The sequence below is a fragment of the Spea bombifrons genome, chromosome 6 (genome assembly GCF_027358695.1).
Source record: "Spea bombifrons isolate aSpeBom1 chromosome 6, aSpeBom1.2.pri, whole genome shotgun sequence".
Taxonomy (NCBI): Eukaryota; Metazoa; Chordata; class Amphibia; order Anura; family Pelobatidae; genus Spea; species Spea bombifrons.
The window spans coordinates 7,616,771-7,688,859 of NC_071092.1; the positions used below are offsets into that span (position 1 = coordinate 7,616,771).

At 41.5% G+C, this 72,089-nt stretch overlaps 3 protein-coding genes across 4 annotated transcripts in view; 1 reads left to right on the forward strand and 2 right to left on the reverse strand.

The window, feature by feature from the left end:
* CHST13 (carbohydrate sulfotransferase 13) overlaps positions 1-12,820 on the forward strand; it is a 13,249-nt gene extending 429 nt beyond the window's left edge. Inside the window, exons 2-3 of the mRNA XM_053469454.1 lie at positions 10,726-10,805; positions 11,732-12,820. Coding sequence (XP_053325429.1) covers positions 10,726-10,805; positions 11,732-12,577 — 926 coding nt within the window. The 3' untranslated portion in view covers positions 12,578-12,820. The remainder of the gene's footprint in view (positions 1-10,725; positions 10,806-11,731) is intronic.
* A 2,505-nt stretch (positions 12,821-15,325) lies between these two features.
* SLC41A3 (solute carrier family 41 member 3) lies at positions 15,326-28,097 on the reverse strand. Of its 2 annotated transcripts, XM_053469452.1 has the most exons (11): positions 27,952-28,097; positions 25,876-26,201; positions 20,072-20,179; positions 19,685-19,756; positions 19,342-19,486; positions 18,635-18,781; positions 18,069-18,213; positions 17,816-17,895; positions 17,020-17,154; positions 15,971-16,119; positions 15,326-15,602 (listed from the first exon to the last, which is right to left on the reverse strand). In XM_053469452.1, exons 2-11 carry the CDS (start codon positions 26,167-26,169, stop codon positions 15,417-15,419), a joined length of 1,461 nt encoding a protein of 486 aa, XP_053325427.1. In that variant the 5' UTR covers positions 26,170-26,201; positions 27,952-28,097; the 3' UTR covers positions 15,326-15,416. The 2 variants fall into 2 exon arrangements, with proteins under 2 accessions (XP_053325427.1, XP_053325428.1); XM_053469453.1 differs by lacking the exons at positions 25,876-26,201; positions 27,952-28,097 and adding an exon at positions 22,140-22,784.
* Positions 28,098-30,149: 2,052 nt separating this feature from the next.
* On the reverse strand, positions 30,150-44,133 carry ALDH1L1 (aldehyde dehydrogenase 1 family member L1). The gene is made up of 23 exons (XM_053469450.1): positions 43,953-44,133; positions 42,630-42,776; positions 42,054-42,288; positions 41,744-41,909; positions 41,089-41,190; positions 40,710-40,799; positions 40,225-40,362; positions 39,875-40,000; positions 39,489-39,580; positions 38,393-38,540; positions 37,821-37,940; positions 36,971-37,098; positions 36,210-36,360; positions 35,431-35,501; positions 35,064-35,169; positions 34,480-34,567; positions 34,035-34,128; positions 33,685-33,784; positions 33,437-33,535; positions 32,827-32,992; positions 32,091-32,196; positions 31,597-31,796; positions 30,150-30,866 (listed from the first exon to the last, which is right to left on the reverse strand). The coding sequence occupies exons 2-23, from the start codon at positions 42,754-42,756 to the stop codon at positions 30,811-30,813; spliced, it is 2,709 nt and encodes a 902-aa protein (XP_053325425.1). The 5' UTR covers positions 42,757-42,776; positions 43,953-44,133; the 3' UTR covers positions 30,150-30,810.
* Positions 44,134-72,089: the final 27,956 nt, after the last annotated feature.

A 72,089-nucleotide genomic window follows, 5' to 3' on the forward strand; every position in this document is an offset into this window, starting at 1 on the left:
GTTGCAGAAGTGGCTATGTAAGGGTTAATGATCCTGCTCTATTTAAAGTCTGTATATTTAATATCCATGTTAAGCATCTGAGGTCTAGGTGTATTTTTTACACCCCCCCCCCATATATATTATATATGGATGTGACATTGCTTATGATACTATGCAGATTGCAAGCTCATGGGGGTCAGCCTATTCTGTGCATCACTTTAACCCCTTCTATGAAGCTCCTGACCACTGATTTCCCCAGTACTGGTAATTTAAACACTTCGGCAGTGAATGGGTTAGTGATTGATGCCTTATTAAGGGATATTACAGCCCCTTTTTTGTTTCAAAAGGGTTAATGGGAGTGGAGTAAGTGCCACAGCCTCTTTTTTTATGAGAATTGCCCCCATATGATGGATCCTGCGGGGCTGGCCCTTTAAATCTCTCCCCTACAGGCACAGTATGGCCCTTTTTTTTGTTCTTTTTTTTTGGGTTGGGGGTTGGGTGGAGAATCGGGTCTCACTCAATTGGAATGTATGAAATATTCTGTTTATTTGCATTACCCCCCCTCCTATAGTCCCCAGCTCCCTGCGATGTACTGTATGGCGGCCACACCATCCCAATGAATGGGAATCCTTTTGTCTGTCAAATATCGCAAAATGTTACAGATTTCCCCTTAAAAATAATTGCAGCTAACCCATGATTGGTTTGGCGGAGCTGTCAGTACGTGGTAAATAAGGTCTGATGGTTACGAAAACTTTATAGGAGTGAAATAAGAATTCTGTATAGTCCAGACAGGGTTCTAACTGTTCAGTTGGGGGATACTAGAATTAACTATTTCTGCATCAGTGATTTGCAAAGATGGGCTGTAGCTATAATAGTCATTTAAAAGGTTAATCTGAGTGACCCCCCCTGCGGTTCCATAGTTACCACCGTATTGAATGAATGTTCTGTTTAAAAGGCTGGCAGTTCCAGAGTTATCTCGCTCTTGTGTTGGCAATGTATAGGTTAACCTTCTAGCATAGCCCCTCCCAGGGACTTTGTCAATGTGGCAGTACATATAGAACACCGCCATCCCCTACACAGTGTATAGCATGCTGCATTCCTAACCACCAGTATGGGTGTCACTTCCCACTGCAGACTACCTCCTCATACCTCTTCCGAGACCTCTGGAGGAGTGGAGAACAAAAAAAACTAACCCACAAAGCTGACATCATTCCTTCTGGCGCACTGATTACTAATCCGTGGCTACGTATTCTATAGGATTGTGGATTTTCACCACGAAATCTCCTTTTCCCCGCAATAACATTTCAAACGTGCTTCAGCACTGCTGGTTGTCGGATATTTGGGTTTATTCCCACGTACGGCCGCAAAGTTGAACCCCTGCTTAAAAGAAGGCGCTAATATTGGGGATCACTGCCAAGTTATAACTTAGACTCGGATAATATCTGACGACCGATACGAGAGCAAAGACTCCAAAATATACCGTAATAACATGTTGGCTGCTCCCGCTATTAATAATAGACCCAATATATATGAAGAAGTCCTAGGAGAACCAAGAGATGTTACCAATAAAGCATTAGCGAAAAAAAACTATTAAATCAATATCTATGCACTAAATTAAAGGTGCTGTTCCACCTACAATGCTCACTATGCTCACTATGCTCACTTTTGACCGCGTACATACATAAAAGACCAAATCCGTGAACTTCTGCGTAGATTCATGCTTATTTTTCATTAACCTTCTATACAGGAATTCAATTCCATCAAAGGTCCATCAGCTGGGCTGATCCTGGTTCTGGTTGAACTAGATGTTGAGATCTAACTACTAGTTTCCAGCGGAATGTCTTATAACCCAACTGAAGTCAAATGCTTCTGCTTAGTGAGTCCACCAACTCTTTATAATAAGACAGACTTGGGTAACTAGGTGAGTGAGGCAGTACATCTTGGCATTGTCTTCAAATGGAAGAACTTGTTAACGTTTAACGGCAAAACGCCCACTTTAAGCCTTTTGGGCTATTATTACAGGCGTAATTTCTTGTATATAAAATATCTCCTTATTTGAAGTATAATGGGTTTTACTTGAGGGTGCCGAGCAAACCGATGAGTAGGAAGAATTTAAAGTAAAATACACCGTTGAATATAATTGGTTGATCCCAATGTTGTGCCCTACCTAGAGGCAATTTTACTGACATTTAGACTAAAAAAAGCCCTTTGGTTGTAAGTAGATACCCTGTATTGTTGCAAATGTCAAGTAATCTAAAAGGCAGAATCGAATGACAGTGTTTCTAGAACTACAACTGAAAAGACATACAAAGTGAGCCTTCTTCATACTGTCACTCAGGGTTGCTCGGTACCCTCAAGCTAAAAATGTTATACCCCAAATGTTGAATACAAAGGGATTTTTTCATATGTAAGAATGTTCCACAGGATTTATTATCTAGTCAGGTATGGCCGACTTCTAGCTTTGTCAGCGGACCCCTTATTTTTAGAAAATGTCCTATTTTTTATTTTTTTTTTGCTATGATGTCACTGGTAAATTGTTACTCAATTGTTACTCTGCCAGAATCCTTGAAAATGTTTAGCTCTCTAGGGATCCTGCCACCTAAAGGATCCATTATATTTTAAGGGGTTAATTTCCTGCCTTCATTTCTAAGAGTGATCTATGGGCTATAGCTATAAATTGCCAGGATTCAGGAGGATTTTGTTAAAAATAATAATAAATAAATAAATAAAAGATTGAAATGGATGGATTGGATCTCAGTCTTTGTATTGAGGGGGGAAAAAGGATGAACCGAGGCAAGTCGAAAGCCGTTTCCTGCCAAACTCTTTCATTAGTTGAAGGTCTATAAATTCTAGGAATGCTGCTGTTTCTCCTTTTAAGATTGAAGCCCGAAGGGCAAACACAGATTCACACACACACACACGCTCGCACACACACACATGCTCTCTCTCTCTCTCGCACACACATGCTCACACACAGACACTCACACACATGCTCTCTCTCGCACACACATGCTCACACACACAGACACACACGCTCGCACACACACTCGCTCGCACACACACGCTCACACACATGCTCTCTCTCTCACACACACATGCTCTCTCTCTCACACACACTCGCTCGCACACACACACTCGCACGCACACACACACACTCGCTCGCACACACACACACTCACACACATGCTCTCTCTCACACACACATGCGCTCTCTCTCACACACACATGCGCTCTCTCTCTCACACACATGCTCACACACATGCTCTCTCTCACACACACACACATGCTCTCTCTCTCACACACACACACACTCACACACGCTCTCTCTCACACACACATGCTCTCTCTCTCACACACACACACACTCACACACGCTCTCTCTCACACACACATGCTCTCTCTCTCACACACACACACACATGCTCTCTCTCTCTCTCACACACACACACACATGCTCTGTCTCTCTCACACACACACATGCTCTCTCTCACACACGCACGCGTGATCATGCAGAGAGAAACTTAAATTGAGGAGAATATGTTGTCAGTTGGACAGGGGAAGAAATGATTAAATGGCAAGGCATTGCACAATACTCGTGTAAAGAGTTCTAAAAATAATCTGCTCCTTTGAACACATGTGAAAGTATGATTATCTTGCTATTACCCTTTATTATTCCTGGAAATTATGTGAATGGGCTAAAAGAAAACCCTTTAAAATGTTAACACTTTAATAACGATTACTCAACATTTACCCACAACATGCCGTCACAGCCCTTCAAGCCCCTGAGTCAGGCACTGCGCATGCAGAGCAGACAGTAGGCCTACCAAACATGACGTCTGCTGGGACAGCTACCAGGGAGGACAAAAGTCTATGCCCAAAAACCCTGGGGGTTTAACACCGGGTCTCAGGGTTTTTGCCCCAATATCGGGGGTGAAGGGGCAGATTGGTACTAGTATTTTATGGTTGTTATCCCTGCTTGAATGCAGGTGACTCAATTAAGTGTAACGTGAACGTATTCACAAGGACTGGTAATAAAGCCCTTTGGGTAACACATTTGGTGAGTCGCTACATAAAATCTTCATGATGGGCTATTATAAGGTTTATTTATATATTTTTTAAAGGCTCGTGATCGGCTTATTAATTAAGTTCCCAGGTAGGCGTAAGTCTATCAGGACTGTTGGCAGGTATGTTTTCACAGCCGCCAAGCCGTGTATGTTTGAGTGCACTCTGTATTTAAAGCACCACTTCAGAGTAACTCAAGCACCATCGCTTCGGTGTAATACACAAAGTACTCGTAATGGAGTTTTATTTGCTAAACAGTGAGTTGTGGATACGTTTCTAGAAAAGGAAACGTTTGGGCCGAGTTGGCCCTTTTTGCGTGAGGAAGCTTCCGGATCTTGGAACGTCTCGGCCACTTGACTTTCTTTGTAGTAAATCCGCCACTTTACCACCATCCACCCTATTACCCCGTCCTGAAAGCCCTGTGGCTTGGGCTAAACTCCCTGCAAGTTCCAAAAATGTGTATATTATAATGTATAGCTACATTTTATACATTTTACATCTTCTACAAACCTGGGGACGTTGTTCTAAATTGTGATAAAAGATAAAGTTCTTCTGCGGAACTCTTTATCTCTGTAAAGCTGTTGCTGCAAAAATTACACCATTTTCTGTGTGCTAATTCCGCTTGTTTTGTTCGATATTTATAGTTGATAGAGCTGGCACGAGGCCTCCGGTGAATTATTGCACGTTGGTAGGAAGGATGTGGTGTTTCAATTACCAAACTATAAGCAACGTCGCTTTAAAGAAAAAAATGTATTGTCGTTAATAAAAAAAAAAAAAAAAAGACAATACAGATAAAAAATGATGGGGTTTCCGTTTTACGGTAAATAAACACTCCAGGTTATACCTGCTTTATCGTAGATGTTGGCAGAGCTTTAATGATGCCCCCATCTGGCACCAGGGATAGGCAAAGCGTTCGTACTTGGCGGGGAGAATATTCTAGAATATAAAACCAAGTAGAATGTGTGAGGAAAACAGCTGTGACAATGCTCACCTCTCAGGGCTTAAGAGATGACGTTCGGCCTTTCTAGTGAAAGCAGATGTAGGATTTCCAGCTGAACGCAGCCGCGATTAATGCTTTCGTTGGGTTATTTGTTCCAAGCACGGAATGTTTTAGGAGCGCATTGCCTTATTTCACCCTAAAACACAGAAACCTAAAATATATTATTATTATTAACCGGATCTGTTGCCTCGAGCCAAAACAGTATATCACATTATTACAGTATCTAACACTTAAAATCCTTCCGTTTGACCAGGTGGAAGTGACCGGATTCATTACCGTACCTTCCAAGTGTCCCCATATTCGAGGGAAAGTCCCACTTTGAGACCCAAACCTCCCTCTTACCTAGGAGATCTAGAGATGCGTATATTTATTTATTGGTTAAATAAAATAAAGCTACAGGATACACCCAATAAATATTTCTAATATGTGTGAATCAGAGATTTCAGTGATTGCGATTGTTTCGTGCAGGCTTCGCGTTTCTTTGTATACAGCGGTACAGAGGGTGTCGGGTTTATGGCCCACGAGCACCGCTCCTGATATTGGAGAATGGCATCAAAGCTGGGCAAAGTAACCCGAGACGTTGGTTCAAAGGCTTCTCATTGAAACTAGAGTCGCTCGGATAACTTATCCTCTCTGGTCAGGACCGTAGTTGCCACTCTCTTTCTGGGCAAGTTTCTAATAAGCTTTTCCATTTCGATATCATAAACCCCAAGCTTTATAATAAATATTTCTCGGGAGCCCCCCATTTCCACGCAGTATCTTTAATGGTGTCATTTCACCTACTCCATTCACCATACAAGCATTTCCCACAAAAAAATGACAGTAAACTTTGCCTCTTTTGTATATTTTGATGGGAACACTTAATTGTCATGTGATACAGAAGCAAGCGCTGATAGGTTGTTGCCATAGAAACTCACAATGCTTCTTAAGACCTGTTTTCATGCTACACCTTTTAGAGTTTTATTTGGAGAATTCAATGAAGGTTTTGTCGAAGTGAATTGATGCTCAGTATATATAATTTCACCCTTTAGGAGTTGATATGTGGATCATGGCACCAGCCGAGGCGTTCCCCCCTTGGGAAAGCCACATCCAGAAGCCTCGGAACAGTTTACAATAAATATAAGAAGTGTGTGGAAGGACAAATATCTATCCAGGCCATGGAAATATAGAAGGGAACTGTTGGCCAGCGCCTGGAATAGTAATGTAGCCGTCATATGACGGGTCTGAGCCGTGAATGAAGGTCTGTCCTGGGGATCTAAATCCGGATATCGGGATAACTTGGGATCATGAATAAATGATCTCTGACTCCGGCTGGTAATTTTCCACCATCCTGCATCAAGGGATAGTGACTGCGGTGCCTGTTATATTTCCCTAAGGGGATAATAACTCGGAATATCGTATAAGCTCGCTCCTGGATCGGCGTACAATAACATTCAGTTTATCCCTCGCACGCTTTTTGGGGGGTTCCGTGTGGATTAAAATGATTTAATAGCCAGGTCGGCCGACTGTCACACCAGCTCTTGGGGCACAAGGATTTATGGGAAATGGTCAGAAAGAAAATGTAAAAATCTACAAAAAAAATAAAATTATATATATTTTGTAAATGTAGGGAATTTACCAGCGTAATAGCGGACTGCCTTCATGTGTTATTTTTTTTATGCTTGAAAATTACACGGTGTTCTCTTTAATTTTCCATCACCCTTTTTTACGTTTATTTATATCAATGCCGCAGTGTGGAAGATTTTTATAAATACATTTTTTTGTTGTTGTCTGTGTCCCCCCCTCACCCCATGTTCTCATTTTTCAGCATGGGAGAAACACCCACCTACCGGATTAAAAAAAAAAAACTCCATAAATGGCGTATTAAGAACTCCTTCGTTATGATTTATTTTCCATCGCTTGCTTTCGGACCTGAACTAAAGGAACATTTATATACATTTTTTTTTTAATAAAAAAACGTATTTAAATCACAAGTAAGAACTTGTCAGCCACTGCGTTAAGCAACCTCAGTTCGGTATAAAATGTCTTTTAGTTTCCACCGCAAACGTTGGTCAATGTATCCTTGTTCTGCTATTTCACCCCCTTATCACACGTAGATATATTGCAAAATAGCCCGTTTATGCGTATGTATAGAATATAGAATTATATAGAATGTATCAAAACAGTGTTGACGTTGGTAGGAAAATGAGCCAAAAAATCGGATCAGCCAAGGTCACCGTGGAGAGTAGACCCAAGAGGCTTTTTAGTAGAATACTTGATATATTGAGATATTAAGTCTCTAAATCCACGTATTTTTTTTGGACACGCATAATTAATTTCTTCACCCTTGGGCACCAAGGATCTTCCACTGGTCGTAGAGAATCGTTCGCTGTTTCTAAATGCTGGCTGGTTGAGCTTCATTTCCATTCCTTACTGGGATACTTTGTACCCAAACTGGTCATGCAAGAGATAGACCGTTATGTTGATGGATTATTTCTGTAGGCCGGAACGTGTTCCGCGTCTACCGGTACGCAGTGAGTGGACCCGCTGGAAGGCGTCTCGTGTTGCACTGGTTTTAGAATGTTCTGTTACTCTGTAATCTGTGCTTCTGGACTCTGGACGCGCTTCGTCGGGAATAATGAACTCCAGATGCACAGCTGGCATCTGGGTGCTGTCGCTCTCCAATTATGGGACCGACTCTGAGCCAACAATGTGTCTTGGGTCACGTTTAACCGATTGAACCATTTCCACAGATGTGGGGAGAGCAGCCTTGAAATGTTTTAAGTTACCAGTAAAGCGTAGATCTGCTGGCGGGACCAGATGATTGCTCCTTGAGCTAACAGAAGAAGGGAATGCTTCTGTTGGTAAATGGAACGTCTGGAGCTGCAGACCTAGACATCCTGCTCGTCAGCATGAGCCCCTAGGCTGCAACGGTCTTTGAACTTTTCATTCTACAGACAGGAGCATTGGTTTCCCTGAAGGGCAATATATTCCCCTCGTGTCCTCTCTGCATTGACTTGCCCATATGTGGACCTGTTGGACCTACCAAATGCTTTCAAAACTGCACTTAAGTTTGACTCTGCCCACCTCATGTACTGATATCTGCTAACGTTATAATCTCATAGCTGCCCATAGTCCTGAATTTCTAGAGACTATTATCCTTATTGTTTTATGTAGCACCATCATACTCCGTAGCGCTGTACAATTGGTAGACATCACAAAGTAGTATATCACATAACAATTTGACTTAACATAACAGATGAGGAGGGCCCTGCTCAAAGAGCTTACAATCTAGAGACTCTCTTTTCTCTTTTTGTGACCCATCCACTTGTTGATGTCACTCAAACGTATTGTATACGTAAATGATTTGAGTGCAGAGACATTCTAATAGGTTCTCTTTCCCCGTTCCACATTTGTTTGGTTTCCTGGGGAATCAGAAGCATATGTGACTCTGGATTCCTTTCTGGCTGGCTGGATATTGCTTTCCCTTGTTCCTTGTCAGACTACAGTTTGAAAGATCACACACAATAAGGACACAGACGTCAGCGTGACACTGGGAAACGCGGCGCGTGCCAAGGCTCCAGACAAAACAAAGAAATATTTTCAATAAGGAAATTGGAGTTTTAGAGTCTTAGGGGTTTACTCGCTAAAGTATGCGTTTGTAAGAGCTGCAGTTTCATCTCCCTGACATCCAGTGTTGTTTTTCCTAGGGCAGTCCCACCAGCCATCCCCCTACGTCACTGTTCTTACTGCTGAGCGTTGGAATATGACATCATATCCTGGCCTCACCACGGACCCCCATAGTGTTACTGGGCCAAACGGGGAGGTCAGTGATGCCTCTTTAATCGGCCCATTGGACAGTGAGGCCACATGGAGTCTGATAGCCCAAGAGGATGACTGGCTCCCTGTTACACAACAGAGGGGCTGCCAGAATATGCCACTGCCGTCATCGTTTAGCATTATGAAGGGCCAACCCAGGAAAACTTCTCCTGCAGATGGGGCTGAGCATATAATGCCCGGTTCAATCTGATTTAACTGTGAATTACCCCTAGCTGACCAAGTTCTTCTCACAGCTGAAGCTCATTGGCATTGGCCCTTCATGTTGCATAGTGATTACCCAGGTGGCCCTGGCCCTTTAAGTTGGCGCTACATTTTTCTGCTCACACTGGAGTGGCAGATCGGGTGAGTATGTAGTCATGTCGGCCAGCAGCTCACTAGGCCTGATGTGCTAGATGGCCAGTGGAATGATGGGCCCGCTGAACTAACTCTTCAGCCCTTAAGACAAATGTTTTCTTGTTAAATGCCTGGTGGGCTCCATTTTCACGTGCTCCAAAACATTGTAATCATTTCTTGAAAACAATGGTAGTAGCAGCTGCCAATCGCATTTACGGTATCTGATCACAGATCTTTTGCTAGTAAACACGTGATTGGCTGCTGCTACTTCTAGTGATTTTAGTGGAACCTCAACGGCTACTGACTTTAGAGTTCTACTGGGCATGTGCAGGAAGTGTGGTTCTCGCGTACACTTCCTGTTTTCTGTAGAGGCAGCAGGGGGAGGAGTTAGATGGTAGACTTTTTAATATTGCATCTCCAATAACTAAAGAACGCCTTCACCGATTTACATGCAGTAAAATGCATTGGAATCCATACAAATTACACTCTAACCCTCTTACTTTTGCTATTCTTTTTAAAATCATCTTTCAAACGCATTACTTTTTTCTCTTGTGAGATGTTCAAAGGAAAATGTTGAATTGGTTACTCAATTGCCATTTATTGTTTTCGACATCTAGCATCACAGTCGAGATTTCTCTTGATGGAGCTTTTGAAATGTAAGAAAAGCTCCACGGCTGATTATTGCCAAAAATGCATTTGGCTAAGTACATTTTACAGTTGTGTTTTATAAATAAATGGTATTCATACTAGGTTGTAAAGTGATTTGTAAGAGGGCTTGAGGGTTTTCCTACTGCTTACAATTACAACTTGGTTACTATTTCTCCTGCCACTTGAAGCTCTCCTTGTATAAAAGACAATTCACTCAATCACATTTCTTTTTCCTTTTTTTTTTAGAAACCTCTTCTTTGCTTCCTTTATGTAGTTGTAATTGTTCAAAATGAAGTTTTATTATCTCTTAACATTCTCTATTTTGCGTATGATGGTGCATGAACGCGGTTCTGCGGGTCGATAGGTTTCTGAGAGCCCGATTCTGTGGACCTCAGGCCACAAAGTATGCGCTTCCATAGAGTAATAGTGCTGAGGAGGTGTTTAAAGGGACGCTACTTGTCCATTGAATTGTAATTAAGTGTGTGTAGTGTGTGTGTGTGTGTTTTATGTATGTCTTTGTCTATATAGATATGTATTGGCTGGTAATACACAGTTGTATCGGGTAGGACTAACATTGGTGGTGTTTAGTCATCCGTGTCACCCTTAATAATAATAATTTAAATATAAATAAATAATAATAAATATATATATATATATATATATATATATATATATATATGGATCACTGCATCTTGGTATGGCGCACCAGGCCCTTTTTTAAATATGCAAGCATCTCAACCTGTTTTTAGAAGGCATAACCCCTGTATCACGGAATTAACTTCAATGTTGTTTTAGGTGATTTCTGTTGCTTTGTTTTGTTTGTTTTTTTTTCGCTGTTACGTTCACCCATGTTTAAGGAAACTTTTTCACTTCTCCTTTTGCAGCTGAGAATGAGTTCTTGGCTGGCAGCTGGAATGGAAAGCCCCAAAGAAGCCCCCTGCAGGCTCTGTACGACAACAGCCAGGTACGTAGGGTGGGGGATCCTCATCTACCCATCTCTTTGGATCTATTGCTATTATATTTCCATAATACACACTCATCACTCTTCTAGCTGAAGATAAGATAAATCTGGTCTTGCCACAGGCTGCCACTGATCTCCGAACTTTTAAACTAAATATCAGCAAAAAAAATGTATTGACAACCAAAAAGCAGAAGGTTAATGTTTGACGACTGAGTGTTTGGTCAGTTCCCTCGATTGTGCTTCGTTGGTCATCCATAGAACTCTGATGCAGAAGGTAAAGTATTTAATTCCCTAAAACGTATCTCCTTTCACCCTCTCCACTGCCCATAAACAGCAGTTAAATAAACTAAACTAAATCAAGCTGCTTTCAGAAAAACACCCCTCCCGTTCGGCTCCGTGCCAGAAACTCGGCCAGTAAAAATTTATTGTATACCAAGTCTGTGAAGGGAAAGCTTGTAGGAACGCGAGCGTTTTAATTACCAATGCCTCCTTCCGCTCTCTCTCACACCTCATTTCACAAGGTCGTATTGGGAGTTAGAGGCGCAAGCGATTATAACGAAAAAAGGAAATAATACTAATAAAAAAAATCTAAAAAGAACTTATCCTACAGTGGGGCGCTGATAGGACGAAGGTGGACCTGTATAAAAGACTCCAAAAAAAGCACAATTAAGAAAATGGCTTTTTCTTAAATTTCTCATTGTCGAGATCAGCAGCACCTCCACCGTCTCTGGTCTACTTCTCCAGCCGCACTCTGGCTCATGGCATTACATTACAGGTTACCCTTTTTTTGCCCTTCTTTTTTGAGTATTATGGAATAAATTGACAGATATGCTTTATAAGCTTACATTGATGTTTTGTCTAATTGTGAGCAGTATGTTTTTATTATAAAAAAATGTTGTTTTAATAATGATTTCCCTGGCTTTCCCCAGCTGGAGCCCTCTTCGATCCAAGCGGTACATCAGGAGCGCAGGGAGCTGCTGGCCAGCACCTGCAAGACGTATACCAGAAAACGACGGGTCCTGACGGCCGACGACCTGAAGCACTTGATTGTGGATGACACCCATGGCTTGTTATATTGCTATGTTCCCAAAGTGGCTTGTACCAACTGGAAGAGGGTCATGATGGTCCTCACTGGCCATGGCAAGTACAAGGACCCCAGAGAAATCCCAGCCAATGAGGCTCATGTCGCTTCCAATCTCCGCTCCCTCTCTGAGTTTAGCACGCCTGAAATAAACTATCGGCTTAGAAACTACCTCAAATTCATCTTTGTAAGGGAGCCCTTCGAGAGGTTGGTGTCTGCCTACAGAAACAAGTTCACTCGCACATACAACACTGCTTTTCACAAGCGTTATGGGACCAAGATCATAGAACGACATCGCAGGGACCCCTCCCTAGAGGCATTGGAACGAGGGGATGATGTCACATTTGAAGAGTTTCTGTACTACCTGGTGGACCCCATGACCCAGAGGGAGGAACCATTTAACGAGCATTGGGAACGTGTCCATTCCCTGTGTCACCCTTGCATAGTTCACTATGATGTAGTGGGGAAGTACGAGACCCTGGACGAAGATGCCAGGTACCTGTTACAGCTAATCGGCGTAGCCGACTCCATCAAATTTCCATCCTCGTCCAAAAATTCGAGGACCACCGATGGGATGGCTGCCGAGTTCTTCAAGGGCGTGAGTCACTTTTATCAACGTCGGCTCTTCAACTTGTACAAGATGGATTTTCTGCTCTTTAACTACAGCATTCCACATTACTTGCAAATACATTGACCCCAGAATGGACGCATGGAGGGCCTGGCGCTCTCTGATGCTTTTCCATTGTTAACTGGGGCAGGGAAAGTGGACCCTCTTGGACAGTTTATATATGAATTAGTTATTTATTGCTGGTAGCATCCATTCTCTGCTGTGAACAGTTCATTTTTTTTTTAGATTTTCAACGCAACTGCTACAAAAAGTCGTTTAATACACACCATGTTGTTAAAATTATAATGTACCACCAAATGGGTCACCTTCCTTTCTGTACTTCTTAATCAAACACCTTTTTTTTGTAATGAACTTCATCCTTCAGCACCCCTAATTTAAGATCCCCCCCCAAGCCTTCACCTTATGCAGCCCTTCTTGTTAGAAAAAAAAATGGCAACCGCGATCTAAATAACGTACGATTACTACATCCATGATATAAAAGGGTCTTCTTAGGTACGCCTATAACTCTATAAAGATGTACTAAAGATGTCATACACTGGTAAGTACAGCTGGGTATATTCATGTGTCTGTCTCTGAAATGGGTGGAATGTAGCATTTTTAGACAAAATGTTTCAAATTAGAATGACATGTGCTGTCGGGATCCTTAAATGTCTATAAACCATTATGAGAAACATTTGCTTGAAACTATACAAGAAAACAAACTTGGTACATTGGGTTTTTCCCAGTTTCTGTAATAATATTTATCTGTTCGTTGTGGAACTCTTTTTCTTCACATGCTTTTTATTATTTAGAGCAAAACTTGCAGAAGCTTCACTGGTTGGAGTCTGCAAAGTTAGATTTAGGTTCTGCGACTGTAGGCTCTATATTATATCAGAGACGACAGCTTGCTTGCTTATGTGAGCCCTAATACTATTGCCAATCTGCATTCCCAAAAAAATTTTTGTACAGATCCCCATTTTTGTAAAAATCCACCCCCATCGGGAAAAAAAAGGGAGGTAAGATGGATCATCTAGAAACGGAATTTTGACGTTTTATATTTTGTGTTCTAGAAACATTGTTCATCAATCTGTTACGCCCTCCTTTTTAAACAGAAGGGCTTCTAGAATACTTGGATACAAAGTAAAAAGTTGGATTTTTTTTATGAGAAATTGATTCTTTTGGAATAGAGCCCTGGACAAGACCCAGGTTCCAGGTAGACATGGCTCTTGAGCTTGCCTCTAGAACAATGTCTTCTCTTGTATACATCTCCACGCGTTCCTTTTTGGCTTGTTCCTAAATTCAATGTAGATTTGCAGAGCCTCCCTGGAATATATAAATCTATTGTTTTAAAAGTCCTGTACCTTGCTTAAAAATCCTCATTTGTTAGAATTTTGTCTTCCTGAGTCAACTGTAAATATAGTCTAAAAACAACGTGCGTTCTTCTGGTTTATTTTGTGGGACTGATAAGAGGGATGGTTTGGCATCTGGAACCGTTTGGATCATTTGCTTGCCTACTTAGTAGGAATTTGCAGTATAACCTCCATTATTTTGGTGCCGGAGACATCCAGCAGAATAACGCAGTATTTTTTTTTCCTGAGACATGCTGTCATAAACTATTTTAACATCAAAAAAATGAATTTTGCCTGAACAGCAAAGATGACCCCCTCTCCTTAAATTACTGTTCCCGTTAAGGAGACATAAAAGAAGCCATTGAGCAAAACAGGACATCCCTTGCAAGTGTCCTCTAATGGTAACGTGGGGGGATTATTCACTAAACAGTCAGCTTTGTTTTAAAGTTATGGGGTATTTTTCCCAACCTATGTTACTATGCGTTTTTGTTTTGGGGGGGGGGTCCTTCAAAATGTAACAGTATATTATGCAGCTCCAACTTAACCCTTATTGCAGGAGAAACATTCAGATGCTGTTGTAAGCGGACATCGACCAAAGCCCAACAAATGGCTCGATCCGTCTTATTAAGAGCGAAGGAGCAGAAGCTGTATCTGCCTCAAACTTCTCGTTTAGTAATTTTTTGGCCCAAAAATCCATATGAATGTTTGTGTTTTTGAGTCTGGGATCAGGTTCGGTTTTGGGTCAACCCTGTCCAGCTCTACGGCTCTTCTATTTTCTTTTTAAGAGAAATACCAAGTTCTGTCCAGCTATGGCTCGTTCCGGCCTTCCGTAGAAGCATCCCGTCCGCTGTTTGAGCGCCTAACCACGACATAACTTTGTTTACTGGGAAAGTTTGAGCGATATCTCCCGTTCTTAGACGTATTTGCTGCTGAACTCAGTCTGAAACGCTGCAGCTGAAGCAGGATAATATCGGAAAAAGCTACAATTTCGGTAAATAGAAGAACAAGCTATGAATACGTCTCTATTGAGGTGAGAACAGTCGCAGCTGTTGTTCAGTGTGCTCTGCGGTTTAGACTGTGTTTACCTGCTGGCAATCGCTGACTCCGTCACACCTTTTAACTCCTTCACGGTGGGCTGTGTTTCCCGAGAAAGGGTTACAGGAAGAAAAAAAAAAATCTGGAAAACCTAATTCTGCAGAATTTAAGTTGCGGAGAAAACCTCCCATTATTAGTTAAGAACAGCCGCAATTTTATAACGGAAGGAAACCTAACCTTTAGAATTCTTTATTTCTTTTATGCGGCATCAGATTTATAAACGCGTAAAAAAGTATTTTCTTCTTTAAATAAATAAATCCGGTGCGGTATTTTTCCAGCTGAAATTCTGAAATGATTTATAAATAAGCAGTTTGTAGAAATCATTAATGTCTGGATACCCGTGGCTGGTCAGAAAAGTGTATATGTATATATTTTTTTATATATATATATATATATATATATTTTGAGTATTGCGCAATGTTGTATCTACAAACCCACCCTCCAACCGAGTGTCATTTTGGTACCAAAAACAAAAAGTCTTCTCAGTCTCCCAGTTGGTCCTCTGTCCCAGTGAGGAGCCACACCAGCCGGAAGCACAGGGCGAGGAAGCCTGTTCCCAGTAGGTCCCCGAGAGCGGTGAGGTAAGGGATGGAGAAGTTATCGGGGTCCAAGCCTTTCCTCCACATAAACCGCACGATGAGGTCCGCTAAGTACAGCAGGGTGCCCACCTGTAATAGTAATGAGAAGCTCCTGTCATTTGCAATAGTCTAACGATCCGAGCACCGAGAACCCAGTGGATAATATATGGAACAACATTCTTAGTGGTGTACAATAAATGGGCCACATTTCCCGACATGGCAGTGATTGCCTATAACTCTTATAAAGAACTCAGGGCCTGTCCTATCATATAGATGGCTGCTCCTGCTGTCGTAGTGGTGGTCATCAGGTTTGTATGTATCCACAAACAGGACCAGAGACCCGGTTGGCTTAGAACACTAGGATGACCTGCTAGAGTTACACTGAAACACATCTTCTGAATGATAACATCTCGTACTCCCTCGTTGTGAGACACCCTCCACCGTGTAGTAATTGTTACCTGCAACAGGGCAGCAGCCAGATAGAAAGTGACAAAGAGTGTGGTCAGGGAAGCATGTCCTCCTTGTAAGAAGTAGATTGTGTAGAGGAACACCAGGTGGCCGGGCACGACAAGCAGAAACAACACTCGAGCGGATTTGGAGTTAACACCTAGAGAAAGAGAGAGAGAGAGAGAGAGAGAGAGAGAGAGTTCTGAGCCACTCCGAATATTCCACGCAGAGACTCAGATCTGATCTCGACAAATCAAAAAGTCCTCTGTCATGGATCTACTTGCAACAGTAATCGTCGTTCAAGAGACATTTGTTACAATGTATTCGCAATTCATTCCTTGTAACTCGGTTAGGATTTCTCAAAACAAATTTTATGTGTAAGTGGGCAATGGTTTCATTTCTTTATAAAAAGTCCTAATAAATCCACAGCTTTAGGCCCGGTATTTCTTGACGCAGGGGATGCTGAGCGAGCCGCGTTCCCGTCCAACTGGAAACAGACAACGTGACGTCTGTTCAACGGCTGAAACGATTTCTGTTCCCCTTTCTATATTAAAGTTTCAACGAAACTTCTTAGTCACGCAGACTGAATGAAGTCTTTCGCTGTAAACCAAGAATGCCTAAATAAAGCGGGTTACGGCGAAAAGTTTCCCCTTAAATAAACGGCCATGTTAATTGTTAATGTTTTCTTAGCAGATATATCCTTTTCCGATCTTCCTTTCCCGCGTCATGGAGGGGGTTAAATATTATCAGTCCATTAGGATGCACTGCGAGCCTCGTGCGATCTCATGATACCCCTGTGCAATATGTTCTGGAATTGGCCCAGTTCTGAAGCGATCTATGCCTCCAGCTCTTTAGGAAGCAGGAGCACAAACGGGGTATTGTCTGCTAAACTACACGCTAAATGCACACAAATTAACACTGCCGTTTGCGTCGGTAGGATTATGACCATGGCCTCCTCCAGCACTACTCTACAGGATAAACGTAAGAAAGCACGGGGAGTGTAACGTCCCCAAAATACATGTTTTTTTGGCATTGACTTGATTACGGCTACGTATATTACCTGACGAGAAAAAGGTAGTGCAAGGGTTTGGCCAGTGCTGCCTCATTTTATACGGTAAGACCCCCGGCATGCTCCAGAAATGAAGGAAGGTGGAGATCCGACTAGCCTGAATGGCGACCAGATTTCCAGCCACACCTGTTGAAAAAAAAACAAAGCGGTAAATCTACTCGTTTCGTTGGTCCGCAGGGTTTAGGAAGTTGGTTGCGATAACCCCAGACGGCCTCGGTAAACGGTTACAAGGCTAACCTACACCAAACCACAAACCCACACGCCATTGCATGTCGTATCCACGGGGTGCAAGAAAACTGTAGAGCTACTTTCTACCTCTAGGTGGAGGCAAAGTAAAAGATAAGAAAAATAGGAAACGGCTCAATATGGGGCAAAAAAAAAATACACTTTAGTAAAGTCATTGCTTTAGGCTTTAGGTTTCTGCTGTAGTGGCAGATTTTGCTGATAAAGCAATTTAAGACGATGAAATATTTTTGAGCCCGTGACTTTGCAAGGATCGACCCAAAAAATATTTTCATCTCCTATTGTTGCATCGGATGGATCTGGGAAAGCATTGTCCTAAGATTTTTTCTTGGGGGATAAATATTCTAGAGCCCTGTAGTTACAATGATAATCCCACAATCATTGTATTTTATGAGTGTTGCCCCCCCAGCATGCCTACGCTCCGCAGACCACTTCTGTGTGAAAAGTTCTGCAGAACTCCTTCAACCCATCCCTTTGAGCATGAAGGTTCCTGCTCGGCAGATCTTGTATATCTATAAAATATATATAAAAAAGAAATACATACCATTAATAACTGGTGTAAATACAGCCATTCCTTCAAATTTGGGGTCCGTGACTGTCTTGTCAAGGATTAGGCCACCGATACTAGAATTATAACAAAGGTTGCATGTTGGTTTGAGAAACAGTGAGATGTAGACTTCTGAGGTCTTAGCTGTAAATAACGCTGCCTGCCACCTGACAAAGGTCTAAATATCTGCAATGACCTTTCAGCTCCTCCGACATAAGAGTTATGGAGACACAGATTGTGGTACTGTTACCTGCTAATGGACATGGCCACGATGACGGGCTGCCAACCGGATTTCAGCACTTCTGCGATGGAGGGACTCTGTTTCGCCACCGCCACCCACAACGGGATTAGGATAATAAAGACCACGCAGATTAACGGGGAGAGGTACTGGACATCTACGGAAACGAGAGACGGCAAAAAAAGAGTCAACTTCATGGATGACGCCTCTGTGTTTATAGCTTGGAATGGGAAAGCCTTCTGTGATCTCTGTAAGATACTCAACTCCATAAAAAACATCCATTAATAACGTAACTTCAAAGCGAATCTATCGCCGATTTCCATCTAATCAAAAACATGTTTATAGACAACCCTGCGTGAGGCCGTCTGTTCCATTCTATAACTCTTGTACTGGTCTCATCTTTCAGGAAATTTATACATTTTATACATTTATTTATTAACTGCCTTTAGTTACGGATCCACCGCAATGAACTGCATATTTTACGTACTAATGACTATTATTATACCTTTTGACTTGTTTGCATCATTTGTCCATAAATACACAACAGACTACAAGATTATATATATTATATTACATACCTATATATGTGTACAATGTGCTGCTGATGCCTGCTAGCAGAGAGAGAGTGATCAGATCTCCGAGGCTGGCCGCTATGGGGGTCGCAACGTTGTCAGGGTTAACCCCGACCTTCCTGGACGCGATGATGACACCAATCATCACCAGACCTAGGAGACAAAGATTTATATCCATGGAAACGTACTGTTTATAGGAATACGGTATAAAGGCACACGCTGACACATACACTCACGTTCTACACGGTCACTTAACCCAGCGCATTCGGAAACGCTGCTTTACCTGGATTGTTAATCTCTTAAAGGATCATATTTGCTCACAAATTTTTTATTATTCCTTTTTTTTTTTAACTTTGTACTTTCATGATATTAGGTAAATATCAAAAGGGGTTACAGATCAAGTATGGATGAGTTAAAACAGACGGTTTTCCCAAATTAACCTGTAGTATGGTTTAATTTATTTTTGGGGTTTCTCGCTGGACATTGCAACTACTACTGATCTTAGCCAAATAGGGGTCTTCCAGACAAAATTCCCATCATCCTCAGCCAGTGAAAGGCTAAGATCAGTAAGAGTTGCAATGTCCAAAAATGAATCAGACCATACTACAGGTCGATTATCAGCAGGCTAACTGGGTTTAAAGGGCACCAGCTTAATAAAATATCGTTTCTGATCCAGATGAGAACCTGGTGAATAACGCGGTCGAGAACCGTACCCAAGGACAGAGCCGCAATGAATGCCGTAGTGACGCTGCTGGCGCACAGAACAGCCGCTTTATCCAACTCCACGTATCCTTTAGACAAAGCCCCCAAAACGACAGCGGCGACGGCCGCCAGGAGACCCACCACCGTGGCCTGGACCTGCAAGAAAGCCGGGTTGAGTATCCGCTCTTCCATGCTGGGATATTTAACCCTATGATTTATCAGTGTTTAAAAAAAGATTCTCCATGCCAATTGAGAAATAACCGCAGCACCAGCTGCGATTATTCATTTTAGTAAAACGGTCCGTTTTTGTTACTGGACGGACTGGTTTTCTTGCGGCCCTTCGGCGTGACTGACCTGGATTAAGGCGAGGTTACTGACGGCCATCTTCCACCTCTCCTTAGGGTTATCCATCTGACCTGTGTTTGCCTGGAAACATAAATCAAATCAGTGTGTTTTACTTTATATTTTGCAAAGGGGGTCATTTCAAGGGGTCAGCACAAGCATAGATTCATAACCTGAGAACAAGATGTAGAATTGTGTGAGATTTTAAGACCTTTCAAGAGGTCCTTTCTTCATTACAATGAATTCCATTACGTCTCATGATGGTATCTCGGAGTTCCAGAGTATACCGACAGTCTGAAGGACACATTTCAGGGAAACTTGGCAGCAATCGACTTGAGAATTAACTATTCCATTAAAGACACCAAGACGACGTATTTCCTTGTTCCTTATGAAACTTACAGCGGTGGAGAGTCGAGATGCCAGGGTCATTTCCAAATTACCCTTAAGACCCACCAAAGCTGGGACGAGGATGAAGATCTCCGTGATCGTCTTGAAGACATCCCAGTGCTGAAAGACAAGGGCAGATCATTTAAATGATTGTTCTACTACTTTCATTATCGTTCTACTACTAATTCCTGTTTGCCGTTGCGGAATTATAAAGTATGGCAGACAGCGTGTACGAGTTACAGAAGGAAGAATGGAAAGGCAATGGAAGGGTAGATGGTGGTAACTCTGACATACATCGTAGAGACACTCCAACGTCCCAAGCAGCCCCGACAATGATGAATGTATATTAAAGAAGGTTTCAGGTCCTTCATTATCAGCCGGTCACTGGTAGGAACTTTGTCCTTCTTAAAGTCAATGGGAGCTGTTTCTGCTCTGGGCCAAACGCACCTCCTGCTCACCGGTGCGCAAGAGCAACGTACTCACCACTACTCAGGCTGAGGAGCGGAGATTGGGGAGATAATGCAAAGGCATAGGGAGGACCCTGATGGATCCCACAATGGATCTGCATGCAGAAAAGTTGTTTTAAAGGCGATGCTCAGCTATCATGAGTATTAACCGCATCTGATGGCTTGAGTGTCCCTTTAACATTTGCCATCGGTGTTGGTGGAAGGTGGCCCCAAATTCCATTACTGATGTTTTATTTTAAAGTTTGATTTGTTTTATTGTAAAGTTGTCACTGACTATGGTGTTTATTCAATGAAAATATTAAGTTCCCACCTCACCAAAGCCATGGGCTGACGGGTAATTTGAGAACGCTTACGTTCATTCTCAACACCAACATGCTTGACACAAAATAATTTTCTAATGCTAAATTTTGGATTTAGCGAATTTGGGATTATGAGTTTCTGGTAGAAACTTTGTATTAACATTCTAAAAACAGCTAAAAAAGCTAATAAATTTTCTCCTCTGAATCTTTCATTTTATCAGACCCGTGTATTTACAGTCAATATGGTGTATTACAGCTGAGTAAGCTAAATAACAATAAGGAAGACATTGTGTATCTTTGAACAGATACAATCTATACATTGAACATCACTTCCATTGCAGCGTTACGTATAGGTTCCCCAGCGACCCGTGGAATATAACTAGAATGCAGCAGGACTACTCCTTCTGTTAATGACCTCACATAAAGTTTCCCATGACCTACGCTTCAACGCACACTTGGAGATAATGAGTCGATAAACCGGCTTTGTAGGCAACAATAAACTCCATCATTTTCACTTAAAATAGAAGAAGTACATAATTTAGTGATTATATAAGCAACGCCAGAGTATAAATACGCATCAATCATTATATTAACCTCTTCACAGTAAAAAGTACAGGACCATTATATATATATATATATATATATATATATATATATATATATAAAATCAGGTCTCTTGTAATGAAGCGGTTAATTAAAATCCTATATTTTGAGGGGGGTTTTGGGTTTTTTTTTTACACTTTTTAAGTATACTTTTTCTGTTTCTTTTTTTCTAGAAACATAGACAATGAAATAAAATCTGATGCCGGGTCGATACATTTGAGCAGGATTTATGAGCCAAACAGAAAGGAGAGCAGAGACTTTACATTAAATGCAAACCAGATCTTCTTAGCTCTTCTGCTTTTCCAAGCCCTGGTCTAAGGACATTCTGTCTAAGGGTCATTGGTGGAGGCTTTAAAATACCGAGAACCAAGCGGTCATCACAATGACCCATTATTTATCGGGGATGTGTTTACTGAATTAAGCTTCAATGACTTATCTACACGAATCCGCTGAATATATGATTCAAAGCACAGCTTGATGGATGCGATGTCTCAAGAGGTGGTCCTATCCCATTATCTCGAAAAATCTCACTAATGCTCAGAAAAACAACCAATGTATTTTACCAACGCAACAAAAAATAAACTGAACTATAAGCATGGGAAATTCATCAGATTATTGTAAATTATTCTAAAAATTATAAGAATTTACTATTTAGTTGCCTTAGAAATTTAGAAAGCTACATCGGTAATTAGCTTATTCTACTGCACATACTTGAAAGATGTCCATCATCAGGCCAGCTGCCACCATGCCTAACCCCGCCAACAGGTACGGTACAAGGACCTGAGCAGCGATGGAAAAGTAGGTCTCCGGAAGAAAGCCATTGGGTGACTTGGTCAACGTACATTTGAAGCCTCTTAGTTTCTTTCCATGGAAGCACAGCTCCAGTTCCAATTGAGTAACCACCATGTTTTCTTCTTAACCCATAACCATTGGGTAACAAGTTGGTGGCAACGTCCAAGACACACAGCTTTGACAGCCAGCGTGACTAGCTTCTTAACTCTCGCTCTGTCCGATTCTCATAGTCAAAGCTTGGCAAAACTCCTCAATATTATGAATATAAAAAATAAAATGCGGGTTCTTTGAGAGAAGTCTCTTAAAAAAAGAAATTTAAAAACGAGAGAGACTGCAAAACTGGAAACTCTAAAATGTTGCCTTCACAAAGCAATTTACAGAAACAAGTAATACCAGATCCTGCCCCGAGGTCCTCAGGGTACAATACTCAAAAAAAGATATTCTCTTTTCTAGGAAGAACCTAACCGTATGGTTAAAGCAGATAAAATATATACAAAAAGGAGAAGGTCTCTACTCCTTCGTCATCCACTAACTGGCTTCACACCTATCACCAGATCAGTTCGACGTCAGCTACGTCTTTTCCTCGAGATACAAAGAAATTAGCAGGCAGAAAGCCGCTCTGCTCCCCACGAACGGCCTCTGCAGAGAAGAATGTCCGGAGGTGATATGAGAATTGTCCCGGGCCGTGTCTCTCCTCCGCTCTCCGACCAATTAGCTGACGCGGCCTCTTATCAGCTGTCATCGCCTGAATTTTCAACTAGGGTACAAGTGCTAAGATAAGAGTTTTAGTACCGTCAATCTTCCTTGAGGTCACAGCTATGCGAGGTCTGCAAACACAGAAGTGCCGTGTGATTTTATAGAGGAGGTCTCATCATACGTTTTTATTGAAGCGGTTCTGTAAAATAGTTAAAATTTTTCTAGCGTTTATAATTTTTTGTATTAAATATGTTATTGTTGACACGGCAGATATCGTGTGCGGCCACAGTGAGTTTTACAGCATAGCATGTGGCCACGCATATCCAGCCAGTGGCTGCACTCACTTACATCACGGCCGCTGGCCTTAAAGTGCTAGGGACATTTTTTTTCTTTGTTGTTCTGGCCCTGGGTGTTTCATTTGGAACTGTCACTCATTTTTCCACCCGCAGTAGCCACCATAAGGTCCAGCGTGTATATATATATATATGAAACACCGTATGTGCCCGCACAATCATTGAGAAAGACCATTCATGGCGTCCCAGACTTTCTCCCCTAGTGGCAGGGTTCAGTATTGCGCCCTGCAGACACTCATCTGGAACAATGCAATGATATTGTGATAAAGCCCCCAATGGCCCATCAGGCCGAAAATGTAATATTAATCTATTTTATTTATTTCGTGGCAACAAGTTATGCATCGCTTTTTACAGTCCATACATTTAAAGGGTCTGGCAAAACTAGAACTGATAGACTAAGCTGAACCGAGACATTAGATAAAGGGGGCTATGCTTTTCACAAAGAAAAACTCTGCAGGCTGGAGGGATATTAGAAATGTCGAGGCTTCTAACGTATAAAGGGAATAAAAGCGTCCATTTGAAATGCCCATAATGCCCTTGACTTCGAGACAGCACCTTGACTGAACGGCATCACTCCACACCCTATGTTTTTACAAGCAGTCTTTATGGCTTCTTATTTAATATATGGTGAAACGAGCTTATAAACCCAGCAAATGATTAACTGACGTGGAAACACAAGAAAACTTTAGACTTATGATTATAATATATGTGATTTGATATGCGAAGCTGATTAGAGAGCTGCAGAAAATTAACATCTTCCGTTTATTTACATAAAATACTCCATTTTTTAGGCCACATGAAACTATCCAGTTCTATGGGGGAAATGTCTCAGGTACAAAAGACCTTAATCAGTCGTTGGTCTTGTCTTGGATTCAGCAGCCATATGCCCATCCCATACATGTTTGAATTTGCCTCTACGTCTGCTGAGGGGCTGCTCCACTTATCTACCACCCTTTCAGTAACGTCAAGTTTTCTTACATGACATCCAAGCCTCTGTCCTTCTCTTCTAGTTTTAGATTATGACCTCTTGCCCTAACATTTCTCCTTCTTTAAAATGAGATCGCCTAGAGGAGCTGTAATAATTCTGGAAAATGGAGAAGTCTTTCTACAGCTCTTTTTTGCCAAGAAAAGGCGGAGCCACAGTGCGCCTCACAGAAACAGACTCTCACCTTGCCCTCCAATCAGGGTAAGTTGTCCCTGCGGTGTGCGCCGAGGCTCCGCCCTGGTGCAGAAGCGCTCCAGGAGCCATGGTTAACAGAGCAAAGCAGACCAAGAAAAAAGACAGAAGAAGAAGCAAGACAAAAAGCGGAGCTGCGCAAAAGGAGACACAGAAGTGGTTGTCGAGAAGGTAGGGAGACATTAAGAGAGTGTGAGAGAATGTGACAGCCTGTGAAAAGGACTGAGAGAATGTGATTGAGAGAAAAATAAATAAATAAGCGCTCTCTGCTTTATTTCTGTTTGTTTCGTTGAGGTCCCTCATTAAACAGGCAACATTAGTGAATACCTGTACTAATCCATACAAACCCACTGAACACCCAACAACGGGCTACGGGGGGTGCGAGTTCTGTATAAGATATATATATATATATATACACAGACAGTCCAACATGTTCTGTTCTGTCACTGAGCTGCCAAGCCGCTGGCCCGAGGCCACATTATTATAAACGTCCTTATCTCCTTGCTGAGGGCGCAGTGACATTTTCAACATTTTTTTTTTTTTTTTGCAACAGCAGGATTTCCAATGTTTGCCCTAAAAGTGATTTGTATAAATAGCCATTAATCATTATGGTATACAAACTATTGATAACTTTCTATACCACAGTATTCAAATACAGTATTCATATTATCCCATAATACGGCTTTCCTCCCACCCCCTGACCGGCTGTGACGTGTGCCTATAACCGGCAAATGCCCAAAGTGCCCAAGGTGCGGCGGGGGGGGGGGGAATACAAATCACACACTGGCTGCATTCCACAAAAGCAGCAAATCCAACTGAATCATCCTCCTGGGTGGCCAAGACCCCCATGCTCTATGTTAATGGACAGCATAAATCCCAACAGTCCTGATTTTTGGGAGATAGTCCCAATTTTCAGGCACTGTCTCTCTCTCACCCGGGAAGCTGGGGAGATCCCCTGATATGTTGGGGTCATAGAATACAGATATCACTTACAGGTCTTCTTCCTTACTGACTTCCAACAATAGAAAAGGGGCATGAATGAAAGGTGTCTTAGTCCTTACGTTATGAATTAAAGGTGCAGTTCCACTTATACAAAACATGAATTGTGATCTCCAATCTTAGCAGATCTGTCATTTTATTCTTCCCTCTGAAGGGTTAATCACATTAAAAATAATGGAGAATAAATTGTTTTGGTTTCTATGGCTACAACCATCAGTCCTCATAAAAATGACGAATGAGACAATTTCACAGGAGTAAAGAATGAATCCAGCAGCTGATTAAGGAATCCAATAGCATCAGGGATGGTGTTTCTAGTCTTGTTTTGTTACAGCGGTGTTAAATCCAGCGCAGCGGGCTTAACAGAATGCGTTTCACAAATACTGGATCCTTATTTGAAACCCTGCCTAGATCCCTCTGTAATCTGTCTTACCTGCACCACATCCAGGACCATACCAGCAAAGACCATGCCCAGTCCCGCTAGCAGGTATGGAAAGAGGACCTGTAGAGCGATAGAGACGGCAGACTCGTCCCCGGGCTTCGGCATGTGCGTCTTCTTCTCGGGAGGGCGCTTCACCGGAATAAGCGGCACCTCTTCTTCCACCACCTCCCGGGCAGCCGCTCGGCTCTCATTGTGTTTGCTCCTGTTCTTTGCCCTCTGTTTGGGACGCTCCTCGTTCCTGGCACGACCCTCTTTTTTTCTCTGTCGGGTCTCCTCTCCCTTCATTTTGACCGGCGTGTGCCCAGGGCCTCGTCAGCCTGCAGAGATAATGGTATTTACATAGTAGCGATTTTAAAAGCGATGTTCTAAAACCTATAAAAAAAACAGATAAAAAAAAACGTGGAATACTCCAAACCCCTTTATCTTCACCAATAATAACTGTATACAAACATACAGAGACCGGCAGCTTGTTAGAACAAGAGGTCAGAATCTAAAACCAGAGGGTCAGAGGCTGAGGTGTGATGTAAGGAGGTTTTACTTTACTAAGAGGGTAGTGGATAGGTGGAACAGCCTCCCAGTAAAGGTGGCAGACATTGATATGCTGTGGGAATTTAAACACGCATGGGATAGGAAATAAGGATATTAAAGAATAAAAAGGTTGATTTTTTTTGAAAGGAGGGTACGGATTCTACATGTTGCTGGGCGGTGGGTGCCAGACTGACCCGCAGCATGTCATCCAAGGTGCCGTCTGGTAACATTATCACCCGGCGGACTGTTCTGCTACATCCGCTAATCCGCTGGAGATTTTGGTGTCCCGTTCCACGAGGCAGAGGGGGAGATGAAGTGATGTCACGGGGGTAAAAATACCCACACACCTGTTTTTATCCTAACGCTGCCCCTGTCCCGCTGTCAGCGGAATCTAATCGGTTGGGGGCTGCTCATTTACTAACCAGGAAGCGCTTCTCATTGGAATAAAAGACAGGCCGGTTTATGTGCGTGAATGTCTGCTGATGACACCGTTATATCTGATTTCACTTTGATAATGATGTCATCACCTGCAAGTACACTTATCTAAACGTAATCATAGAAGCATAGAACTTGACGGCAGATATTAATCAGTCGTTGGTCTCGTCTTACATTCAGGAGCCGTACGCCTATCCCATGCATGTTTAAATTCCCCACATTGTATTAGAGTCTAGCACCGCTGCTGGGCGGCGGTTCCACTTATGTACCACCCTCTCTACTCAATTACCCATACCTCCGAAAGAGACTTAACTTTGAGAACTATAGACAGCTATTTACTTAACCGCGGCATTTAGAAGTGCAGTTTATTTACACAACATGGTTTATGAGCACATATTCTTTGTATACACACATTATTTGGGCTGTAGATCACTGTGATGACATCATACCCCACCATGTGAATTACGAAGAAGGGGACACTAGAAGTCTGACGTTACTGAGAAATGTTATGGGACTAAATATATAATAAAGTAAGGAATAATGTTTTATATTTACGTCTTTTCATCGATAAACAAACGCACTCTCGTTTACATTCATGTTATTGTTACGTTACGCCTACAGAACCCAACAGACTTAACAGGAACAGAAGGACTCCGGCAGGGACTGTACCTCCTTAACCGAGATACTTGGGAGGTATAATCCTATGCCGTGGGGTTAAACCTGGTCCTGCTTGTGCTGCTGATTCCACTCATTTAAATACATATCTATGTTTTGCCCTAATATCTGATATTGTTACAGAAAACCCCACGGGCCTGCAATCTGCTTTAATCCCAGGACTCCTGCTTGCAAACAGATGTAACATTAGTTCAGAGGCTCCACTGTGGATATGGCCGAGCATTGTGGGAGTCATAGTCCACAGTCACTGAATGGGGTCACACAGCGCTTCGAGGACAGAGCAGAGCTAAAGATGGCCCCCCACGAACTCGAGTGGCTGAGTGGCACTCCATAACCTCATTATAAGAGAGGCCGAGTGGCTACTACCCAGGCTGTGTGAGCTGGCACTGCTGCCCCGCCCCACTCGTGTCTCCCCACCCATCGACTCACCCCACGCGTGTGCAGCTCTGTGGGGTGTCCTCACTCCGTGTTACATGCAGGTTGAAAAGCCGAGTTTTTGCGGAACAGAGGGGGCCCCGGGGGAACTGGGGCTCCAACCCCCGGCCCTGCCGGCACCCACATACCGAGAGGAGGAGCCGGGGAGGCGGCAGGAAACAGACCCCTCCCGCGGCACTGACACGTGGGCAGGGGCAACAAAGTAACACGGGCTGTGTACAGAGGTTTATATGCCACTGGGGAGTAGGCACAACATAACATGTCGCCCCTGGGGGTGTACACGGTATAACAATACCCCTAGGTGTACACGGTATATAAAACCTCTAGGTGTGTACATTATAATACCCCCAGGTGTGTACACGGTATAATACCCCTAGGTGTGTACACAACATGCTGCCACTGGGGGGTGTATTACCCCTAGGTGTTTACACAATATAATACCCCTAAGTGTGTACATTGTAATACCCCTCGGTGTGTGCCCAATATAATACCCCTAGGTGTGTACACGGTATAATACCCCTAGGTGTGTACACAGTATAATACCCCTAGGTGTGTACACAGTATAAAACCTCTAGGTGTGTACACGGTATAATACCCCTAGGTGTGTACACAGTATAATACCCCTAGGTGTGTACACGGTATAATACCCCTAGGTGTGTACACAGTATAAAACCTCTAGGTGTGTACATTATATTACCCATAGGTGTGTACATGGTATAATACCTCTAGGTGTGTACATTATAATACCCCTAGGTGTGTACACGGTATAATACCCCTAGGTGTGTACACAGTATAATACCCCTAGGTGTGTACACGGTATAATACCTCTAGGTGTGTACATTATATTACCCATAGTTGTGTACACGGTATAATACCCCTAGGTGTGTACACGGTATAATACCCCTAGGTGTGTACACGGTATAATACCCCTAGGTGGTAGGGGATTCCAGTATATATAAGCCCTCAGTATACCATCGCACCTATACGAGTCTGTCGGGCGTCCCGGAGGCGGAATAAATCCACAGAAGACCTGCGGTGGGTTCTCTAAGATGTTTGGACCGACCTGCCGAGTCCCTTAAAAACTGCGAGTGAGCCTAGAAGAACCGATGCTGGCAAAGGGGGGGTCACCCCAAATACTCATTACATTTAGAGCTTCCTTCTCTTCAATCGCTACGTTTTCTTAAATGATAAAACTTAACTATTAACATGTCTCTTTTTGACAGAATTCTAACTTTGCAGCATCTTACTTTTCCACAGCACTGCATTTTAAGCTTTCAATAAGTGGGTCTTATTCCACCCCAGTCCCCCCCATCTTAAGAAAACTTAACTCCATGTAATATCATATATTTTAAAGCTTATATATATATATATATATATATTAAACGCAAAGAAGCTTAAATAGAAAATGAATTAAATTAATTATTCTTACAAATAGAGGTTAATAAACGTTACCTGGGTGATTTGGTGGGATTTTTTGGTGCTGTCCAGGGGAACGCAGGGTTCTGTAGCGATGTATGAATTATGAACGCGGGGTCTTCGGAGTGCCTGTGACAGTAACGAGACCGTACAGCTGCTGCTCTGCTGGGGCCACATTCTCGGCCGGCTTCAATTTCTGTCCGCTCAGCATTTTCTCAATTTCATGGGTAAGGCATGGCGTTGGGGGTGGGCGAGGGGCCGAGGGCTGCATCCCACCCCCCTGGGTATATATATATAGTTGGTTTCAAATACACAAAGCCGTCTGTCTGGTACTATATTACTGTTGTGTTATGGGCAATAGGTGTTATGGCAGTGACCCCTAGGTGTTATGGCTGTGGCCCTTGCCCAGTTTATTCCGTAATGGAATATAATATTGTCTATGCCGGTATGACCAAGGCTCAGGGGCCAAATAATTCACCCTCTGGATTAACACCTTGAGAACCTGCCCCACTTCATGGTGATTTCTCCACAATCTGCGTAAGAACGCTATGGCCCTGAGATCATGAATTAGAAAAATCAAACGAATAGGAGACAGAAATAAACAGACATTAAGGCGTAGCAATTATTTTACTCGATGCCGCTATACACGCAGCGAGACGCGGTGCGGAATAATTACACGCATAGATCACCCGCCATCACTTCTTTATGCAAAATGACCTTCAACCCAAAGGTTTTATGGAGCAAACCCCATCCGAAAAAAATAGATGAAAAAGGAAAACCGTTTAAATTTTTAATTGATCTCCCAACGACTCGGTGTTAATTTATCCCGAGCCGCCACGAGACCCTCACGCCAAGCTACGGCGTTAGAATGAAATGAAGAGGATGTCGCTCGATGGTGTAAAATAATTGGTCTTTAAACAAAATGCACAAATACAACAAATTACAGAGAGAAAAACCAATTACAACAGAAATCATAAATGCATCGCGGGTGAGAATCCGACTTGGAACGTCCTTCGGGTTAAAATCAAAGTGAACTTTTGAATGCAGAGTATTTTATTTTTTTTGCAGATGGGATATCTGTGATAGTAACATATAAAAAAAAAAACATCTAACATCTAAAAAAGGGACCTCTGAGGTCTTAAAGCTTATTTTGCAGTCTTCTTTTTGTGTCATTCGGGCTTAAATAATTATTTTCCAAACGGAATGGGTTAGGATATTGGGGCGCCCGGTCGGTACAGATGTGAGGGAATTGGGGGGTCCATAGGATTCCCTGGTATGAAAAGCAGCTGGAAGGATTTCCTTTCCTATTGCTGTGCAGTTTTTCTGTCGAACATCACTAGATTTATTTAAAGCACTCTTTTTATTATTAAGATGTATTTGTTACGAGGCTAGACTTTTCCATCTTGGTTTTTTGCATCCGGGATCCGTCGAGTGTCTCTAGTATTCGATGGTGACAGTCTTGGTCTTTAAATACTCATTAAGGGCTTCTTCACCTAAACCGCAAACAGAGAGCAAAGATCGGGTTATCCACGACTAACCTTTATACGCGACAGAAGGCATTTAAACGACAGGGGGCAATTCGTACACCTGGTTGACCCCAAATCTCAGGGTTTTTGCCCTAATCTCAGGGTAAAGGGGCAGATTCCCAGGGTCACACAGTATGGACCGAACTCCTTCCTATTCTACACCGCTGTGATCATATCCAAGATTCCCAATGGATGCGTTTGCTCTCAGGATGTTATGGTGGATACCCCTGCTTGAATGCAGGTGACACAATTAGGTGTATCTTTAAATCAAGGTTTTCGTTTGGTGAGCTGAAACATAAAATCTGCACAATGGGCTATTAAAGGGTTAATACCCCGAGAGTCTCAGGGTGACATTATTTAGAGAGTAGGCGACATGTTCTCAGGACGTATTAAACACGCTGGGCTTCATTATATGAGTGTTCAGGGTGTCCGCGTTCTGTTATTACATATTTAACACCGTTACGGCGGGGCCGGGTGTCTACTCACACTCAGCTGAGCTATGCGTTCGCAATCAGCGCCCCCTAGTGTCCGCTTCTCATTCTGTCACCCAAGTAAGCGAATTCTAATACAAGTCACGGAATATTCAATCGCATCCAACTTAAACCTCACATCCACCTTAAACGTGGGTACAGTCATACCTTCCTCTGGCTTTTGGGCGATGGGGAAGAGGTTACCCAACCCTCATACAAATTCTTACCCAAGTCCTTTCCAAATCCCGACTGCTTAAATCCCCCGAAGGGGGCCGCCACATCCGTCTTGTTGTAGGTATTGACGAAGACCGTCCCAGCCTGTAGCTTTTCGGTGACATACAGGGCTTTGCCGACGTCCTTGGTGAACACCCCAGATGCTAAACCAAATTCAGTGTTATTTGCTCGCTTCAGAACACCATCAATATCCCTGAAAAGGAAGATCATAGCGTCATTCCCATAAATTCACCAATATCACCACACCAGCTGTGGTCAGAACTGCTCTTTATGTATAAAAAGGTTATTTGGGTGGAAAAGTGCCTAAAGTTGGTCTATTTTTTTAAAATAAAAACAGATACATTTCAACTTATTTACTTGAAAATCACTTGTGCTGGTGGCGCCCAGTTTCCCCCAGTAACCTCCTCTTTTGTGCAACCATAACGAGATGTGTTAAAAAAAAAATGGTGGATGTGAAGCTCTACGAAACATGTAGACTTTTTCTTACCCATCTTCGAACTTGGATATAATCATAACGGGTCCAAATGACTCCTCTTTGGCGATGAACATCTCATCAGTAACATTTGTAAATACGGTCGGTTCAAAGAAAAACCCTGAAAAGCAATACACGGTTTTAACGAGAAGACAGTAACTGGTTCAGCTGCACCTTTCAAGGACAAGGAGGCTTGTCCACACAGTTCCTTGAAGACATAGAGGAACTGGTACTAAGCGTCCCAGGGGTTAAGCCTATCCACCGGTCCAGTAAACTATAGCTTCTCTGTGACTCTGTCCTCTTCTTTCATCAGGGGAGGACTGGCAACGTCTGGTCCTGAGGTCAGGTAAAGCCGGCCCGGGAGCTAGGATGTCTAGCATGCCAAGCATGGTTGGCATTAGCCAAAGTCAATTCTGGCCTTAAGTTTAAATACAACAAATCTGATGGCATTTAAGAGCAGTACATCCAGTCTGTCCATTTTACTACCTGCTGCATGACTCCATCCTTGGTCTTGTCTTATGTTCAGGAAAGCCTTGTGCCTGCCCCATGCTACAATTCCCTTATTAACTACCCCAGATATTACAGAACCTATTAAACTGGGGGGTCCAAGGTACTGATATGCGGTAAGATGCATATGTCGTGATATGTGAAATAGTATTTTGGGTCACATTAAAGTGATTCTCACGTTAACCCAAACAGAACCAAAAACTACAGATAAAAAAATCTAAATTATTCAGTTTCTGGTGCTTGCCTGGTCTCTGGACTTGCTTCCCTCCATACACCAGTGTGGCCCCCTCTTTTAATCCAGTTTGACAAAATTCAAGCAGTTTATCTAGGTGGGCTTTGTGGTTCTGTGGTCCATGATCTGTAGATCGGTCCAAGGGGTCTCCGATTTTCATCTTCTTTACTTCTTCAACCTGTAAGAGAGGGGAGCACATATATGTTTAATACGGATCACTTACACTGGAACATGGGTGGAACGTGTGTGCCATGGAGCTGTATTTCCATCATGTGATCCTGCGTGTTCCTTGGTGTGCTTTTCATATTTAAGGGGTACGGCAGTACTCGTTATCTTGAGAAGGTGAAGCTGTTTTCTGTTAATATTTACAGACACAAACACCTAATCCTATTGGGATATCTGGCTGGAGAAATCAGTGTCTATGGAAACTTGGTTGGAAAAAGGTTAATACTCTGCAGCACATGTATGTCTGTCTTAGTCCTCAGGGGCCACTGGAGTTGTATAATATGTTTATTTAACATGCTTTATATGCATCACTTAGCAATATGTCAAAAGTATCCAGGTGAAAGTAGAAAGGCCATGTAGTGTTTCAGTATTTTCAAGTTATTTATGGGGCACTCACCACTCTCTTCACAAACTCATCGTGGATTGATTCCTCAAGGAATAGGCGTCCAGCAGCAATGCAGTTTTCCCCCTTGTTAAAGAACACGGAACTCATTCCCTGAGAAAAAGCAGAATTAAGAGGACAAGGAATACGTGAAACCGAGACTTTGAACCAGAGAGATGCCTACCAGAACAAGACAAAGAACCTTGTGCCTATGGGTCGCAAGCACACGTATATATATAATATTATGGACATTGATTTCTCACCATGCGTACGGCTTTGTCCAGGTCACAGTCCTTAAAGATGATGAGAGGAGACTTCCCACCCAACTCCAGAGATACTTTCTTTACATTGCTTTGGGCGCAGCTAGAAGAGAAATCGATTCTTTATTCATTCTTTGTGTTCTTCACTGCCTTGGGGTCTGCTCACTAATTCATTTTGCATTGAGAGAGAGTCTATACAGCCACTACGCATACATAATATATATAAAATATAATATAATATATATAAAATATATAAAAATATTTCAATATGGAAACATACAGAAATCATTAGGATATTATTTTAGTTCTGGGGATATTCGGTGCTTTTTAATCTAAGATTACTCCTGTATCACCTTTTCATGATATGTTTTCCTATTCCAGTGGAACCGGTAAAACCAATTTTTCGCACGTCGGGATGCTCTGAAAGCCGCTGGCCAATGAGGGAGCCTGATCGAGAGACATAAGTAGGGTAAGGGTAGATCATTCATACTTTTCTTCATGATATTCCAATGACATCTAAACGCCTTATTCCGTGATAACATTTTTATTTAATCAAAATTTGCCCCTGTGGGTAGGATCCCAAAATCACTTTTGCTTTCATTCTTCCAATGCTAAAGATGGTTTATTTTGAGTAGTTCTACATAAAATATTTTTAATCCTTTAATCTGAATCACGGGTACCAAGGTTTATCAGGAGATTACTTAATTATGACCAATTAAACAATAAATACATCATTCGTATTTCCTTTTATAAAAACTGATTTCTCCCAAAACTTCATAATATTATGCCCCGACCTACCTGCTCCAGGAAGGATATTAATTACTCCTTTGGGTATTCCTGCTTTCAATGATAATTCAGCAAACTTGAGGGCAGTTAGCGGGGTCACCTGAAACAGAAGAATACCATTAACAATCTCTTCAAGCACCGCAGACCCAGTCAATACCATTAAAAAAACACACTATATGGCCATATATTACTTTGCCCATCATGGCGTCAAATTACCCCAAGTTTGGCGAGCCCTATCTAAATTTTGGGACTGTGCAGTGGGCTTGCCCTGCATTTTAACCCAATGAGACGCTCAAGCAACTTAAAGCCTTCTCCAGACACCATTAATTGCATGAGAGTCTGGTTGGGTTCAAATGGAAAGCCATTGATAGAGCTCCTTGGTAAGCAACATAGCCATGAAAAATTAGACAGGACTCGTTAAACTTTGACGTAATGGCGGACGAAGAAATATATGGCCATATAGTGTGACGGAATCCCCAGTATTTATGTAATAGGTGTTTTTTGAATGGGATTCACTGGGTATGCGCTGAATTATTGCTTTGAATAATTATACTGAGTTGGAAATGAATTGCAGGCACTGTCACTCCTCTTCTTACCTGCGCCGGTTTCAGTACCACTGTGTTCCCTGCCGCAAGACAAGCAGCTGCTTTCCACGCCAACATCATGAGTGGGTAGTTCCAGGGAATGATAATTCCACAAACTCTGTGATGAATGGGCAGGTACATTATTATTCATCAGGCATCTGTTCTGTTACAAGAATCATGTACTTTGCAGGACATTGGGAGAACTAAAACCATCACACAGAGCGATAGCTTTTACTATTTAAAAAATTGCTATATAAGACCCCAAAACGTCAGCACAATTTACAGATAATTTTACGCTCTTTGGGTTTAAGTCCTGTTTTCATAAGGTCCTCTTAGAACATGTCCATGCAATGCACGAGAGTCCATACAAATGACTCACCCGATGGGTTCTTTCTTGGTAAATGTCAGATTGCGATTGGGACGGGCCTGATTGATTGGAATAGTAGAGCCCTGCAAAATGTATATAAACTCGCTTGTTATGTTCTAAGTGTTAATCCAACTGGATGCTACAAAAACTTCAATAACTGTTGAAGATGAACACCCCCCCCCGACAAATTTACAAGGATATAAACCCGCTTCAAAAATCCTAAAATGTTTTTCCATGCAAAGAATTTTTTATTTCACATCGATCTCCCTTTCAAGAATAAATATATTAAATTCTTCATCTTAAAATATGTCCGGCAAGATTCTGGAAACAACAAGATACCGCCTCTTGGACACAAAAACACAGATAGAACACCATGATTCAGAGAAATATTTTTACATAAATAACTATCCGGCTGGCTCAATACTATTATAAAAATAAACAATAAAAAAAAATGTGAACTGTTCCCCGGAACAATGACAGTACAATTTAATGCTAATTTCCTTTTAACCCCTTAATGACAAAGTACATGTACGGGCTCAAAATGCATTGTTTTCAATGGGTTTAGGGACCGCCCATTGTCCTTAAGGGGTTAAAAGTAGGAACATCTAAAAAAGTGAAGTCCCCTTGACCTTCATAAATGTACATCTTGATCAGGGGTGCTTCATTGAATCATCTCTTCCATTGCTGGGATTATTGAACCGCAGCTAATTTAATGGATTAGAAAATTATAAAGAACCGTCAAAAAAGAGCTTCGTTTTTGGTAGGATTTGGGGGGGTATTAGGCAACACACCTGGATTTTATCGCACCAGCCTGCAAAGTATCGGAACGTCTGGATGGACATCCCTACGTGGGTCTTCAAAGCCAATGTATAGACAGCCCCTGAGTCTATGGATTCAATGGTAGCCAGTTCATCCTGGTGCTGCTCCATAAGGTCCGCCAGTCTAGAACACAGAATCAGGGTTTGGGCCAACGGTAGACTCTCCTACAGGGTAATTCCACTTTTACCTCGCTTGCTGTATTAGAAATATTTTTATTTGTGGAACGCCAAGTCAACAATAGAATGTAAGGGACATTTCACCAAATAATAAAAATATAGCCTTATGTCACCTCTTACAGTAATCACAGCTAATGATATTGTTTATTTAGTAGTAATATAGCATTACAACAACTAAAAATTGACATGAAAATAACCAATATAAAGAGGTACACTAGGGGGTAAGCCTCAAAAGACAAAATTAATATAAAAGACTAAACAGAAATAATAAAAATAACTTTTTACAATCTTAAATTCCCCTCTCCGGGTAAATTGAGGTATGAATAAAAGTTAAGTTTTATATAGAGATCTCACATGTTTAATTTTTCATATTACTTAAAAAAATAGAAATAAAACACAATTATTTAGAAGTATTTTCATTTAAGTATTCACCTCCAAATTATAAAGTACTAAGGTATATTTTATTACAGGGGTAGCTGATAAACGGTTATTATTGTTACCTATGTGTACATAGCTTCACGCAGTGCACACTGCCCAAGACACAATACACATCTTACCGGTATAGCAGGCGGCCCCGATCCCTTGGGTTCATTCTTCCCCATTCTCCATTTTCAAAGGCTTCCTTGGCTGCTTCAACGGCTTTGTCTATATCGGAAACCTGAGCCAACGAAACCTTACAGATGGCCTAGAAGAAAAAGATCAGTAGAGTAAACCCCCCATAGTCAACGCTTCTCGATGTCTTTAATCCACTTTCCAGAGTTTGACTATTTTCATATTTACATGTAAAATTCTAAATGGGAATACCGAATATATTCATTGCCTATGGTTAATCACTAATCACATAGAGGCTATGGTCCCATTGCTCCTGAATTTAGCCAAATGGAGTCCATAGTGACTTTTTAACTGGCTACAGTCAATTTCAAAGTAAGAGATCTGTGTTTGTTCTTCTCTAGAAGATTTTACACTCAGCTGGGTCTCTCGTTCCATTGGACTTAGAACTGTTAAGTTCCACCTTTTGTGAGCATTCCACAATAAAAACTTCTTATGGGTAGAAGCCAACTCATCCTTTTTTGAGAGCACCTAAAGGTTATTTGGGTGCCATATAAAATCCCTTGATTGTTATAATTTAACTGCTGTTGGTTGAACAAATCTGGGGCAAAACCCCCAAAAACACATTTAAGTTACCGTATGAACAATAACAAAAATATAGAGACAAGGACTCCTGGGCACCAAAAAATGTCATGGACCTTTCAGCCATGGGGCATTATATTAGATTTCCAATGCCACTCATTTCCTAAAAGCCACATTCTAACTGGACATCTTCTTGGCTATTGAAGTCTACTATTCCTAGTTGGGGATACATTGTCTATCGTACAAAAACCTGTTTTGATTCATGGCAACACTTACTGTACCATCCGTAGGATTAATGGTCTCATATGTTTTTCCACCTTCTGCATCTATGAATTTGCCGTTGACGAACAGCTGATGGGGCATTCTGATCGTCATATTGTTGAGTCCCATCTCCACCTAACACATAAAAAGCATTTTTTCTAGATGGAAGAAATAATACCATTGTACTTGTAAACCCTTTTGTGACAGAAACTGCTTGTTGTGTCTTGAAAATGATCAAGGTCTGTTTATAACCAGAGGAAACAAAGTAAAACCATCTAAACGATTTCTATAGATACCAACCTTAAATTGCAAATATTTTTCATTATATTTTATATTGAGATCTTTCATACAATTATTTCAACAATTAAAAAAATATATTTTATGTTAATAAGTAAAACACTACAAATGTTTCTTCTGCATGTGGCAAAAATCTCAATAAGGTCCTATGCCACCTCCTATATTCCCATGTCTCTGATACCTTCCCAGAGGGTTGGTGTCAGAAGTCCAAACCCACATGTCTATTGTGAAGGAGTAGAAGATGCACCCAAAAACAGTCTCACTCCACTAATCAGTTTACCGGAACTTACATAATCTATAATGATCTCTTCTTCTTTGTCCTCTCCTCTCAAGCGCCGAATTAGCATCTGTATGAATTCCTCAAATTTGGTAGCCATGTAGACATCTTCGTTCTGTAGTTGCAATCCATCACATTTGAGCTTCACTTCTTCAACCAGTCTGAAACAAGCATTTCAATTCTCACACCGCATCACTGAACATACAATTAAAGTAGAGTTTCTGGAGTATTTTTTGGCATTGTGCTACGTGAGTAACTAGTTACATGGACTGTTTATCTTCTAAAGTATAGATTTGGTTCCTTGTATCCATTATTCCTATATATTACTTTGTCTGTTTATTGGATACTGCCATAAAATGCTTTCATGTATTATATGTTTCCATTCCCTCTGATCCTACCCCATTGTTATGTTGTGTGGCAAAGTTAGAGAGGCTTTGTATGTCAGTAGCAGGTTGGAGCGCTCTCTATTCCCAGCATGAAGGGGTTAATAGATGGAAGTCAGCCCTTTCAAGTGAATTAAGTTAACCTGTACTGTAATGTTTTAAGGTCAGCCTTTGGAGGCATTAACAGGGAGAGAGGCGGTTAAGCCTGAGGCCCCAAGACGCTGAGGAAAAGGTACTGTTTAAAATGCCTGTATGTTTAACTTGCTGTGGGCAGTTGGTTGGTTAGGGAATATTTTGTGTAGATAGTCTCCAAGATGGAGTAGGGTTTGTTTTGTTTATTTATCACTGTGAAACACAGCACTGTGTACCTTAACCCCTTCAATACTAGGGCTTTTTGCTACCTCAAGTCCCAGAGCAATTTTGCCATTTTTGGTCTGTAAAAACCTTTCCGGGTGACGTCAGCAGTGACGCAACCCAGAAGGGACAGCCTTCTGCAAGAAGGGCGGGACGTACTGGTACGTCCATATGGGGTTATTGGGATGCGTTTTTTGGACGTAACGGTACGTCCATAGGAAACTGAAGGGGTTAAAGAAAAGCCACAATAAACCACGTTATACTTTTATTCTGACGTTTCTTGTGAAGAACCAGGCTACGCTGCCACAGTTGATACATTGTAAAGATTGCAAGCTCTTGTATCAATCTCAGATTTTTACAAGCAGGACTCACCTCACAACATCCATGGAAGCTGCTCCAGCTTTGAAGAAGTCAGTAGAGTCTTCAACCTCAGAGACATTTGTAAGGATCCGTGCCCACACAGCCTGTCACGTGAAGAAAAAGAGTAGGGTGATCACATATCCCAGACTTTTCAAAGAACTTAATTTTGGGACCTCACTCATGAGAGAGAGAGAGAGAGAGGTCTTTCTAACTGGAACTCTACTCTGCCTTTTATTAACATTATTTAATTAACGTTCCACAAACCCATCCTAGGTTTTTTTTTAGCTTTAATTTGCTTTGGAACAGCAGCATCTTTATCAACCCAGAAAAGATAACCAAAGACCAACGTTGAAGAAGAAGACCTTTCAGAAACTATCAATCATTCAGTGCCCTCTCACCCGTAATTCTTTAGAAAGAGCCTGTTCCTCATCTGTGAGCTGCAGGGTGGTACTGTCAGAAGATTTGAAGTACTGAGAGGCCGGGATCATCTTTCCGTCTTCAAACTGGATATTTTTCACTGTGAGCTTTGGAACATCAAATAAATATCATAACTAATTGTACTTAATTTATATCGCCTTCCCATAAAAAAAAAAAAAAAAATAGTTTTGCCATAAACTTACGTTTCCCAACCTTGCTTTAGAAGGTATAATATGTGTGAAACTCAACTTCACGTGGAAGGACAGACAGACTGTGAGACGATTAACGTGCCGTATTCTGAAGAACACAATTCACTAAACAAACCACTCACCGTTTTGCCATCATTCCCAAAGAGTACGAGCCCACTTTTAGTGACCAGAGCAGGCTTAGATGCGCCAGGAATATCTAGTGGAGCTCCTTCTGGAACTAAGCCGTTATTTGTAAAAGTGGAACCAAAAAATGTCACGTTCTGTACAAAGGGATGGAGTAAAAAGACTTATTAACTATTATTCACTGTAATAGTGCAAATATGTTGCATGAAAACACAGAAAATGTGCTTTAAAAGCATTATAAAAAGAAAGGTGGCATTTGCCAAATTTAAAAGGACAACTTTTGATTCATGTACAACTTATTCACGTTAAAGCCGTACAGTAGCAATCAGATGTAAAAAGATTATTCCAAAAATATGAAACCCTTGAATTGGGGCAATTAATTTCTTTTGCTTTTTAACATGCATACGTCAATCTCTGTAGAAATGTATCAACGAGGACAACATTTTCATTAAAAGACAGCCCTAGACATGATTGAGATACTGACCATCCCATCAATCTCTGCCCAAGCTCCAGGCACTTTGTCATTCCCTCTGATAAAATTGTGTATTTCTTCCGCCGATTGATCCCAATTAATCTGCTCATAAAGAAAAAACAGCACAACCAAAACAAAAAAAAAGCTGATTCAACACAAATAAGTACAGTACGTACATCTTTCCATGTGAAACGAGGAGTGGGTTCTGCATTGGGGTAGTGGGCCTGGGTAGGTTTTTGGAGTGACCTAGAACCAGGTACATGGGCTGCCACTTTGACCATAAATAGGGTACCTATATCTCCTTCAACATCAGAAATTAAAAATGTATACAAAACAACTGTGACATGTCTTGTGAAAGGAGAGGATTCATTATGAGTGTCCCAAAGTTCACCTTGGCATTCTCTTTCTTCTGGATTGGGTCATAGGTGGCTCCTTCCTTGGGCTGAGGGATTTTTGGAGCGGTACCTTGGGCAATGAGCTTTACAGCCTCCACCTAGAATTAACACAAATAAACATTTTATGTGACGGACTCTATGGGTATTCATATAGGGCATCGTATGACAACAGACCCACGAAAAGAAGAGACCATGGGAATTGTATTTGAGACCTTTCCAGAAAGAGAGCTGTGGATCATGTGACTCCTTTACTTACAGGTTCCATGTACATATCATCTTGTTGTATAAATAGATAATAATATTAAAATATTTCTCAGGCAAGTATATTGTAGTAACTTTGATGTATTGGTATATTTCATAATATGTTTATATGATTATCTAGGCTTGAGTGTCTCTCTAGCTCTGATAATATGTCTCCAGCTCTGTGAGTTGTACTTTATTTCATAGACAGTTAGCAGTCTTAGTATAAAGAGGTCAACCTGCCTATATACAAAGTGATTGTTACAATTACACAACTAATGTTACTATTGTGCATAAAGTACAACGCTCACATATCTAAAGTTCTTCAGACGCAGGTGAGAAGGAATGGGAGTTTGTCTACAGCTATTTTATGTATTTATTTATTGTAGTAATGAAAATCTGAAGACTCACCATGCCTTTCACACCCTCGGGAAAGAGGAATCTGTTGTACAAAGAGTTGACAGTGTCGTCAGAAAGGACTTCACACTCCCTCTGTAGCAGAATGTCCCCAGTGTCCAATCCATCATCAGCCCAGAATATGGTGAAGCCCCCAATCTTGTCCCCTTGTATCAGAGTCCTGAAAGTCATATTGTTTTATAGAAAGAAAAACAAGCACAAATTGATCTTGATTTTTTTGGCTATCCCATTTGGATGTTCTTTGTTTGGTGGCGTGTGTTAGGAGACCTCCATTAATTTTCCGTAACACAGCAGTACCACTTACCAGTTAATTGCTGAAGCTCCTCTGTGCCGTGGTAGGATGGAAGGATGATAGATGATGGAACCATGTTTGGGCCAATCAATAACTTCCATAGGAATGAACTGGGAGCAAAATGGAAGCACGTTCAACTCTGCATTCAATGCCTTGTATGTTTCCACCACTTCGGGGATAGCCTGACCCTTTACCCTCCAGCGAGTGAACTTAAACACAGGAACTCCATCCTTCTCTGCTTCTATAGCTGTTAAAAGTAAATCAGGGCTGAATGAGACTATAGTTATCTGATCTGAGACAAAAAGCATGATTATCTCGAAATATTCAGGTTCTTACTCTTCCAGCTATCACTGGAAAAGCCACTTGCTTTCTCACAGATTGAAAAAGTCATCAGTGATGTCATACCACCAGAATTTTGTTTCCCAAGAGGATGTCTACTGAACCCTATGACATTCAGAAGCTACCATTAATCTTGGCCTATGTATCCACTTGTCTGTTTCTGAGAGTTCTAAATTCAATTTGGTAGTATTGGTGAAAACATGTCCTTAAATCACAACGAAAGTATGCAAGTTCAATAATAAAACCCACCCAGGGGATCTGGTTTGCCATTTTTATCAGGTATGGTGAACACGCCAACCACCTGGTGTCCCTCCTTCAGAAGCTCCTTGTAAACTTCTCTGCCAAACAGACTCTGTCCAATCACTGCTATTTTCATGTTTCTCCGGCTGGCAGGACCTAAACTATGCAAGGAAACAATACACATATTACACATGGTGGTCTTAATGTTAGGAGTGATTAAAACATATCTGGAGTAGAATACGCCTTATAGAAAGAAAAAAAGGTCGACTCGGAATTGGTGAAAAATTGGAAAACCTTTGCGCTCTCTATAATATAGTAACGAACCTCTGTCTGTGCGTGAAACGGAATATAATTATACAGAATGCCCACAACCTTTCCATGAGCGTCCCTTTAATGTTGATTTATGACGGACTAATGAAGACGCCCTGAAAGAGTTCGTTGCTAAGATACTGGAATTCCAACATTTACGATATCTGCGTAGCGAGCAATAAATGTTGGAAGTGCTGTCCCATAACTTGTATTCTTCCTACCACTGTCCATGATACTTTTCCACTGGTGACTGGGACACTGGGAGAATAATCATATACCTATTAAATATCCCTCTTTAGGAGTAAATTATCTCTCTTTGAAGCCCAGATCCATTGTGAACATTTTTCCTCCCTCTTTTCTAGGAGCTCGGAATGTTTGAGGGGATCGCAGGGTTCTACTGCCCTAAAAGCCCCCAATAATGTGTATAGAAACAGCAGGAAATGTATTTATAAATTAAATTGTGTGAATAAAATCCATTCTTCTTCTAAAAGATATTACCTTTGATACATAAATAACAATCGATAAGTCTCGGTAAAGACCTGCCTCCTAGCCAAGCCTCCCAACACACCCCTAACCATGACCATTCAAAATGTTGAGAAATAAGCAAATATGATAACTTTGTATTATATATTAATTTGGGGAGCTGAACTAATTCATAGTAAAATACACTTTTAATGCAGTATACCGGTCGAACCCTAACATCTAAATCTGAAATGTACCAGCTTCAATGACTAATAGAAAATACACGTCTTATCGACCCTGATCTCATGTCCACGCTGATGACTTGCACTGCATTGGTTAATATAAAAATAGAAAATACAATAAAATATTATAGAACTTTGAGAAATTACAGTATTTTTCTATCTATTTCATGCACTGTGTTTGTCGCTGCAGGTGATATGGCGACGTTCCTGGAAAATAAAGTAACAAAGTTTCCAATTTTCCATTACCAGATCTGATTAAAAGGCATTTTATGGGGAAAAAAAGGGAGATAAAATGATTACGTCTGGATTTAGTACTCACCTGGATAGGAGGTGAGCTCTCCGGTGTGCAGGGCACTGAATCCCTGAGTGTAAAGGGTAATTAGAGTTATTCTTTGTACTGCCGGAGGTGGGTGAGGCAGGCAGGAGGAGTCACAGGGGGTAAAAATGCCAGATTTCAATCTACTTGTGTGACCCACAGTGCTGTTTCATGCAAGGGTCAAGGCAGTGAATGCGGCTGGTATGTAAGCAGAAGGTATAGGGTTAATTTACTGACTTATCGTAGCACCTAAAGCATGCAATAAGCTGCAAAACAAAAGTACCTTGACTTGTAAGTAATTCCTGTACATTGATAAACATGCTTGTATTTTCTGCTGATATCATCCCTGTTTTCTACCAAAAGACTGATAAAAAAAGCTCCTTAGTCTTAAAGGGAAACTGTCACCTTCGCAGACTTTAACAATAGGGTGATGCACTGGCTCCTTTAACTCGGGGTGCTTATAAGAAACATATGGCACTCACATTATATATATTTTTTATAAGTATCTTATTGGGTAATTGTTTTGAACATATTTAAACGGTGGCAAAATTAGCATATTTTATCAATGTTTTGAGGCTGTCTGAGCCAATCAACAACAATCAGCAACTTAACAACAGAAAAGAGATAGTTTAATGGGTAGACAGGACATAACAAGTAGTAAATAATATAACAATTCGACTTACAGAAACAAGAGGCGATGAGGGCCCGGCTCAAACGATCTTAGAATGTAGAAGGAGTTGGGGTGCATTACACAAGAGGTAGAGGTGCCACTGATAGGGATAGACCGGCCACACTAGTATTGTCTGAAGGCAGGTGAGGGACTAGGAAGTTTGAGCTAAAGGAATATGGGAGGACGGGCAATAGGGCGTAATTTCATAGGTGTCCTTAAAAAAGTGGGTCTTGAGGGGGGGCAGGGGGGAAGAAGGATAGTCCAGAGGAGGGCATTCCTGAGGATAGGGGCAGCTCTTGAGAAATCTTGCAAGCGTCCATGAGAGGTAGAGATCACAGGAGAGGACAAACAGAGATCATCGGATGAGCGGAGAGACCGGTGTGGAGTGTATTTAGAGATGAGTGAGGAGATGTATGTAAGGGAACCGCTATAAACGGCTTTGAAAGTTAGAGTGAGGATTTTGAAATGAATCCGGAAGCCCAAGGACAGCCAGTGAGGAGACTGACAGAGGGGAGAGGTGATCTGATGGGTAAAGTGATGGGTGAGATAAGTCTGGCAGCAGCATTCATAGAGGATTGTAGAGGGGCAAGATGGGTATGAGGGAGACCGGCTAATATCGGGAGATATTGAGGGCATGAACAAGAGCCTTAGTGGTATTTTGTGTTAGGAAGGGATGGATGGGGGCAATGTTTTTTAAGATGGAGACAGCTGATTTTTGAGACAGACTGGATGTGGGGGGTGAATGAGAGGTCAAGGGTGACACAGAGGCAGCGGGCGTGAGGAGACGGGGAGATGATTGGCATTAAGGGAGACTAATGAGGGAATGTTAGCATTGGATGGAGGGGAGATAAGATGTTCGGTTTTGGAGAGTTGTAGGAATCGTGGAGACATCCAGTTAGAGACAGAGGCGAGGCAGTTAGTTACACCATATAAGACAGAGGGAGAGAGATCAGGAGAGGACAGGGAGATCTGGCTGTCATCGGCATACAGGTGGTATTGAAAGTCAGAGTTTGAGATTAGTTTGCCAAGTGACCTCACGTTATAAACTCCTGCCAGTTTTGCAAAAAATAACCCAATCTATGAGCGCTAAAAAAACACTCAGAACCCAGCACATCGAGGGGCGTTGCTATAAGACCACCGGCTATAATAATACCACAGGTTTAAATGACACAAGACCCCGTGGAGTTAAAACGCTGGGCTGTGGACATACATTGTGTATTAAATATTTGCTTCCAAATTGACAGAGAACCCTCAAGGTTTGCCAATGATTATCAAAAGGTTTACTGTAGGGCAAAGGGGCAGATTGTCAGGCTGGAGTTAACTCCTTCATATTCTTATGTCTTTGTTAAAACTGAAATCCCTGCTTGAATAAAGGTGACAATTCAAAATAGCTTCAGCTCGTGATGGAAGAAGCATATTGGGTGCCACCATTAGCAAGTCACTACTAGAATCTTTGTGATTGACTATTAGAGGAGTAACATTTTTGCCAACTCACTCAGGAAGCTCTCAGATATTTCCATAGATCATAGTAGATTTCTTAGGTGCTGAAAAGATATTTTTGGGCTCAGACTGCCCTAATTTATCCTTAATCACAACTAACTCTCCAAAAGAACCATATACGTTGCTCCATAGAGCCCTTAAACAGCCATGGTGTGGCCCTTGTCCATTGAGAATAATTTATAACGTTCCAATCCTGGGGCCCTAATTTGATACCCCAGTTAGGGCCAGATGGAAAAGTGTTACAATGATAATGTGAAAGTTTTACAATGATAATATAGTAATCCGCGCCATATCTGGATTTAGCCCAACCGGTTTGGCAGTACAGTTTTAATACAGCAGTTACTTATTGACAGGTGTAGTGAGAGCCACGAGGTCATCCCTCGCCTTATCTACAGTCAATGTTTCCCTTGCCGTACACGCTGGTGGGTATTACCGAGCAGCGCGCAGCTGTTCAAGGACCTTCTATGTATGAAGACTGAAAGTTCACACTGTAAGCCTGCGGCTCTGGTTTTGTTCCATCGGAATAATTCACGTTTGCAGCTTTCTAAGACCGCTGCGTTTTACTTTCTCGTTTTCTGTGATTCATTTTTCAGGACGGAAATACAGCATTAGAAACATCATTCCTAGTGCTATTGCATGTCCAAGTACTTTCCAGAAATAATTATTAAATCATGTCAGATTTTGCTGGGAATGCTTAATTGTCATGTGACACAAAATAAGGCGCTGATAGGTTGTTTCAAATAATCTGGTATTTGCTTAACTAGCGTGTATGTAATCAATGATTTGTCTAACTTGAAAACACCACCTTTAAGACCTTTACCAAAATGCCCTTTATTGGCCCATAGTTGGTGATCAAAAAGTACCCCTTAAAGCTCTGTACTTTGGACTCCCAAGGCCCAGACTGGCCATTTGGCACAATGGGCAAATCCCTAGTGGGCCACTGGGCAACATTGCTCTAAATGCACATGACCTGCCCATCCAGGGGCAGAGAGGGTGGTGCAGTGTGCGACCCCCGGCTGGATATGCCCGGCCAACGCTACGTTGGCGTGAAAGCGTAACATGTGGCCCGTCATATCCAGCCGTCATTTGGCGGCTGCAGTCTTTAAAGTGCCGGTTCGTCATTCTCAGTCCCACCCTGTACACTGCCAGCTCTGTCTTTGGTCCAGGGGCAAATTGGGCCGGAGTGGAGGTATTTCAACAGAAGCTGCCACATTGAAGCAGAAATCACGCCAATGCACACTAGCATATAGAAGCAACATAGTGACTGGGCTGTGACACCACATGCTGGTTAAAAAGGAATACAACAACAATTGTAATGGAGCCGTTCTAACTCTTCGTACAGCCCGTTCAATGTCGCAGAGTGTTTGCCGGGAATACCACCGCGTTCTACAGCCCTACGGTAATGTCTAGAGAAGGGTCAGAAAGTTGGTTACCGGTATATCAATGTAGATTGTGCCTTAGTCAAGTAAACAGTACAAAGAGTAGTATCTCTAGAATACATCTATCCAACTCCCACTACATCCATCCACCACGTGTCTCTCTTTGGCTATTTGAAAGGCTATGAGATATCTGCATACCTGGGGACTTTCTTATTCTGGACAAAATAAACTCTTTAATAGTACATTGTGGACATTGTGTTAATGTGTTAAGCAAATAGCTCTAATGCCAGTCCTTATGGAAACCTTGGCTTGTCATTATTTTAAGATTCACTTAATTTGGGTCACCTGGATTCAAGTAGGGATACTCTCCAGGTTTGACCCGGAGAACTCCAGGAGAAGCACCATTTCTCCAGTTCTCCGGGTCAACACCCAAAACCTCCAGTTCGTGGGAACGGGGTCTTGACATGCCCCACTGTCTGCAGGAACACGGACTGACATCAGCGGGTAATGCCCCCAACATCAGTGGGCAGTTCTGGCCACGTCTCCCGAGGGTAGGCTCTGAGTGGCCGGAGCCCAGATGTTCCCAAAACACCAATCAGGAGCCTTAGATATGATCCTGGCAGTGTAGATAGCAAGGCCTCAGCTCCAGGCTCTGTGACCCTGAGATTGGGGCAAAAACCCTGAAATTCATGGTCACACCCTGAGAGTTCCTGGCTATGGATATTTGCCTGTCATTAATGGGTTAACCCGGTCCAAAGGAACCAGCTGCTCTCAAATTAAGGCAGCTGAGGGCAGGTTTGAGGGAGACACTCATTTTCTTAGTGTAGTTGTAGACCTTTCGTAAGGCACGGCTTCAGCGTGAGTACAGCTTGGTTGTATCGGTAAGGCCCCTGCTGCTATTTTTGCAGACTTTTTGATTTGAAGTCATTGTTTTACTGTTGATCGGTTTAATGGACTGGTGTATTAATAATCAGGAAGAAACTGTTACAAAGTCTCAAAGAAATAGCCGTTCAGTGTGTTTGTCTCTGCTGTAGAACCAGGTTATACTAGAAGGAGCCACATTGTACCAAATGCCCCTATGTTCTTATGTAGATTATGTATATCTGTCCTAGGATTATCATATATGAGTCTCTTTAGCTGAATTATCTGATGCCGTATGCTGTGGTGTGTGGCCTTTCCCAAACATCTCCATACTTCTGGCTTCAACATTGAGGCTGCTCGCCGGATAAGCTTACTGGGACGTTGGTTGACTTTCCACCTGGTCGGACAATTCTTGGAAACCCCGTGCGGCGTTCCTAGAACTGTACCCGGGGACGTGCAAAGTGTTTGTTGAAGGACGCAGGTGCTTTTACAAGGCTTCTGGAACCATGAGGTGTCTAGGAGGCACTTACTGAGTTCTGCCCACCACAAAGTCTATTGCTGCCTACCCGTGAGTGTCTTGCTATAGCCAATAAATAAGAAGCATTGCGATTATTTTGAACGCTCGAACATTAAAATCAATGCAATGCTAATTCAATTTTGTCCAGTAGAGGGCAGTAATGTAGCACGCATTAGATCCCCTATTTACTTTCCCCCCCCTCTTTTTATTGCCTGGATTCTATGTTCTACAGGTGCTGGTATTGGCATTAACCCCTTTGAGTGCCACATGGTTTTAAAACATATTGGGGAGGGTTGTATATAAAGATGTCACATTTACAGAAAATGGTAAAAAGTGTCAATATTGTGAGGTTTCAGCAATTTATTAAGCACTTTGTGGCTGATTTGCCTTGTTTGCATCACACGCACTAAAATCTGTGTCTGATAATGAAAAGGACGCAAACGCCTGTCTTGTATAAAATGACACTTCCTATTTAGAAATATTCTGCATTTTTTTTTTATTTTTTTGGCTTTAAAAGAACCCTAACTAAATTAACCGCTACACGCTAAATGTCTAGAGAGGCTGTTCTGTTTGTTTTGTATTATACATATCTTTTTATATCGTAGTCTGTTTATCTATCTTTATACATACCCCTCACTAATTTATAATGGGTTAAAAGCTCTAGATGCAATACATTGTCACCAACTGGTTAAAAATATTAACATTGTAGGAGAATTCCGATGCAGACCTTCCTGCGTATATAAAACGTAAACAGATTCCCATATAAATCCAGAATTTACAGCTTGTATGTGTTACGGTTTCTGTATGCTGTATTAGTGCCTATAAACACTTAAACTGAAAGGGAGGGACATTGCGTCAACGGTTGTACCTGTTAATTAATAGTTAATACTTCTGAGATTTATTTTACTTTGCGTTGAGAAAATATAATTTGTGTCTTGAGGTTAGTGTGTTTGTTGCTTAAGTACATTTTATGGGTTAATTGAAATGTATTCAGGACCAGGGATAGGGAACTCTTTGCATGGCTGCCAGGGCATGATGGGATTTGTAATCCAGAGGAATTGGAGTGCAGAGGGTTGCCAGTTCAGCGTTGGCCAGTTGCCCCCCCCCCTCCGATATATGTAATATGGTCATTTAATACGATGCCGGCTGAACTATTTCCCCAAGCCTTTCTTCGCTTGTGTCTGTCGTTGCAGCTGATTGTCCGACTGTTACGTTTTGTTATCAGCTGCCCGTTCTGTTAATCTGAGGACGTAAGGCATGCTGGGTCATGCTTCCAGGATTATTTTGGGAGACCCTCTCCAGATTAGCGTGAGAGGACACCAGGTTCCAGAACATTTCTAGGAATTGAACGGACTCGCTGGTGCCGGTCACCTGGCTGAAACGGTTCCAGTGCCAACAAAATAAAACGATGTCTCATGTTTACCGGTTCACGAGGATGCAAACTGGTGTCACAACTGCCAAATAAAAAATAATCCTTCAACCTTCTATTAAAGGGGCAGTATGGGCATTTCCCTCTCATTAGAGACGTTTCTGCCCCCTTTCCGTCTTCATACTGTTTGTATAAGGGGCTGAAACCCGTTGGCTTCCTTGTAACCATACCATAAGCACCTGGTACTTGTGGCCCTTGGGCTGTCCTGTGAACCCTGCCATAAGGGGAAATGCCCTGGGGCTGTGTACCAACTTCTACCCCTTGGGGAATCATGATGCCAGGGGGTAAGCGGAACTTAGGAGGTAGTTATGCTAACCGGCAGCCCTAATGTTTGTAATTGGGACCGCCGGATTGTGGTCGTGAGTCCCGCTGCCCCGCCGAGCTCTACTTCTGTCCCAAAAACCAACACAGAGGTAGGGCTCGGTGGGACAGCGTGGCAAAATCTAGACTGTCCTGTGCAAAGCGGGACAGTTGGGAGGCATGGGGTTGCCTACTTGTTACTGAAACTAAGTGGGAAAAAACCATATAAGATCAGATGTCTGTAAGTAACCGTTTAAACGCCAGTTGGTTCCTTCTGTCACAGCCGCGGTAAAACAACTATCATTCATATCACCGATCGTGAGATTTAAACGTCTGCATCTTAAAAATGTATTTTTAATGCCCCGGTGCTCTTTAGATTAATCGTGATAAACATTTTAACTCATTGACTGCCAGGAGCTTTGTAATACATTCCCTGTATTCAAACATCAAAGTACATGATGCGGTCCCTTTGACAACAGGCGTTTCTTGAGGGTCTCAGCTACACAGAAGAGAACATAATACTTAAAATAATAATTTTCAGATTTTGTTTCTCAAAGATATTAATGAGGTCCTAAAAATAAGGCGCTATCCTGGCTTTTGAAGGCTAAGGGTGATATTACGCCAGAATATATTCCCAGTGTGCGACTCTCAACTCAGGAGGAAAGAACACAATGAAACTTATCCCAAAACCCTGTAATATATGGCATGTTTACAATATTGTGTATGTGTGTGTGTGTGTGTGTATATATATATATATATATGTATATATGTATATGTATGACCAACAATAGATCTGTATCAGCTGACCACCCCTGCTGGTCTCAATGATCTATAAATTGAATTGTAGAACTTTGTGTATTTATTTATTCAGTTGCCTAGGCCTGGCTAACCCCTACCCCTCCCAAAACACCCTCGCCTGATAACTTTTCCTGGGGTTTTGAACTTTTTTGTCCCACGACAGGCCTTTTCTCCAGCAGCGTGTAGGTCCCCGGCTACGGGATCAGCGTCCACAGCTGCATCCACCGAGGTTCTGCCGCACAACAACATCTCCGCGGCCTGCTGGGCATCTTCGGGTTCCAGCTGTGCTGCAGCTGTCTGCGGGCCTCTTGGTTACATTCTCTGAGCAGCTTTTATGGGCGATTAAAGTAAAGGCAACAAGAAAAGCAACTTAACCCTCGAGCAAATCGACAAAATAATATAAAAAGAAAAAAAATCTCTAATGATCTGAATGAGACTGAGAGCCATCTGGATTTCTTTTTATCTTTTTAAGAAATTGTGTCAAAAATAAATCTATAGAATGTTCTGTAATTGAATCTTCGAATGAATATCTAATAAACCCTGTATGACCTTCAATGCCTGGTGGGGTCAATGAGACCTGAGCTTGAGGGACGGTGGGTCAACGGTGAAGAATATGGAAGAAGAACATTGAGGGCGTAGGACGATGACATAGTTTGGACCTGGTGCCTACTCAACAAATCCAACTCAATCCAAGATATTTTATGATTATGCACAATGGATGTACGATAGAGATAATTGCTATAAAAGATCTACTACTTATAATAACGTGAAATACAAAATAGCGGTACTTATTTTATAAATACACTCTGAGTCTTAATTGCAATGTTAGCTCAATATATCAAAAAGTGGATTAAAGCCATAGCAAGAGGCGCATGTTCCTCTTCATTCAATTCACAGGTTCTCATCATCCTTGTTCGTTATTAGTGGTTGAATTTAGCAGATAAAACCTTATAATGCCTCTTTATTGTGTTTTCTGTCAGAACGTGCCACGGGGTGCATGATAGAGGAACGAGAAGCACGCGAGACGATGTCGCTGCCCCAAATCCGCATCAAGAGCTGCAAAAAAAGGTAAGGTACCGTAGAATAGGACCATCACACTGGCGAGAGGTCCATTATCCACAAGCATTAAAATATAGGACCAGGAGGCGGCCATTTTGAAAATCCAACAGAGATGCTGGTGTCGCTTTTAACGTTTAGTGCGAGGTTACGTGATACATTTGTTTGGAATCCATTGCTTTCTTGCTTTATGTTGTGTACATCTTCTTGTCTCAAATCAGAGCGTATGATCCGGCCCATTGCCTAAATAACATGAGTTTATTATTATTTTGCCTGGCGTTTCAATAGCATACAATTTTTTTTTTTCTTAAACGATGGGGAACAAAAAGGAATATGGAAGGTTCCAGCTCGAGGGGAACGTCACTGAGGTCCCCGATGTTGTTAGAGACGTTCTCCTAAAATCCATGCCTGTTCCAACTTCCGTGTACTGCCTGGTCGGTGGGACGCCGTCACAAGAGTACATGGTGTTCAGTTCTACCTGTCTCGTGCGAGGAATACATGTTATGCCGAGCCTCTTTGATGTCTGCTTATGTGCAGGAACAGAGGGGTCCCAGTTAAAGGTTTTGCGCTGCGATCCATCAATTTGTGGTCATGCCCTTGGAATCAGAGTGTGCTTATTTAATAATTTGCTAGGCCATTGGATTCTAAGAATGTGAAACACAAGTATGTTTACTTTTGAGAAACATGATTCTATATTCCAGTTATTAAGACTCTGTGCAGCATTCTGCATGAGAAATCTGTAAGATCTGTAAACTCAAGCTTCTTGTGGATAGACCGTATTTGATGTCGGGTATTTAGGGTGATGAGAGTTGTATTCCATATCATATTTTCAGATGCTGCCTTCTCATCGATGTAGTTTGTAACCGATGTCGCGCCGGAGGTTGTCAGTCATCCATCCTATTGTGTTTAACGCAGGGGCTTTTATTTTATAAAAGTAACATAATGTGGGGTTATGTATAGAATGTGACTGTAATTCAAGGCTGAAAACAGGCTTTATCACCATAGCAACTGATGGAATGTTCCTGCCGATTCAAACTGCACAAGATTCAATCTTTGTACAATATATATATATATATATATATATATATATATATTACTGCACACAATAAAGGGATAATGATCGGAATTTTGTTGAGTTTATAATTCTCATATTCTATGTATTTGGCATCTTGGGAAATGATTTATCCGTTCAACAGATTATAGACCCGATGGCCAGCCATTAATCAGACAAAACAATGTTACAATACTTGGTTACAGAACATACTTGGGTTTTGGAAGGACTGGGGCATGGAATGTCCTGGCCTCCTGTCCCTGTCCTTATGTCACCCAAGTGTCCCTCTTTAGGAGGTCCCTCTTTGGGACTCAAATCTGTGTCCTTCTGTGTATTCTTTCCTAAGTACTCAGTAAAACTTCATACATGAAACACTGTGGGCCTCATTGACCACATCAAGTGTTACGCAAGAGTCCTTAGTGTTCGATGTTAGCTTGGTGATCTGACTAACGAGTTACCCAACACATTTTCAGTGTTAGTCTGTATAACCCATTGTTCTTTTTTAAACCTCTTGCTCAGGTCTGTATATAGCTGTAAAAAGTCTTGGTGAAGCCCTTTATCCAAGCCGAGTATCTCTTTTTGGCTGTTTCAAGCGTTTAGAGGAATGGTGGGTCTGTCCTCTTAGCTGAGGAGATGCTGACTGCGAGGATGTGTACCAGCTGTGTTTGTTCATTATCTTCTGTTTTCAATCGGTTTCTTTGGATGGAATCTTGCCGAGTCCAATCACGAAAACACAAAATCAAATCTTTACTAACTCCCCGTCCACATGGGGCCTTAGTCTATTAAGGCATTATGAGGAACCACCATCCATAATGGATTGGGGACACCAGCCGTGGTCAAACTCTAAAATCCCTGCCTCCTACCTAAGAGATGGGACGTTTGTTTTTTAGTACATAAAAAAAATATACAAAAAAGAAACGTATACATAAAAGAAACAAAATACAAAGTAATGAAAAAGTTACCTCCTTAACTATTTACATAAAAAAATAAAAACAATAAAACCCTGTAGTATAAGAAAAGCCGAGAATTTCTCCTGCAGACCACTGCTGTCCGAAATGCTTTGCGGCCTGTTAGACAGCCCTGATTTAGCATGTGTTGCTTTTCTCAGAAGGTTGGTGATCGCTGTGCTATGTCCTCTTGACTTGGACGGTAAGGTAGGGTACATCCACGGAACATTGTGTCCTGTTTGGAACGATCTCGCTCTTAGGATTAGTGTCAGAGGGTCTTGTTAGCAAAGTCAACGCCTGGGCCAAGAACGCCAGTGACCGTGTCCTCGTTTATATATTTATGGCATGAGCCATAAATATATAAATAAGCACACTTTCTATTGTGGTATCTTCTTCATCGCAATAATCACCAACAGGAATGTCCAGCTCTGCTAGCTTCTTGCACCCTTGACTGTGGGGTCTTTTAGTAAGGGGGCTTTTATAGGAAAAAAAATACCTCTTCTAGTCGCAGGAAAAAGCAATGCGCCAAACACAAGACAGAAGGTAATTGTCCCAAGCTCATGTGGTCAGGGATGGACACCCACCACGGCGACAAAAACAACTGCCTCCCGCGCACTGAATATTTTTAAAATTAAAATAAAATTTATTTGTAGGTGAAAAGTGGGTAGAACCTGTGCAAAAATGATAGGTTATAAGGAGTACAGACAGGTTACTAATTACTGATGCCACCGCTCGCAAACAAGGAAGTCCCAGATCCGTGGCATGGTGAAGTCAACAAGGTATCCCCGTTGAGCCAAGCCACGTTGGTCAATATCGATGCCCAGTAATATCGGTCCATTTGTGTAGGAAGAAGCCTATAAAGAAGTATTTTCAATAAGTTTCCTACTCCTAATGAAAATGTTAATGGTTTCGCACATGATGTACGACATGGTTAAGCCACATTAGGAGGTTTCAGCACATATTTGAACTTATAGATTTGTAAAGAGGCGAATGATTCTTGTTCCAAACACTTAAAATGGATGGGATTTTATTTCTGGGGTGATATAAATATCCTATATTTATGTTAGATTTCCCCTTCATTGCTGCTATTTTGTCCATGCTTCTATATTGTGGTCTTCAACAGACCACAATGTTGACCAACTCTTGGCCACAAAGGATTCTGGGAAAGGACTCTAATGAATAGACGGAGTGTGCAATGCATGGATTTAAAAAGCTTAATCTGTTGCGGTTAATGTTTAAAAAGTTACTTTTTTTGGAGATTTGAACCAATCTCCCAAGGGGGGGGTACTGGCCTGTCTTTAATAAAATGTCTTCTGCTTGAAACTAAATCCTCGTATTGAAAGACCGCTTGCACACCGTAAGTGAGCCCAATGAATATAGTCAGTGAGCTGCCTTATTGCCGGAAACACTGAATAAATGTGTTTATCAGGCCGGTTACTGCGTGAAAAGTCGCAGAAAAAAATATAATTTTTAAAATATTTTTATTTTTCTGAAGGGGCAGTAAATGAAAATCCGTAAACCTGCCTGAGATTTTTGCCAGCACCTGTTCTGCGTCATGTATATTTCTTATGGCTGATAAATAGCTTATAAACCCAAATACTCTGAATTCCGCCCCGGTTTTGTATTGGGGACTGCTGCCCCCCTGGACCTATTGGGTGGTTATTCCTCTCTATTTAAGTTATCTGCCCTATTAACCTCGGAACAAGAAATTGTTTAGATGATGATCTTGGCTTCTGTGAGATGAAATGTTAGACTAAATAACTATTAAAATGACCAAAAAAAACAAAATGTGGCTAATGTCCAGAAATAAGCTTTTTGCAAATATGTATAATTTGTTAAAGGTCTGAAGGTTATAAACTCCACAAATAAATCCTCTAATTACTCAAGACCGGGTATACCCCATACCAAATATAGAACACATTTATTGAGTAAATTAAATTTGTGTTAAAATGTAACATTTATTTGTGTTAAAATTAGGTTTTAGACACTTGCTCTGGAAGAGATTGATAAATCCATACAATCAAACGCTTGATTAAGGTTGAATAACTATCCAGTTAATACATAATCCGACCTACAAATCTAGTAGCTTTAATCGATATACATTTGTACCCAGTTTGTTTTGTATTAAAAGACTGACCAGTACCCAATTCTATAAACCAGGGTCGGTTTGGGTATGACTGGGTAGCCCTGGCACTGCATGGGCGACCCGCTGGCCGCACATTATGTTGGTATAGTCACACAGCATACATCCCTGTATATCCAGCCAGCGCACTGCAGGACCCGGTCTGCCGCTGGAGTGGGTATAGGGCACTGTTGGCCAACAGCCCGCCGGGTATTTTCCCGGTGAGCCAGATGGCCGGTCCATGCCAGCTACAAACCGACCTACTGTTTCCAAAGCCTAGATGTTTGTAATTTGAGTGTAATATGCCCCAAATAAAGCATTTATCCAACATGGGGGGGCTATCCATAAAACACAAAAATTTAATCTCGTAGAGGAGAATCGCAAAACTGGATTCTCAGTAAGATTTCTTGCATTTGAGGATTATATCTGAATAATAAAAGTAAATTTTGGCCAATATTTGAAGCTGATGTGGAAATAAATGGTGGTGCTTTCTCTAACATGAACAGGCTGGCAATGATAAGGTTAAAAATGAGCTTTTATTTTAAAAACCGCATGGGGCATAGAATTTTTTTTTTTACCGTTTCACTGCTGGCTTATTTGCCTTAACAGGAAAACCATGTTGCGTATTATGGAATTTAATGAGTTAATACAGTGTATGGTACAAGATGCCTCCTAACCTTTTGTAGGAAATCAAGGATAAAATGCAGCCAAGAAAACAAAGCTTGCATTTCCTGCGGTAAATGTTCTTTTAATCATATCGGTGTGACTTTTTTCCAGGACCGAGTTGCACGAACTGCCCCGTTCTGTGCGATGGAAAGTGAACTGTTGAAGTCATTAGGATTCAGAGCATGAAGCCCAAACAGGTCTCTCTCTGTGTGAGACAAGGCTGTTTTATGTAACGTGGTACGGGCTGCCAAGTGCTCACGCTGGCATCGTTGTCCGCCGCTGACATCAATACCGAGCGTATCTGGAGCCAGCCGGAGGATCTGAAAGGCTGACTGTTCGCTCTCCCCCTTGATGAACTGAGCTCATTTGAAAAGAAAACAGAATGTTGTGTTGCAGTCTTGTTTGATAAATGAGACTCGGAGGGGACGGGGGGGGGTGTTTTCAATGGGAGCTAAAATCTCAATCCGTGTTTATAACAGAGGTATTCGGGGAAGGGGGAGGCAGGCACTTAACCGTTGTTAATCTTTCCAATTTATCACACCTAAGTTAAATTTTTCCAGTTCCGATAACATGCTGCGGGAACATGAGTAGCCCTATAGTTAGTTGAACATGGCCCCCACGGCTATATTTAAAGCCTATTAGGAGTCGGAGTCCCCTTGCTGCAGTGCAGCCAAGCTTCATGGTTCTCGGTATGCTCGGTTTAACCTAATTAGATGACGTCATTACCGGCGCTTGTTTCATGAGCGACATTGTGACGCCGCGACTTGGTGCCCTCGCCATGCGCCCCGTCTCTGCCAAGTTTGCACGTGCTTGTTTGGCCGTAGGCAGCTGCCAGCAGTCCTTAGAATCGAGACGCTGATCCCTGATAGGCGGTAAGCGGCACATTTTGGCACTTTTGGAAGTCATGAGATTGATGTCTCGCAGGAGATCACCCGCTGTTTGATTTATGGAAGAATGTTGCTGAGGATCATTCAAGCTCCTAAAAACTGAATGGGGAAAAAACGTCGTTATTCCATGATATGTTCACTATCCGTGTGCGTTCCTCACCATCATACAGCACGCCACATGTCTTGCTCTTAGTAGTGGTGTCTATACCTTCTACCCACGGCTGGATTCCCCATAATTCCGACCAGGCATGTTTCATGGCGGCACTTTATTTTTTTAGGGAGTGGGCCAAATTTACTGTAGCCCACCCATTCTCGGCAGTTTTGTGCCCATGTTTGGCCACCTAATATCCTTATTAATGAATGCATCCGACATTTTGCAGAACATTCTTCTTCCACGTCTAACCTATGGCTCGGCTACAGGTTTAATTTTGTTGTGCCGGGCATCGTGTGTTTCATAGTCTACGGTGGTATCACCATAACAATCAATGGAGTGGTCCGATCATCGGAAACATTCCGCTGGTTGTTATGGCGATAAGACCACGTCTCAATCTTTGCCTCGGAATCGCTCTTTGTACATCAGCCCCTTTGCGACTAGGTGAACCTGGGATTTAAAGCAGCCCATGTTATATCTTCACAACCTCATGACGGAAGAAGACGGTGTAATATTGTCATAGACTGCACTCAGAGATGACTTTTAACAGCAACTTTCTTTATTTTGTTTCTTAACGTCACCATATTCCTCCTTCCATGTCCGAGCTCCCAGCAAGCCAATCCCCCACTTCCTGTTTCCTGTCCAGAGTCCTCTTCCCTTAAAGGGAGAGAGATGCTTACTGTATGTTACAGACTGGATGGCAACGAATAGCAATGGGTCCCTTTGTGATCGTGTCAGTTTCACTACGAGACAACGCTAGGCGTGTTCTGTCCCCTTACCAGGGGATAAAATATTAAGAAATTATTTACGTCTGACACCGAACATTGAGCCAGCCATGTTCCCGGTAATTTTAATAAGAGGACCTGGAAGGTATCAACTCTAATCGGCAGCGAAATTAGAGTCTATAAGAAAATAAATAAATAATAATCCTATTTTGATTATTATGCATAATCCTATTTTTTATTGATATAAACACCACAACCAATTTAATAACTGTTAAAATACAGCATTTAATTCAACTTGAAAAAGGAAATTTGGGTTTAGGGAAGTATGAATTGTATCCACCTGGAAACAAAAAAAATAATTAAATACTGTAGTTCTTTGTCTTTTGGTTCCTAATTAACCCTTTAGTTTGGATAGATGATGGCGAACTATGCAACAGATATTCTATTTAGACGTCATAACTGAACATCGGCATCATAGCCGTTAGCTAGCGCGGAAGGCATTAATATGTATTTACAAAAAATGGATTTATTAGATGTATTTTATTGCCGAATTTGATCTTTCAAACATCTGCCGGGAAATATCGAAGCTTAAAGAGATCTCTGTGCGTCCTAAACATGTTGTTGAGCAATGCAATTTCCCCAGTTACCGCTTATTAACGCGCTACATAACATTTTAAAGGCTGCCAAAAGAAACAGCCCGGAAAGCACCAGTAAAGAGCGTCTTATGCCGGCTCAATAAGGGGAAAACCTGACTTGTGCCATTGTTGTTTTCCTGGTATAAAGTGCTGCTTTCTGGACTCGGAAAAATGAAAACACTAAACCATTGAGGATCTACCTTTCTGTTGGCTCCATTAACACCGATCATGCTTTAAACTAGCCTTTCGTTCCCGTGTTTAAATTAAAAAAATCAAGTTAATTATGATTTATCCATTCTATATGTCCCATACCTCCTCTGTTCGTCCTTCTCCTCCAATGTCCTTTTTCTAGAAGATCATAATAATATTATTATTATTTATTATTATTATTTATTGTTTTATATAGCGCCATCAAGTTCCGTAGTGCTGTACATTTTTTGGGTCAATATTCTACTCCATAAAAATCACAATATTGATGGAAACGGCAGAAAATGTGTTTAGAACTTATGTAAATAAACTTATTATTCTTGTAAATACGTTTATTTCCCTAAATACTTGTTTATGGGTCGTAAAGTTATATAAAAAGTCCTGATAAATCCCCAGCCGTGACTCTAACAAGTGTCCCTGTTTGGCCATGGGAAATGTTGGGAAATGTTGTCAAAACCCGTTAGACGAAGCTATGATCAAAATATGTTTTTATGTATAGATTTGGTGAAGGGGAAAAAATGCTGGATGTTCTACAAACAGAATCTCTGTAAAATAAAACCACACAATTCGACCCATTTAGTCTACCCATTTTGTCCTTTATGTAAAGATTAATCAGGTTTTGTCTTACATTTAGGAGTCGTATGTCTCCCATGAATGTTTAAATCTCCTCACTGTGTTGGCCTCTACCACTTCTGATGGGTGGCTGTTCCTTTTATCTACCACAATCTCAACATCCTTGCTTTACAACTAAGCCTCTGATCTCCTAGTTTTAGAACCTCTAGTTGCCAAACGTTTCGATCCCTGGACAGGGGCGCATCATTAAAATAACCATCATTAGCTAAAGAGGAGACAAGAACTATTAGAGAAGTACAACTGAACCAGCCAGCTGATACTTTTAAACATCCCATTAATTAAAAACCTCCACTATTTATCTGCGTAGTTTAAAGATTCCACAATGTTTCATAAAATTCCGACGCTTCCCCGCAGTGGGTAATAGAAGATGCCCGGCTGTAAGCGTGGTTTATCGCGCACAATGAAGAGTGGCCCGCGGGGGGGGGGTGAGATTCTAACAATAGTGATTTGGCCGAGGAAGCCGGAGGCTTCTGCTGAGTGTTCAGAAATTCGAGAGGACTTGGCAGCATCCGGCGACTTCGTCTGGCTGGGTACCCAATTCAGTTCAATGCTCCAGAAAACACACATGTTTCTGATTCTTCCTCCTTTGCCCTCCTTCATTTATGAAACCTCAATCTCCTCTTGCAAAACCCCACCAGGCTTGGCTTAGAAAACCCTTTCCTTCTGTTACAGAGCCTGAATCTGCTGATGCAGACATACTATACCCGAGCAGATCGTATATAAATGCAAAATTCTCGATTATATACCCTAATATCATGTGCGGAAAACTTTTGAACCTCTGAACCTGGCCATACAAAAGAATGGCCAAGGTCTTCTCACATATAATGTACTTATTACTGGCGCCTTTCACGTTGTTAAACATTAGAAATAAAGCGAAAAGGGCAGTATAGAACAGGACATCTGATGGGCACATGTGGTCCATTTTTGACCATGTTAGAGTCACACATGGTGCATGTTTTTAAAACCGCTAACGTACATTTTTGTCTTCATCGATACGATCATAAATAGTTATTTAGCAACTTTTGCCCAACTTGCTTCCAGTAAGGGTTGTGTTTTTTTTTGTTTTTCTTTTCCTTTTTTCTTCCGGAACGAGATGATCATCTCCCACCCTTTGCATAGGTATTTGGTAAAATATAAAGCTAACACATTCGCTTTCTACTAGTTATTTTATTCAATGCACGCTTGTGCCACTAGAGGAGGTGATGACTCCCCGGTATGACATGCTAAAGAAGGCATGTTTCCGTTTAAAGCTGTATAATGCCGTGCCAACAAAGCCGGTGGATCTTGGAGATTTCCATCGGATTCAAAAGCATCCAAGCAGATATCGGGTCCCACAAAGGTCTTTTTGTCTTTGTGGAAGCCTGATTCTCCAGCCAGATTTTTTTTCTTCTTTTCATGTGTTCTTCTGGTTTTCTAAGCTTTAGAAGAAAGTTAGTTTAGGAAGCTCCGTTGGCAGAAAGCCATATCGCGTTTACTAAGCTAATTGCGCTGACGAGGGCTGCATGTTCTTTAAATTACAGGAGTTAATTTGTACTATTTTGGTTACAGGAATGGGGTAATTGGGAAATTACCTTTTCTTGCAAATCGGTTATCCGTTCTTCCAGTAAGTGAAGATATTCAGCTTGGTCTCCTTTGTGTCCTTCATGGTGACCATTGACGCAGCCGATGCCATACCCACGGCTCTATTTTGGTGGCTACGTGTATGTGACAGTGTCTAATATACTCGTGTACAAAATATTATCCTAATATAGAGTCCCTCTTGGCAAAAGTCAATGAAGTAAAGTCTGCCATGTATAGTCCAAGCTTAGTGCTTATGCTGGGAGGAGGACATCAACCACCAGGTATAGAAGATCAGTTTAGGTGTACCAAATCCATCAACCAACGTCTCTGACCAAAGAGAAAAGGGAAGAGAGGGATAAAGAAAGAGATCTGGAGGGAAAGAGACATGGATGAGGTTAAACTCGGTGGCTTTAAAGGCTGTCCTCTTTTGTGCCCCATGAAGCCTTAATCTGGCTCTGTGTAGGTGACATGCCTACTTGAACAGAGGTTGCTAAGATATGGATATGTCAGTCAGGCTTTCAATTGTTAAGTAGATTGTTTCTACGTATTTTGTATCCCAGAAGACGTAAGTTGAGAACCCACTGTTTATGGACCAATTTCGTTGAGAAAGGTGACGTAACCAATTGGTTCCTGCATTAAGTGACTCACTAGACGTAAGCTTTGTGACAAATTGTCAGATGGATAATATTTTAATGTCTCAAGACCAGCTCATTTACAACATTCCCAGGTATGGTTATACTTTTGTCGATTAATATAGAAAGTGGAGCCCAATGGACGTGGAAACCAAATCCCCCTGTGTCGAGTTTCCCTTTCCATGGGAGCTTGGCATGTGTGCTAATATTAGTAGGCAGAGGGAGGGCTGAGTGACGGGGCTTTAAATCTAAAAGAAAAGGGAGCTGTTGACATATGGAAATTGTCCTGTTCAGGTTGCTGGGAGAATCTTTTTACCATGATGTCATACCCTGCTGCAAAAAACATTACATAGGCAGCTACGGTATCAATAGCGAGGAAATGCAGCTCTCCTTTGTGATATGTGCGTTGGGATCTGCCATAGCATTAAAAGAACTCCGTAATGGCCAGAAATATCATTATTCTGGTTAAAAACAAGAATTGTAAGTTAACTGAACGGAATGTGGAAATGTTTATGAAATAATAACTCCACACTGGCTAAATAAACCTATCAAGGCTTGGCATTGCAGTAAACTATGGCTTGACTACTTACTCTAAAAAGTAGAAGTTTGCAGGTTTATAGGGAAAAGAAGTAAACTCGCTGTTTCTTAAAGAACACAGTCTGCGATGGCACCCAAATATTACATAATCGGGCTCGGGCTGGCTATACGGCACATTGGGTAAATGCCTGGTGGGCCAATGGACGAGAGCCCCCCATAGTGCTGCAGCGTGCAGCCAGCAGCTGGATATGCCTGGCCGCAGGCCACGTGAGCATAAAAACATACTTGTGGCTGCACATATCCAGCTGTCGGCCGTACTTATGCCGTCAGGTGGCCGCTGGCCTTAAAGTGCCAGGGCTGCCTCATCATAGCCAGTCTGACCCTCTACATAATATTCTACAATGGCATGATCCATAAAGTATATTACAAACTTCTGTACATGCTATCTCCACCCCGGCTCCCGCGGTACAACTCTCTACCGTGGAAAAAAAAATGTCGCAGCGGATAACTCTGTCTATCAAAAGAACCGTCTTTAGTCCTGCTGTTTGCTCTCGCTGACGCCTACAGAGAGACTAGAATGTTTTAAGGAAGACCGTTCACCAATGAGTAGGTGGAGATTTACATAAGTGTTTGATTTATTGCCCTTCAATGATTTGATTAACATCTTTTATAAAGGATTTTGCATGTGAATGGACGGCAGAGCCACTTCCTACGATGCTATTCTTGTTGTTTCCTCTATGGGCGGCAGGGTTATTTTTAAGCAATAATAAGCAACTTGTGATGAACATTTTATAGTATTACTCCAGTAAAAAAACACATAAAACTAGGTCTGCTTACCAATCGGCTCGATTTATTACCAGCCCGGTAAACTGGTTATGCCACTCAATGGACATCTTTCTAGAGATCGCATTAAAATCTAATTTGAACCCCATTGCATGTTTTGCGACTTCTTTGCATATAAATACACCGCTATGTTGTCTCAATTCTAGCTTCCTGTGGTCTTACCAACGTTAATAATAAGGTAGAACCAAGAAATTATGACATTGGTTACATTCCGAATTTAACTTGAGTTTAACGTGGCTGGACTTGCCAACCGAGGTCAAGGGGGTCCTTTGGCTCTTTGAGTCTTTGTGGTGTTCAGTGGGAAGTAAATTGCGAATTTGTCTGGAACGGCTAAACTTCTCACATTATCTGATTAATTAAGATTAATAATAATGTATATACGGAGGTATGTTAAGATTTTTTTTTTTCTTCTTTGGTAGCTGTTCCATTTGGGTAGACCACAAGATCTTTTGGGATTCTAACAGCAAACCCTGTTATCCATTTGGGTATCTCTGTGGATAAGATAGATTAACCCCTTAATGACAAAATGCATTGTTTTCAATGGGTTTTGGGACCGCCCATTGTCCTTAAGGGGTTAATCATTTTTAAGCAGGAAAGACCCCTTTTGGCCCAAAGATAATACTGAAAATCTGACCTCATTGATCATTATGATCAAAATTACATTTTCTGTACCGAATATTCAAAGATCCAGAAACATACGGCACTACAAATGTGACCTTGCAGTACCGGTGCATGACATTAGTATTAAGGGGTTAAATGTGCCTAATATCCACACTTCAACACTTCTGCCTCATATATGTGCTATATTTTACAGCATTAACTTACAAGATTTTTTATTTTTAACGTTTGGGGAAATAAAAAGCATATTTTTGAAGCGTCCAGGAATTTAACCCCTAAGGTCTTCTCCTCCAGTGTACTGAAGAAAATTGCCTTTAATTCAGAACCACACGTACCCTTGAGAATTCTGTCACGCAATGTGTACATCAGTGTGTATGAATATTATCGACCCCGCTTCCATCTTGTCCACCTGTTTGCGGAGCTGTTCGCCAGCCCTGTCCTGCCAGGTATTGTAACCTCAGCGCTCTGATGTCTTCCGCCATTACCGCAGATGCTGGAACATCCAGAATAGCCTCACATTCTCCATCTGTAAAGAAAAACACAAAATAAAATGTCCTTTACAAGCTGGTGAGGAATGCCAGGTATTCTAGCAAAAACAGTAGGACTTGTGTGGTGTTCTTTAAACCTCAGAGAAGTCCACACGCTGGCCCGAGGCTGCCAAATATGTTGAGGTAACCGCTGGGCTCTGGATTCTGTGGTCTGGATAATATTTCTGCTCTGACGTTTTCTGGAGGCGGTTGAGGAAATTTATCTTGAGCGTACGCAGTCGAGTCTGCGCTGCCCGGCGTCTTTAAATATACCTCGTACTCGTCTCTTTTGGTCTGAGGACGAGACAGAAATAGCCGTCCGAGTATGAAACATGCGCTGTGTTGAAGCCAAAGATGTCTTGGATTATTTCTGCTTGGGGGCAAACGCTTGCTGTGTCTAAACGCAGCGGCAAATCATTTACTATCTTTTTGTAATCCCTGCATGTTCTATAACTTCTCGATCGCTAGCGGTTTTGGTTTGTCTGGTACCCACGCGGTACAAGCCACGGTTTACATACCAAGATCCCTCCGCCATTAAAGGTCCTCAAAAATGGAAGAGAACTTAAATTTGTAAAGCCTGTACAAACGGGGTGGAATATAAAGGGCATAACTAACATTTTGGGGTGCTGAAGCTTAAACTTAATCCACATGACTTTTATGAGAGTTCCATGAAATCCTATGTTCCTTTTTGGTTGCCATGGTGATAAGACCACTTCAGAATCACTTCTCATATATCACTCTTCAATGTCTCTCAGAAGTACATACCTTTTTAGATTACAATAAATGACAACGCAAACATAGCACAAGGCGTGGGGATTAACCAAGGAGAATTCTGTAAAGTCTTATGTGTACGTCTGTCTTGGCACTTGGAGATAGGACATTGGCCAAGGTTAGATGGCCTGCAAGTCTTGGGTTGTTGATGCCTTTGTTGTCATTGTTTAATTACAACTTTTTCAGTGGTTGTTGCTGGAGTCGGCAGCATCTGAAGGTTACATCTGTACATTGGCGTAAGCAACCTGTTTACCGGATCTGAGTAAGGAAGAGGGACATAACCACCATATTGATCTAGGAGAAGATGGAGTAACCTTAGACTAATAATTTCCATCTGACATCCAGAAAACTTTTATGACTTATTTTTCTGTGTTGACCCGATGCAATACAATCACGTTTCACTTAAGACCTCCCAGATATAACAATATACAGTTGTTAGTATGTACAATGATGATATAGATAGATATTTTTATACTTTTTATGTGTTTTTTATGTTTTTGGTCAGGCTTATTCTTGTTGTTTTGGTGATAATCTGATGATATGGAGAACGTGGTTCCAGCTGGAAGTGTCTAGACACATTAAGCGAACACACAAGTTTAAAGCCATGCGTACTTTTATCTAATGCTTGCTCACGTATGCATTTAATCATCAGGCTCGATGACAATCCAGACACTGAAATTTATCTTAGGACCAGTGGTTTTAGTAGGATAAACATTACCCCACACAATATTATATGCATTTTAAATTTGAATTGCAGATAATAAGCAAAGTTCTGTACAACCAAGAACATTTAGAAGGTATAATCTATAGACCCCCTTTTTTTTTTTTTTTTTTTTTTATATAAATGTTATTAGCGCACTTTATGGCCATAAGGTAGAGATACAAAGTAGCAGAATCGATAGGCAAGCCTGGCGTTAATAATAGATCTTCTTTTTTTAACTGTTCACAGATTGATTATACTTTTTCTTGGTAAGAATGGCTTGTGATACGTTGTTTAATTGGTTAAAGCTATGTTTGTCCTTGTTGGAAGAAGTAAACAGAAGAGGTCCCTCTCTGTCATGGTGACCGTGTTACAATGAAATTTCACTCCCCCCTTCCAGCGGCATCGCTGAATATTGTCAAGTGGTGAGAAGATCAGGCTTTCCAGGCAGGTGCTGTGAATGCGCGTTTTCCAAAGCCTCTCCTTCTGATCTTTCAGAATGCCAAGGTCTCTGTTGGTCAGTCATGTGAACACAACGCAGGGTCTATGAATAGAACAGCAACACGGAAATCAGTAACCAGATAGCACTAAAGAATAACTTTGCGTGTTCCATACATGACTTGGTACTTTGACACCGTGCGGGCCAATAGACGGATCACTCGGAGATGCTAGACGCGTCTTTCTGCTCAAAGTATCATCAATGTTTGTCTTTGAACCAAAGACCAAATATAGCAAACTGCTGGCTTGGTCGTATTGAATGAATTGGGTCATGTGCAAACCTAATATATGGCGATCGGGTTCCTCGCCCATAAATCTTGGAGGGTTATGAAAATATATACTGCGTTAAAATTGTTGCTGTCCTAAATCTTATTTAGAAGATACAATGGCCGCTTTAGTTTGTTGAGGAGCGCATCTTTGTCCTGATGTCCTATCTAGTTGGTCTTAAGTCTTAATTTCCTTATAAGTCACAGATTTGTAAAGAGGAGAAGTTAACTTTTATAAGTTAAGTATGCTAATGACGTTGCTACTTTAAAAGATTGTTTGCTTTTATGGTCAAAGTGAAGTGAAGGCAGGAACATGTTTAGAGGAACACTTAAAGATCACGCTGTAGCCATGTGGTCCTTGGGTATCCGTCCCTTTAATTGATTGTCGTGTAGTCTTAATTGTATTTTATCTTGTAGCCGACTCGGGGCATGTGTTTGTCAGAGACGGTGGGTGTCTTTGGTTGTCTCTTTGTGTTCTGTATGTTCTTCTAACAGGAAAGAGCCATTGTAGTAATTCCAAGAAACTTTACAGGAGGGGAGTGACGAAGTATGGTGTTTACTCCAGCCACGCTCCGGTCTGCTTTATGATTTTATATGTTTTTCACACCACCCTAAAGAAAGCTCCCTCTCTGTCGGGGCCAGCCTGGAAAGAGATGAGGAGAATGGAAATGAAAACACCAGAGTATCCGAATTTCCAGGAACTGCCGTCAGAACCCTATTGGCGCTGGTTATTCTCTCAACGAGGAGATGGCTGCTTGTGAACCACAGAGAGTAAACAACAATGACAACCCAGAAAGTTTTATGGTCCCTGCAGGCAGAGGGATTTAAAAATGTAAATAAAATTAAACCAAATAGAAAACAGTTGTCGCATTAATCCATTTTCTACTATTTAATACACAGTAAATAGAGAATATTCTGCTGAAAATAGTATATTTTCGGCTGTGTTTTTGCATTGTTGTCTCTGGCCAGTTCTGGGCTTTTGTTTGCCACTAAAGAAGTTTGTAAGCGGTACTATCTTTATTGGGTTAAAAAAAGCGTAATTGCTTATTTCCCAGCATCGGATGCAGAGAGGTACACGTTTTAGAGGGTTTAGCTCTTGGTGTGGCTTTACCCGCACTTTTTATGCATCTTTGTGACCTAATTATAGTAGTTTAATGTATGTGACTAAGACAATTAGAAGAAGATATTACTTTAACATCGCAACACCTTTTCTGATATTGATATTCACTGTAGAGCATTTAATACCCTCATACCCGGCAAATATTCTGAGCTCCTAGAAAAGCAGGACACCTGGGGAGGAATTAAGAAGGACCATAGAGGCGCTGAGCCTCCTAAACCCTCCTTTTGCATCGTGATATATATATATATATATATATCTATAGATATATCTCTATCTATAGATATAGATATAGATATAGATATAGATATAGATAGATATATATATATATATAACATGCTTTTTTGTTGAAATTATTTTATATAAATCGCACGTTTTTAGGAAGTATACCCTATATATTGTATGTAAGTGCATATTATTTTTGGCAACAAAGTAATAGAATGCCTCATGCCTCTGAAAAAGGATCTTATGTAGCATTGACTGGATCTGCTACTAAATTAACTGTTTATAAACAGAAGTACAATGTATCACAGCTAACTGATTGTATAGGGGCAGAGAACATAATATATGTACATGGACAATGCTGTGTGCTTCTATATATTTAAGTCTACTTTGCTATCAGCTACCGTACTCTATCTGAAATACAACATTTAAATAGATTTGCAAAATGGTCTTATTTTGAATTCCTATTTTTTTTTACCTAATAGTTATTGTATCCATTGTGAAATGTGCGTGTATGTATATAATATATATATCTCATTTAATATCTAGATACAAAATCTATTAATTTTATTTTCCAGATGGATTTTATGTTATGTATTAATCTGGATACAGACTGATAACTTCTAATTGCTCCATATAAGCAGAGAGGCTTACCCCTCTGTATTCTAGATACACATTTCTGGCTGGCATTCTCCATAGCGGAGGTAAGAAATGCTGTGCCACGGAACATCTGGAAATAAATAGAAGAATGTCTGTGTGTTTAACGAACGCTCGTTGCTGAATCTGGAACGCTCAGTCTTTGATGTGTATCACTTTGCCCCCTTCCTGCTGTTTTATCATTAACCTCCTGTAACAACTCTGCAGACCATCGGCAAAATCGGGGGAAAAAGTGCAAGTCATTCTCCTGCCGCGTCATCGGGGGTTGGGCAAACTCTGGCTCTTCAGCGGCTGAAGACCCCAAAGCCCCTCAACCAGAGGGTTCAGAGCACTCTGAATTGCCAGATATTTATCTATCCCCAAGTATGATCCTGGTATTTAATTGTCTTTTATAAAGGGGAACAAAAACATAAGAAAGGTGGAAAAAGATTCATATGAAATGCCATTTGTTGAAGGTTTTCTGCCTGGACGCTGCATTGAATTTTGGAGTTTTGTATCTGTAGCTGTGCAATAAATCTGACGGTAGCGATTCCTTCCTCGGGGGGGGGGTGTTTATCGTAGTTTATTTGAAGATAGGTTGCCTCTAGTTAAATGTAGGTGGAAAGCGAGACCACCAAAGGCCGAGGCCCCTCTAAGACCTAAGAAAGCGTGTGTGAGACGGAGATGTTAGGGCCGCCATGTTGGGCTCCTGTCAGATGTTCGTTTTGAACCAAATGTCTTGTGGGTTTTCCCAGCACATGCCTCGCGTACATTTGATAAGATTGTTTTTAATATATGACAAAAATGCACATCCCAGCCAGATATGGACCTTCGTGCTGTTGCAGTTAGAAACATCTCCCTGGGTATCCCGTTTGACACATTTATTTTGGCTGGCTTTGTCTTAGCTGTGACTGCTTGATATTCTTGGCTGAGAACATATCTTTTTTCACAAAAGGAATTTGACTTCACAAATATCTACCATGATTGTACCCCTAAGTTATTTTGGTTTTGTCCAAGGCACCTGGCTTTGTTCAGTGATATGGCGGCACCCTACAGAGATGTCCCTTTGTTCTCCTGTTTTTGTTGACCTATTTTTGGATCGCCAGCTTCTGGGATGTATTCGTTAACCCCGTGACGGATGTAATAACTAAACTAGGATGAATAAACCTTTTAAATCACAATTACACAGCATGCGTGATGAAGAATCAACAATTGTGAGCTTCTCCTCCATAAATGCATCTTTATAACCCTGAGATGGGTTTCAAGTCTGCAGTTATGCAAGGACCGGCTTGCCCCTTCCTCTAGGTGGAGCTACACCAGGGTGGGGTAGGTTGGTTAACCGTGGTGTACTGTGGCAAAAGGAAATGCTAACTTAGGGAATGTTGGATTATGACATCATAACCTGACATGTCAATGTGCAAGCAACAGGAGTACACTACATTAGACCAACATGCGTCATAGGCGGTGCAGTGCATCGGCTTGTTCTGTGATTGGCTATATGAAACAACCATCAAGCAATCAAAATCTAGGTCAAATAACGCAGCCTACAATTGGTTGAAAGTAATACAGGGCCTTCTTTAATTGCACATTGGCTTTAATAAGGAAAACTACCTATTTCTACTTAAACAGAGGATTGTGTGACTTTAAAATGTTTTTCTCCAGTTATTGTAACAATTTGCTGCGAAATACTGAAACTCTTTGTGTATCATGTAAGCAAATATTGTATGGAATATGAGACTGTAAACGCATATGAATATTATAATTTAATAATGCCGGCGGGATTTTCCTTTTAAATAACAAATACTCTCTGGGTCCAACTAAAGGGTATATCAATTAAATCGTCAAAGAAAACACCGGGGAGCGAGAGGGGAAAAAAGGTCTCTTCCCAAAACCGTAAATCTCGCCTTGTTTGTCCCCCTTCTCTGGGTAGAAAGGAGGCCTCTGGTGAACACTAATCTATTCATTTTGCGTGACTTCAACTCCAGTGAAAAAATATACACCCCATTGAAACGGCGGCTTTCTTCGCTCCTACCTTCTGCAGAACAAGTGGGATTTTATGGTGTTTTACCCAGCAAAAGCTCCCTCTGTCCCAGCATTACAATGAACACATCGGCCTCGACCCAATGCGCCAAGATTAACGACTTAAGATTTTTCTTGTAGGATGTAATGTTTGTATATTAATGTGGGGTTTTTTTCTGCACAAATTGGTCATTTTGGCTATGGCACTTGTTTTCCGCACAATGCTGCTAATGTGTTTTTTTGTTTTTGTGTTTTTTTTTTTTATACACGAAAACAAAAAATGTTGAGTTAAGAGCTCTCGGTGTTGCCTGAAGATGTATTGAGCTATAGGAAAAATGCATACCTCCACTTATTTGTGTAAATTTTTACCTATTTTTGTAGGCTTTAATAACATAGAGAATCAATCTGTAAATTATAAAGCATATTTCAAGTGAGAAGATACACAACTGGATTAGGATTTCATAGTTTCTGAGACCTGGCACTCAATTTACCCCGGTCCAGGGCTCAACTGGACTAGCAAATCCACAGCGAGCCGGTGCCCAGCAATTCCTCCAACTAACCTTGAGTGGCCGATCTAGTCGTTTAGTGTGGGTCCTAAAAGTACAGCGTCCAGCCATGCGTATCCAGTATCAGGCCGAATACCTGATTTTATACTGTCAG

Excerpts from the sequence above, each read along its gene's own strand:
- SLC41A3 (XM_053469452.1), bottom strand. The coding sequence starts at position 26,169 with ATGAAGGGAGAGGAGACCCGACAGAGAAAAAAAGAGGGTCGTGCCAGG. Across the intron at positions 17,155-17,815 it reads ATTTACACCAGTTATTAATG|GTGTGGCTGGAAATCTGGTC; the intron begins GTATGTATTTCT and ends TTTTTTCAACAG. Across the intron at positions 16,120-17,019 it reads CACTACCTTTTTCTCGTCAG|GTGTTAACTCCAAATCCGCT; the intron begins GTAATATACGTA and ends CTCTTTCTCTAG.
- ALDH1L1 (XM_053469450.1), bottom strand. The coding sequence starts at position 42,756 with ATGAAAATAGCAGTGATTGGACAGAGTCTGTTTGGCAGAGAAGTTTAC. Across the intron at positions 35,502-36,209 it reads GCTGGTGCGATAAAATCCAG|GGCTCTACTATTCCAATCAA; the intron begins GTGTGTTGCCTA and ends TACATTTTGCAG. Across the intron at positions 30,867-31,596 it reads GGGATTTGGAAAGGACTTGG|GTGAAGAAGCCCTTAATGAG; the intron begins GTAAGAATTTGT and ends TTTGCGGTTTAG.